Source organism: Artemia franciscana, unplaced genomic scaffold (genome assembly GCF_032884065.1).
Source record: "Artemia franciscana unplaced genomic scaffold, ASM3288406v1 PGA_scaffold_168, whole genome shotgun sequence".
In the NCBI taxonomy this organism is placed as follows: Eukaryota; Metazoa; Arthropoda; class Branchiopoda; order Anostraca; family Artemiidae; genus Artemia; species Artemia franciscana.
This window is the reverse complement of record NW_027062638.1, coordinates 579,189-651,277: the sequence shown is the minus strand read 5'-3', so window position 1 is coordinate 651,277 and position 72,089 is coordinate 579,189. Positions and strand designations below refer to the sequence as shown.

The 72,089-nt window shown below is 35.2% G+C and overlaps 2 protein-coding genes across 8 annotated transcripts in view; both read right to left on the bottom strand.

Annotated features, from left to right (window-relative positions):
- LOC136041348 (heparan-sulfate 6-O-sulfotransferase 2-like) overlaps positions 1-7,487 on the bottom strand; it is a 79,438-nt gene extending 71,951 nt beyond the window's left edge. Inside the window, exon 1 of one of the 4 annotated variants that reach the window (XM_065725992.1) lies at positions 7,370-7,487. The gene's annotated coding sequence lies outside the window, so the exon portion shown is untranslated. The other 3 variants (XM_065725989.1, XM_065725990.1, XM_065725991.1) reach the window with 3 other exon arrangements.
- A 6,148-nt stretch (positions 7,488-13,635) lies between these two features.
- LOC136041355 (uncharacterized) lies at positions 13,636-62,951 on the bottom strand. 4 transcript variants are annotated; one of them, XM_065726004.1, is made up of 4 exons: positions 62,758-62,951; positions 43,560-45,139; positions 21,086-21,222; positions 13,636-13,868 (listed from the first exon to the last, which is right to left on the bottom strand). In XM_065726004.1, exons 2-4 carry the CDS (start codon positions 45,091-45,093, stop codon positions 13,737-13,739), a joined length of 1,803 nt encoding a protein of 600 aa, XP_065582076.1. In that variant the 5' UTR covers positions 45,094-45,139; positions 62,758-62,951; the 3' UTR covers positions 13,636-13,736. The 4 variants fall into 4 exon arrangements, with proteins under 4 accessions (XP_065582076.1, XP_065582073.1, XP_065582074.1 ...); XM_065726001.1 differs by lacking the exon at positions 62,758-62,951 and adding an exon at positions 55,085-55,398; XM_065726002.1 differs by lacking the exon at positions 62,758-62,951 and adding an exon at positions 55,085-55,398 and having other exon boundaries at positions 21,086-21,218.
- Positions 62,952-72,089: the final 9,138 nt, after the last annotated feature.

Below are 72,089 nucleotides of genomic sequence, written 5' to 3'. Positions count from 1 at the left end.
TAAGACAAATAGTCATCACTTTAGCAGTTCAATCACTATAAAATCACCAAGGAAGTTAATTGTTTGCCATTGTATTTGTCAAAATTTTCTCAATAAACTTAAGATTAGTTTGAAAACTTTAACAATAAACAATCCAACCAATTTAAAATGTATTGATAGTCAGCAGCAAAGCCTGACCTTTGATACACACTTGAAGCTTTTGACTAAAATTCCTCCCAACTAAGGACATGAGACCTCAGTCTTGAACCAATATCTAAACCATAGACAGATTCTGTCAAGGACTAAAGCTAAGGGAAGAGTTGAAAAGACAAATATTTGTTTTTAAATAGGCTAGAAAATGTGGGTAACTTTTGTCTAAGTTATCAATTTTATCTAGCCCAGTACCAGCCATCAACAAATCCTAACATTTATATCATATACAAGATTAGAAACCTTCTGTCCATGCTTATGAAAGGTACATATCAATCAAAATGTATATTCAAGATATCCCATGTGCAGGAGGCTAACACCCCAGACCTACATAATTCAAAAGAGCTCTGCAAACTTTTTGTAAAATTTAAAATATTAATAATATGTGCTTGAAAATCTTTTCTGATGATAGATGAGTTAAGTAGAACCTAGAGGTGGTTCCAGGAGGGACTGCCCCCCTCCCTCAATACTTTTCCTGGTTCTCCATTTCCCAGTTTGTTTCTTTTTTGATTTTTTTTTCATTTTTCACTCGTTTTTTTAGAATAAATTTGTTAATTTGGTCAATGTACATTTGTCAAATCCACCAAAATTTTGCTCAACGGTGCCCTAGTCACACTGGACTTCCTCCAAGATCTTCCTCTAGAATAGCCCCCACCTAGATGACCTCAAAAACGACATGTTGCTGGCTTTGCTTTTATTACCTTAAATTACCTCAAATCGCTGCTTGGAGCGATATAAGGATTATCCATCCTTGTGATGCTCCATGAGAAAAAAGAATTCGTTTGGTGTAGATTGTGGCTGTTAGATTAGACTCTTGTGGAGGACTCTGCAGCTTCCCAATTGTAAAGGAACTCCTGGCAGAGCCATTCCCTATCAAGGTGGGACTTGAACATATCAGTTGAAGTAGCAGAAACTGTTTCTTCAGAGAGCTGGTTCCACATATTGATGATTCTTTGGCTGAAGAAGTGGCTTCTATGTCTACTCGTGGAACGCTGCATGGAGAGCTTCAAAGAATGTCCTCTAGTACCAGAATGCAAGGGCTGTGCAAAGAGACCAGGAAGGGTATTTTTAGAGAGAATTTTCTTGGTTAAAATAATGTCACCCCTTTTCCGTCGGTATGTCAGCGTTGGCAGCTTCAAACGACGTAGTCTTTCTTTGTATGGAAATTTATTCATGTTGCTAACCATCTTAGTGGCACGACACTGGACATCCTCAAGCAACTTCTTATCTTTTTTGAAGAAAGGGGCTGCCAATGACATTCCAACCTCCAGGCGTGGACGTACAACGCCTTATATAACTTCATAAGAACTCTAGGGTGTCGGCTGGAGATGGTTCTTTTTATGATACCGAGGGTTTTATTTGCAGAAGATGAAACAGACTTAGCATGGCTGCTAAACTTGAATTGGTGATCTACAATAACCCCAAGATCTCTTTCATTGGAAACAGCAGAAAGGAAGTTGTCTTTAAGTAAATATTTATGATGCTTGTTATGTTTGCCAAAATGGATTACATGGCATATTTAACATTGAAAGTCAGAAGCCACATGTTAGCCCATCTTCCTAGACTATCACGATCTGTTTGAATTGATTGCTGGTCAGAGGGAGTAGCCGCTTTTCCAACTTGTTTTGAGTCATCAGCGTAAAGGGTAATAAGATTTGAAAGAAGGGTGGGTAGTTCGTTAACATAGAAGTTGAAAAGTGTTGGTCCAAGAATAGTGCCCTGGGGCACGCCACTTAATACAGTTGTGGGAGAAGAGAAATGAGGAGTTCCTTGCAAATCAAAAACTCTGACACTCTGTGATCTTTCAGAAAGGAAGCCCATAATCCACTGTACAACACCTTCGTTGACACCTGCAACCCTCAATTTGATTATGAGGAATTCATGACAAACTTTGTCGAATGCTTTGGACAGATCAAGAAGAATCATGTCGACAGGAAAACCCTTATCAAGCAGTGTAGTCACTAATTCATATGTTTGGATACGGTTAGTGTCCACAGATATGAATCCATGTTGTGATGTGGAAAGGATATTATTGACCTCAAGATGTTCAATTTGAGCTTTATTAACAAATCTCTCAAGCACCTTAACAACTGCAGAGGTGATGCTTATAGGACGGTAATTTTCTGCTGAGTCTCTTTGTCCCTTTTTATGGATTGGGGTTATATAAGATGTTTTCCAAAAATGCGGTAGTTCCCCATTTTGAAGAGATAACTGGAACAGCATGCACAGGGGGTAGCTGAGAGCTTTTCGACACTCCTTAAGAAAACGTGGATGAACACCATCTGGTCCCTTTCTTCAGAAAAGTGGTGCTGGATGTCACTATCAAGATGCTGGGTAAGATTGGCTTTGATGCTTGTTGTCTCTTGAAGAACTACCGTCTGGACTTCAGAACACATTTCAGAGAGCAAGCATTTTATGGACACCCAGTCCGGTATCAAGATACTTTTCGAAATGCCCATGGAAATAGGCTACTCAAGAACCATTGCCTTTCTAAAGCCAATAACCTATGATTTGAACAAATGAACAAAATTTCAAATAAGCAAAATTCCTCTTTTAGAATCAATAGTTTTGAATGTGAAGCTGAAACTTACAGGGCTTGTTGTGGGGATGATGAACTAATCAAAAGACAATATTTGCATCCTAATGTGACTGCTTCTACAACTAATTACTACTGCTATTAAAGCTAATGATACAAATATTCATTCTACTGCTGCTACTGGTACTACTACAACTGCTACTAAAGCTAAGGGTATTAAGGCAATAAATTTTGGGAAATATTGAAACTGCATTGAACTAAATCAAATCAAACGATGCCCTCATGGGTTGTCAAGAGGATGTATCAACAATGCTTCATAAACAGTTGATGGTATTAAGTTGAAAATTTCATTGTACTTTGAAGAAAAGCAAAGGTGGCATGTGCAAACTGCTAATACACCTATTGGTATACTGCTAATACACCTATTGCTACAACACAGGCTCAGAGTATTAAGGTGAAGTTTTCAAGGAGTATCTTGGTGGATGTTGAACTAAATCAAAACTATGAGCATTCAGATTGTCAAAAGGATGACAAAGCATCTTCCAGGTTAAGTTTTAGTGGATTTTGAACTACCCAGAAGACACTATGCATATAATTTTAATACTAACTATATAGTTACTGTGACTAATCACACTAAGGGTATTAAGGTGAAACTTTTAGACAGTTTCAATCAAACAAAATATTAAATGCGTACAGGTTTTCAAAAGGCCATATAAGCAATGTCATAGGCACTGCTCTTCATCACAGCTATTAATATCATTGACACTTTTAAAGGAGCTGATTCAATTAGAAACTAAAAGTTTATGCTCTTTTTATGGAAAGTTCGGAGAAGGAAAGATTCTGTGGAAAATTACCAGCCTATTAGTATAACCTCTGTTGTTGTTAAGCTTCTTGAATATATTGTCAACAAAGCAGTTATTGAGCATCTTGATCAGAACCATCTTCTTAACAGCTCTCAACATGGTTTCCAATGCAACAGATCAGTTGACACTAATCTGCTTGAGTCATATGACTATATTACAAAACTACTAGAGTTGGGAATTTTTCAAAGGCATTTGACAAAGTTTGTCATAGGAGACTAGAGCTTAAGCTGCAATCTTCTGGTTTGGAGGAAAAATTCTTAAATGGATTCTCGATTTCTTGAGGAATCGTGTTCAGCATGTAAGACTGTTTGATACAGATGGCAATCCTATTCTTTCCTCCTTTCAGAATGTTATCTGTGGGGTTCTACAGGGTAGTGTCCTTGGCCCTATCATGTTCAATATTTTCATAGACAATGCTCCTCTAGTGCTTAAAAGCAGGATGATGCCATATGCTGATGATTCTAAGGTAATTGGTCCAGCTAGCACTCTTGAGGATACTTTCCAACTTCAGAAAGACCTTGATCTCCTTAGTGTGGGGGGAAAATCTTGGCTAGTCACTTTCAATGTGTCAAAATGTCATTTTTTACACTTTGGGCACAAGAATATCAATAGAACTTACTCTCTTTACAGTCAGTCCCTTTCTCCAGTGTTGGAAGAATGTGGCCTAGGAGTAATTGTCAACAATCATCTTAAATTTAGCACTCATGCAAAGAAGGCAGCAGCAACAGCTAGCTCATCACCAGGGCTAATAAAAAGAAAAATTTCCTCCCATTCTCCTAAAATTCTGAGCCTTTTTTTATAAAGGACTTGTTCAGCCAAGGCTTGAGACAGGCATGGTCCTTGCATTCCCCTTTTCAAGAAAGATGTTAAAATTCTTGAAGATGTCCAAAGAAGAGCAACTAAGATGGTGATTGGACTGCATGAGCTCCTTTACCCTACAAGGCTATGCAATCTGAAACTCCCAACTCTGGTCTATAGAAGAAGACAGCGTGATGCCATTCTGGTTCATAAACTTATTAATTCAAAGGCACTTCCTGATCTTTTTCATTTGGTGTCTCAGGACTCTCATACAAGGGGATATAACTTGCAGTTATTCAGGCATTTCTCCTCAAAGTGGCAAGGCACCCATTTTCTTAACAACCATGTTGCCAACCTCTGGAACAAATTACTGCCAGATACCATTGCTGCCCAAACCACAGACAGCTTGAACCATCTTGACATGAATAGTCAGCAAAAGAATGGAACTATAACTGGGAAGCACTTAAATCAGCAACATCAAACCACTAGTCAAGTATACATATTCAACTATGTGCCATGTATTATCAACTATGGAGTTTCTACAAGGAAAAATCCTTAGATTGCTCCAAGATGCAATTTAAGGTAAAGAGTCAAAATCAAAATTTCAAGACAACCATTTTGTTCAGCATAATTGACTGGTCCAGTAACTGTGGTTCTATTGATATTGGGTACTTTGGGTATAATTTAACTAAATAAAAAGAGTTTAAGTACATTCAGGTTGTCAAAGAGCTTAGATAGAATTTTTGGAAATGGAATGATTTGGGATAGGATGTAGATTTATGCATTCATGGCAAAGTTTAATGGTCTGCATTTCAGAATGATATAAGTAAATATTTTTGAACATTTGGAATTGATTTTGGTAAAAGTATAGCTTATTGGCTTTTTCTTGACCCCTTGAAAAAAGGGTTAGGTTAGGAAAATGAAACTTTCATAAATGAATCCAAGGCCAAAAAAAAAAACTCTGGGAAGGTTTTGCCAAGCTTCAATGTTAACCCTCTTCTAATTTCTAAGTCTTAGAAATGTGCCTACTTGACAGGTCTATACTTACTGAAATTTTGACACAAAAAAATTCTACCTTAATTTACAGTTATTAGTCTCTTTTTCTCTGGTTTTAGCTGCAAAAATACAATTCCTGTTATTGGAGTAGAATTTTAAGCCATATCAATGGGTTTTTTTTCTACATTTAGGAACTGTATTTGCAGATCATTGAAGCCTCATATTGGACAGCCTAGACCAAAGTTGTCAAGCTGAAAACAGTTTTCATGAAATTTATTTATGCAGAAAGATCTGTTTTGCCACATTTCACTTTCATAACACAGAGATTTTCTCAGATCATAACCCTCTAGAGGGAGGAGTAGAGGAAGGTATTTCAAAACACCTTCCTAGGACCACAGCTTAGATACCAATACAGTTATGAAAACTCAAATTTTTTGGGCACAGTGTACAGCAGCAATGTTAGCAGCCAGAGACAGGAAACTGGCAGTCAGTACCAAAAGCTTCTCATGGGCAAGATTAGAGTTTTCAAAACTGTATATTAGTATCTAAGCTGTGGTTCTCACCTATGGTGTTGTAGTACAATCAACACATTGGAGGACAGGCTTGGAGGAGGCACTAAGTTCAGAGCTCTGTACCAAAAGCTTCTCATGGGCAAGATAGGAGTTTTCATAACTGTATATTGGTATCTAAGCTGTGCCTAGGACATACTTCAGTCAGTAAACCTAACCCTGAAAGTTTCACTTTCCTAACCTAAACCCTTTCCAAGATAGCAAAGATTAGCTAAACTAGACTTTTATCATAATTTCCCATGTATTATTCTGTACCAGGATTACATCATATTGCACTTTTGTTTGAATAAATTTACCTGCAGAAAAAATAAGATAGCCTAGGCTACATTGACAAAATCAAAAAATGGAAAAATACAAGAGAAATACATAATTTGTGTTATATATTTGTACATTAGTATGGTTTGGGAGTAAAGTAAAGAGAAGTAGGCTACTTTTAGGAATAACATAAGTAGAAAGGGTTTAGGTTAGGAAAATGAAACTTTCAGGGATGGGTCTACAGGCTAAAATATGTTTTGGAAAGGTATTTTAAAGTACCCACATTTTCTTCTCTCTCTAGAGGGCTCTAAAATTTGCCTACTTGACAGGTCTCTATACCAAATCAAATTTTGACAAAAAGAAACATTTTACCTTAACTTTCAGTTACTAGTTGCTTTTTCCTTGGCTTTAGTTCTGAAAATGCAATTCCTGTTATTTGAGTAGAATTTTGAGCCATCAATGTTTTTTTTTTCAAAATTTAGGAAATGTATCTGCATATCTTTAAAACCTTAGAAAATGGAATTGAGCAATGTTATGAAGCTGAAAACAATTTTGTTGTACTTCAATTAAGCAGAAGATCTATTTTGCGAGGTTTCACTTTTATAAGACATATTTTTAAAGGTCATCAAAGATCAGGGCCCTCTAGAGGGAGAAGGAGTGGAAATAGTTACTTAAAAATACCTTCCTAGGACAAACATCAGTCTGTAGACTCATCCCTGAAAGTTTTATTCTATTAACCTAAAACCTTTCCAAGATAGCAAGAAGTCAATTAACTAGAATTTACTGTCTTGGGAGTTTATTAGAGATTTTCTGTAATTCAATTTTTGAAGTGGTGATTAGCTGTTGGACAATTAGGAATCTTAATGTAGCCCCTCTAAAAGTGACACCGTCTTTGAGAAGTTTTATACAATACAATACAAAATTTATTAGTTTTTATTTCAACATCTGATGAAATTGGCCTGGAATATATAAAAACTAGGCTATGTTCTCTTGAGATCACGCTTCATAAAACCTTCAACAGAAAGAACAGGTTTTGAATAGCTTCACACACAAATATTGCAACACCATAAGATTTGCAGTTGAAATTCAGTTTCCAAACGTGTTACAAAATTGACTTTTTTCATGACTAGCTTCTTCAAAAATTTTGCCTTTGACAGGGTTACCTGTGCCCTAATCTCTGTTCTTCTCAGAAGAACTTACACCAAAAGCCAGTGGCAAAAACGTTTCAGTGCGCCCAAACGCCACTACAAGACTCGCTGATCATGCCTTCTCCATATATTCTTTTCAAATTACTAGCTTCAATGTATAGCAAAGATTTTCTACAGGAAGTCAAAATCTTGGGCTCTATTGAAAATGTGTGCCAAAAATGTGGTTTTAGCCCGTAAAAGGTGGGATAAAACATGTCAACTGGTCTTCAATTAATTTTGGTATGTCGGAATGAAGATAATAAGCACACATATTATTTCACTTATTTATATATTTTTAATATATTGTTTACATTTTTTTATTATTTAATTTTTTATGTTAATTAATTTTTATATTAGTTATATTTTTATATTAATTAATACAACATTTCATATTAGCTGTGGTTTTTATCGCTGTTCAGTAGAGCAGCTGAATTGACAACGTTGGACGTTCAAGTGCTAAATTTTTGTTTTTACTGCAAGGTGCACGTTTATGAGGCTGTTTGTTTTAGTAAAACAAACTAAAACAGTAAAAGCAGGAATCAAGCTTGAACTGCTAAGGTAGCGTTGGTTTTCTAAATTGCAGTTAAAAGGACGGGAGGGGGTGAAATTGTTTCTTATTTTCAAGAAATATATCAGAAAACCTATCGCTCATAAATAAACATTCTCAAAACATTTTTTAAAGTTCCAGGAGGAGGGAATGTCATCCCAAATTGATGCAAATGTTGGAAACTATATCTAAACCTAAAATTTTATTCAGCAAGCTTAATTACTTCCTAAGAATCCAAAAGTTCTATTTCCCCTTTTTAAGATTTAAAGGTGATCCAGTGGCAACTACACCACCCCCAACCGTCTTTTCCCCAAATACATCTGATTAAAATTTTGGGATATATATTTTGTTTGAAACAGTTCAACAATCAGATGACGAAAACTTTGTAGTCAACATGCCCCCCCCCCCGGAGCCCAGGGGAAGGGGTTTAACATATGCCCCAGGTGTATTTAAGATTTTTATGGAGAAGTTGGTCGTTTAGAATTCGAAGGGACTCAGATGACTATAAACAAAAGGTTCTATTTTCATTTTTCAGAGTCAAATGTGATCCGATGGCAACTAGCATCCCTACACCAATCCTAGGGCTATAAGGCTCCAATTTTTTTTCCCAGAGCCACTTCATATGGAAGGGATGTCGTATTTACTTCGGAGGGGGCTCATTGGATTGGAAATTGGAAATTTTAGCACCAAGAGTCAAAAGCGATCAGAAGGCAACTAGACCTCTTAAGCCCTTTTAATCTTGAAGTGCATCCGATAAAATTTTCAAAATAGTTGAGAAATCAAACAAAAAAAAACTCCAGGGTCGACACTGCCCCCTAGGCCGAAAGGAAGGTGTTGTAAGTTATGCCCTATAGGGATATACGGTTCTTATGGAAAGCGGGCTCGTATAAACATCGGAGGGGTCAAATCATTAGATTTGAAATAGAAAGTTCTAGTTATCCAAAAGATTCAAAAGATATCAAAGGGCAATTAGAACCTCCCACCCCGCGCCCTTTTGTCCCCTAAACCCTTTCAGTACTTAACGCATCTGAACATTTAGAGATACCTATTTTGTTAAAACTAGTTCAAACATCAGGTAACAAAACTACGGGACCAACACAGCCCCCCAGAGCCCAGTTGTTAGTGTTTTGAGCTATGCCCTGGTTGCATATGATGTTTCTATGTACAGGGTGTATAGACCCTAGGGGGGGGGGGCTCTTTGGATTGGAAAATAAAATTTTTGGTTACCTGTTTGAGAGTTAAAAATAATCAGAGGGTATCTAACCCTCCCCCCTCCCACACTTACACACCATCTTTTCCTTAATGATAATTAAAAGATCAAATAAGAATAAAATTCCTTTAACAGAGAGTGATTAATTTTGCAAAACAAAAATACTAGATATTTCTGTCACATATGAAGTGACCGTCATCAATAGTACTACTATTACTACTGATATAATAGTATAGTGTTACTACTGATGACGGTCACTGCATATGCGACCGAAATATATAGTTTTTTTTTTGTAATTTATCACTGTTTATTGAAAGGATTTTACTCACATTTGAAATTTTATTTATTGTCATGGAAAGGCAGTGTGGTGTTCAACATTATCTTTTCCTTAAATGCATCGAATCAATTTGAGATAGTTATTTTCTTTGAAATAGCCAAACGATTATATAACAAAACTTCGGGGTCAACAGACCTCCCCCGAGTCTGGGGGAAGGGTTGTAACTTATACGCTGGGTGCATATAAGGTTTTTATTGAAGAGGTGGCATTGTGAACTTCGGAGGAGATTCAAACGATTAGAAATCCAAAGTTTTAGTTCCCTTTTTAAGGGTCAAAAAGGGATACAATGACAACTAGCCCCTCCCCCACCAACCCTCTTTTCCCCAAATGTGTCAGACAAAGCTTTTTCATGTAGCCATTTTTTTCAAAAATAGACCAAAGATGAAAAACTCAAGGGATAACGCAAAGCCCGGGGGCAAGTGTTGTAAATTATGGCCCAGGGGCAAGTAAGGTTCTTATGGAAAGAGTGGTAGTATAAACTTTGAAGGAGGCTCATTCAATTATAAACTGGAATTTCTAGTACTCTTCCTACGAGTCAAAAGTGATCGGAGGGCGATTAGCCATCCCCCCCACAAGGCCATTTTGTCCGAAATGTATCCAATCAGTATTTTTAGACATCCCCTTTGTTTAAATATAATTTAAAGATTGAATAAATAAATACTAGTGTCGATCTAATCCATCATCCTGGGGTCAAATGTTGTGAATTATGGCCCGGGGTATGTAAGGTTCTTATAGAAATGGGGTCGTATAATAATCAGAGGTGGCTAGTTTGATTGGAAATCTCCGATAGTTAAAAGTTCTGGTTATCTTATCAAGAGTCAAAAGAGATCGGAGGCCATTTACCCCCCAAGACCCCGGGGAAGGGATGTAACTTATACCCCGGGGGCATATAAGGTTTTAATGGAAGAGATAAATTTCGAGGGGACTCAAATGAATAGAAATTGAAAGTTATGGTTCCCTTTCTGAGAGAAAAAGGTGATCCGATGGTAACTACCCCCCCCCCCCCCCCACCACCAACCCTATGTCTCCCGAGTGTGTCTGATCAAACCTTTGAGGCAATCATTTCGTCCAAAATAGACCAAAGATCATAATAAAACTCCAGGGCCTGCTTAATCCCTCAGAACCTTGCGGCAATTGTTGTAAATCAAGCCTCGTGGGCATATATGGTTTTTATGGAAAAAATAGTAGAATAGAATTACGAGGCTGCTCATTCTAATGGAAGTTCCAGTTTCCTTTTTAAGAGCCGAACGGACCCGGAGGGCATCTAGCCCCTCCCATCTTTACCCCTAGTCCCTCTGATAAAATTTTCGAGACAGCTATTTTGTTAAAATGAGTCAAAAGATCAGATAAGAATATCCCCAGGGTTAGCACAGCCCCTAGAGCTTGAGGGAAAGGGTTGTATATTATGCCCCAGGGTCATGTAAGGTTTTTATGCGAGGGTTTTTAAAATAATTCAAAGATCATATAAGAACAAAGGCCATCCACACTCATAGCACTTATTGACGATACTTCATTCAAAAACAAAATTTTATTCAGTTTAATTTTATTAATTCTTTTCAAGACAGTTAAAGATAAATATATTTTCCTACAAACAAGGGTTTTGATACTGCCCCCTTACATAACTGTAAAAGTCTAAAGCCTACTGCGTTACTGGTGCTTCATTGAAAACGAATTATATTACAAATATTATCTTTTCCAGTTATTACAGCACTGAAAACGAAAATAAAATTACTGTGAAATAAAATCTCGAACTGAAGGTCTTTCAACATTTAATATTATTATATATCAAGTATTCAGTTTGATTTTATTTTTACTTTCCAAGACTGTCCAAGACATATGTAGTTTTCAGTAAAGCACCAATGACGCAGTAGATAACTTTTTACGCAGTAGGCTTAGACTTTTAAAGTGAAAGAAGGAGGCAAAACCCAAACTTTTGTTTGTAAGTGATTTTTGTTTGTTTCAAGGTTGGTTTGCATATTCAATTTCATTTTCACTCGTTTTAAGATTTATTTATTAATTTATATTAGTACCTATCGTATGTTTATTTGCTATGATTGTTTTTTTAATTTTTGTTTGTTTTGGGTTTCATTTATACTTCAACAGCAAACTATATTTCTGTTCGTTTTAAGCTTGATTTGCATATTCAATGTAAGCGCTTACTCGTTTTAAGATTTATTTATTTATGTATATTAGCGCCTCTTGCATGTTTTTTTTTCTGTGATTGTTTATTTATTTTCTATTTATTTTGGGTTTCATTTATTATTTAATATTAATTTTTGGTTCGTTTTGAGTTCGAGTTATTGTAGGTTTCTGTTCCTTCTGATCTTGAGTTTAATATGGCCTTTACTTTTCTTTAAAAAACTTGATTTTTGGAAAGCTTTTTTAATTAATTTAAGGAAAAGTATTTTACATGTGAAATTATTAATCAGATTTCGCCAAGTGAAAGTTATGAGTGATTGACAACTAAGCACAGCTCGTTACACTTCAGGTTAAACAAGTCTCCGCTTCATAGGGTGACAGGGTATTTCTGAAGTTTAAAATGATAACCTCCATAAGTAAAAATTGTGCAAAAGCGCGTGAAAATATTTCAGCTACTGGGCAAAAGCCGACTAATATCCTCAAACTACTCCAGATTCAACAGGCGTTAACCAGGAACAGCCTTGTGAGTCTCTTGAACAAAACTGTTCAAGAGCGTGAAACTTTTTTTTTGCAGACTTAAAAGATTCAACATTCTATTTGGATTGTTGTTTGATTTTCCAAGCTTCTGTTTAGGGGAATCATGTAAAGTAGATAGCACTAGAAATCATGGTCCAAACCGGCGGTAGTGATCTTTGTTTCATGAAATTTCAAACTGTAAGTGCAATGAAAGAGCTTTGCTTTTGCACATTCTTCCTGTTTATCTTCCCATACTTCTCCATGTCAAAATAAGCCAGGTCAAAACGAAAGTGGACTAACTCTAAACACTGAAAGCTGGTGACCTTTACTTTTAATTCCACTGATGACAAACAAGGTTGTAGTGTTACTCCCAAAGAGAATGATAATTCGTATTATATGGTGTTTTATCTAAATCTTATTTCAGTAGGTCAGCCATATAACTTGGCAATAGTGAAACAATAAGATGGAAAAAAAAGAAAAAAAAAATCTTCAAGACCTTGGAATAGATTCAGGTCCTAAATTTTAATCAGCAAACCAAACAGGTTAAATGTGTGATTATCAAAGTACTGTTCAAGTCCTTTGCGATAAAGTGGACATGCAATAATGAACCTAAATCTCACTCAAAGTGCAATCAAATTATTAGATATTATTATAATATATTATATTATTCAAATATACTCTATATTATTCAATATTACTCTATATTACTCTATATTATTCAAATATACTATATATTATTCAAAGTGCAATTAAATTATATAAACGATTTCTTTTCCATAAGGAAGCAATTACTTTTGTAGAATTTTTTGTCTAATTATTTCAATAAATACCAAATTTTTGAGGGAAACTTTTATTCTTTTTGGATTAATAGTATGGGAAATTAATGAGAAAAACTGGCACTAGGAATAAATCATCAATAGTTTCAATGGTCCTTTTTTTATCCTTTTTCAATGGCTCATTTTTATCCTTTTTCACTGCTGCATGATTATTCTTTCAGACATTTTAAAATGTGAGGCAGCAAAAAGCCCTGTTCTTTAGACATTAGACCTACCCGCATAGAACCACCTAGCCCACTTAACCTACAAATATTTTCCGAAACTAACCTTTGCTTACTCTTTGTGAACTGGGTTTGAAAATAAAGACATATTAATCAAATTATCACTTTCAAGGAAGTATCACCATCACCTTATGTCCTATGATACAGCAGACTGATATTGTTTATGTTCCAATTTGCTTACAGATATCCTACTTTTGAAAGAAGTTACCAGGCATTCCTTGACTTGCCATCTTAAATCCATCTTTAGTTTCACATTATTTTTGACTCTTGGTGAAATAATAAATAGTTCTTAATACTTCACCTATATATTTAAAACAGTTACTGAATATCTGTAAAATATTAAATTAATCTAAAAGTCATATAAATGCAGTTTTGATAATTTAAATTCGAATTAAATTCGGTTCTAAACATCAGATACTATACCAAAACAAAATGATTACAGAAAAAATATCTTGAATAATCACAAGCCACAAAAATCTACTTCAAATGATATATCTAAAACTATAATTATAGTTCGAACGCAATACTACAGTTAGTTCACCTTCTTTCAGCCTTTTTTTTGTGAATTTTATTATTTCGATTGCTTTGCGTATTAAAGCATCCTTCAGGACTCTTCAACTCTCCATCCAAGTGAGTTTTTGGAAATTCTGGTAGCAAGGCAGGGCTCTCCTGAGAATAGAAAGATGATATATTTCCTGTTAGACACAAAGTAAAGACACAAACTTGAACTAAGGGCTGCTATGCTCTTTAAACTGGCCAATATTTTAAAGTTTTTATCAGGGTAGCAATTAAAGGGGGAGGGGGCAAGTAGTTGTAAACTCACCTATAGACTTTGAAAAAAAAAATTTTATATCTTAATTTTAAACAGGAAAAGATTGCTTACCCCTTCCCTACATTTTTGCTTATTGTTGTTACTTGTACGTCTTTTACTAACTTATTTTAAGCTCTATTAAGACTTTAAGTGTTTTTACGATAAATTCCATGACATTATTCGCAACTAGGTATCATGGTTGCGGTATCAACTGCATAATGATTGCAGTATCCATTACAACCTAGTAATGAACGAACAGAGCTCTATAGAAATCGATAAGTTAAAGACACTTTTTGAAAAAATCAAGTATGAAGCTGAATAAGAATGATAAAAAATATTTCGATTAATATTGATGATTAAAGTTTTTAGTTAAAAAGACTATAGGAACTGAAAAATATATTCGAAAACATCTTAAAAAGGGTATTGAATCAGTAAGTAAAATGGATCACTGGAATCATTATAGCTGAGAATCTCATTGAGGATGATTACGGTTCAGCATCTTGAGGACCAAGGAAAATCACTCTTCACATAAGCAGTGATGTGCCTCCCTTCTTTAATTCCACTAATTTGTCGTGTTTTTTTAATTGCCCCTAGTTGAATACTGAAACATCATAGAAAGATTTATAAGAGCACATTTGAAAGGAAATTACCAATTTTTTTTTCCATTAGCAACAAAACATACAATTAAAAGAAAACAAAAAACTTTACCTTCACACATATGAATATATAATACTATTTATATAATACTAATACTTTTTATAATACTTTATATATAATACTTTTTAATTACCCCTAATTGAATACTGAAACATCATAGAAAGATTTATAAGAGCACATTTGAAAGGAAATTGCCAAATTTATTTTGTTTCTATTAGCAACAAAACATACAATTAAAAGAAAACAAAAAAACTGTACCTTCACACAAATGAATATATAATACGTTAAATGGCGTCATATAATGTTTTAATATAAGTTTGTCATTGAAGGTTTTTAAAACCTTTAATTATTATTGCAATTATTTTTGTAAAAGATATCATGGCTATGAATCCAACTAGATACAATTGCGTGTTTTTTTTTAATTACCCCTAATTGAATACTGAAACATCATAGAAAGATTTATAAGAGCACATTTGAAAGGAAATTGCTAAATTTATTTTGTTTCTATTAGCAACAAAACATACAATTAAAAGAAAACAAAAAACTGTACCTTCACACAAATGAATATATAATACGTTAAATGGCGTCATATAATGTTTTAATATAAGTTTGTCATTGAAGGTTTTTAAAACCTTTAATTATTATTGCAATTATTTTTGTAAAAGATATCATGGCTATGAATCCAACTAGATACAATTTTTCGTATCCACATAAGCAGTGATGTGCCTCCTTTTTTTTAATTCCACTAATTTGTCGTTTTTTTTTTTTTTAATTACCCCTAATTGAATACTGAAACATCATAGAAACATTTATAAGAGCACATTTGAAAGGAAATTGCCAAATTTATTTTGTTTCTATTAGCAACAAAACATACAATTAAAAGAAAACAAAAAAACTGTACCTTCACACAAATGAATACATAATACGTTAAATGACGTCTTATAATATTTTAATATATGTTTGTCATTGAAGGTTTTTAAAACCTTTAATTATTATTGCAATTATTTTTGTAAAAGATATCATGGCTATGAATCCAACTAGAGACAAATTTTCGTATTCACATAAGCAGTGATGTGCCTCCCTTTTTTAATTCCACTTATTTGTCGTGTTTTTTTTTTTAATTACCCTAGTTGAATACTAAAACATCATAGAAAGATTTATAAGAGCACATTTGAAAGGAAATTGCCAAATTTATTTTTTTTTCTGTTAGCAACAAAACATACAATTAAAAGAAAACAAAAAAACTGTACCTTCACACACATGAATATATAATACGTTAAATGACGCCATATAATGTTTTAATATATGTTTGTCATTGAAGGTTTTTAAAACCTTTAATTATTATTGCAATTATTTTTGTAAAAGATATCATGGCTATGAATCCAACTAGATACAATTTTTCGTATTCACATAAGCAGTGATGTGCCTCCCTTTTTTTAATTCCACTAATTTGTCGTGTTTATTTTTTTTTAATTACCCCTAATTGAATACTGAAACATCATAGAAACATTTATAAGAGCACATTTGAAAGAAAATTGCCAAATTTATTTTGTTTCTATTAGCAACAAAACATACAATTAAAAGAAAACAAAAAAACTGTACCTTCACACAAATGAATATATAATACGTTAAATGACGTCATATAATAATTTAATATATGTTTGTCATTGAAGGTTTTTAAAACCTTTAATTATTATTGCAATTATTTTTGTAAAAGATATCATGGCTATGAATCCAACTAGAGACAAATTTTTGTATTCACATAAGCAGTGATGTGCCTCCCTTTTTTTTAATTCCACTTATTTGTCGTGTTTTTTTTTAATTACCCCTAGTTGAATATTGAAACATCATAGAAAGATTTATAAGAGCACATTTGAAAGGAAATTGCCAAATTTATTTTTTTTTTTCTGTTAGAAATAAAACATACAATTAAAAGAAAAACAAAAAAAACTGTACCTTCACACACATGAATATATAATACGTTAAATGACGTCATATAATGTTTAAATATATGTTTGTCATTGAAGGTTTTTTAAAACTTTAATTATTATTGCAATTATTTTTGTAAAAGATATCATGGCTATGAATCCAACTAGAGACAAATTTTCGTATGTCATTTGAAAGCTCTATGCCATCCCTGTAATACTTTACTTAGTTACTTGTAGTAGGACCAGACAAGGACGCCTCACCCGGCATCTAGAAGACTAGGTATGGTTGACTCCCATTTGCCTGGATCTTGTGCCAGCTCTATTGCAAATCAGGGCCAGCAGCTCTCCCACTACCTCCCAAATCTTTGAAATCCGCCAATGGGGTCAAGGTCATTTTTAGTAGTTGCCCACCAATTCTTCAATTGACCGCAAGATCGCCTCCACCAATCTGGAATTGGGTCAACAAGAAGCCCTTGCTTTATGATGCGGTCATTGGGATTTCTAAGGGCATGGCCAAGCCAAAGGAGCCTTCTCTGTTTGACAATCGTGATGGCGGGTTCGATTTTACAGCAGTGGAGGCGCACATCAACATTTGTGATTCTGTCAGTGTGTCGAATGTTAAGGATTTCTCGTAGACGGCGGTGGTCAAAGACTTCCAAATCATTGGGATGAAGTGCCTTCAGTGGCCAAGTTTCGACTGTATAGAAGAGAAGAGATCTAACAGCTGCTTTATACACATAGATTTTTTTCTTCATGCTGATCTTCCGCCGGTTCCACAAATGGCAGCGGAATTGTGAGAAGATGGCTTGGGCTTTGTTGATTCATTCTGTACGTCAAAGTCACAGCCTCCACGAGGGTCTATTACTGAGCCAAGATATGTGAAGCTAATGCTGGGTCCGGTAATACTGCCTAATCCCTTGTTAAAAGTGCCATTCCTGAAGGATCCATATTTTGCAGACGAACGAGATTCGGATTGCATCGAATATTGCAATTCGTTCCATCTGCGATTCATTTATTTATTTTTGTGTTGCAGTTCGACATTTGAATGTGATTCAGGTCTGTGATATTCGGTTCAAATTTTATTCAGAATCTAGATGATTTACCCATTAATTTAATTAATGTATCATAAATCGGAAAAAAAAAACTTTCGGCTTTTTCTTAGCAAAACAAAAAATTTCACAAGTAAATATGTCATTGTAAGTGTGTCTATTATTTTTCTCATTACTTCTTTTTTTATTATTATAAACACAAGTTTCCATCATGTTAGTTATTCTCAAGCAATAAACCTTTTCAAAGGTAGATACGAAGGATTGATTCATCATCTACTAGATAGTAAATTGCACATTAGAGAGATATTCAGGATTTAATTTTTTACTTTATTTCTATGATATCTTTCAAACAGCCGCATTGGGATTATAGACTTAGAAGTTCTGAGCATCATGTCCAAAAAAACGCTGTTATTAGTCTTATTTGTTATCCTTCCCACTGCCACTAATTCATAGAAAAATAAGGGGCAGGAAAAACCGTTTTAAAATATAGGGAAAATTGCAACACTGCCCAAGTACCAACTACTGCCCTTGCCCTGTGCCTCAGAGACAAATACTATAATAAGAAAAAATGAATTTTATAAAATTCAGAAAAGCTCTATTTACTCAATTGTTAATGTGTCTTCCAGTGTAACTGCATTTTAGCCTCCCTCCCCCTGTTGCTTGGATGATAAACAATAAATTACATTCTTCAAAATGAAATATAATGAAAAGATGTCATTTAATAAGCCTTGATTTATATTTATTTCTTTTGCTAAGATATTTGGGAAAAATTGTAGCTAATCCATATAATTGCAAAGAAAACTGATTCCAGAGATAAACTTTATTATTCTCAAAAATGTTTTAGTGGAGAACTACACAACTAGTGCATCAGCAAGTGGCATCATTAAATATTGTTTGCCCCCAATTTATTCTTGCTGAAATTACAGCCCTGTCTTTTAGTCGACCCTTAGCAAACAATTTCACCTTGCATTGGTATCTGTTTCATTAGGACAGTTTAGCTTACTCTTGGACCTTATGAGCTTATTCTTCAGCTTATTCTTGGCTGGATCAACAAGGAAAATCTATTAGCCTGAACAAACAATGGGGAAATTCACGTTTTTCATGGGAAACATCTTGTTTTCTTTTTTCCGTGAGGCATATATGCTTTGGAGCTTACATAACCCGCTAGAGCCCGGGGAAAAGTGTTTTGAGTTATGCCCCGGGGGTATATAAAGTTTTTCGTTGAAAGGTTGGTCGTATAGACTTCGAAGGGGGCTCATTCGATTGGAAACTAGTATCCAGTCTATGAGTGAGATTTTCACCTAGATTCAATAATGCCATGAGTGAAATCATCACCTATATGCACTTTGAGTATAGTGAATGTGTTAATAGAATTGATAAAAGCTCTCTTTTTAATTAGTCAAATGTTGTATTTCGTTTCAAATATTGTATTGTTTTTTTTTAATTTCAAAATCGAGTAGGTGTAGCCATTATCTTCAAGATTAGCCCTGAAACAGTTCTCTATGATGTTCCATTGCCCAACCGCATCAGTCTCTACTCAGGTTAGAAGTGAATGACATCGCTGTTGTCAGCACGAAACAAGAAACAAAAGAAACGAAGAAAGCAAGTTGTTAGATAGAAAAAAGATTCTTCTCCTAGACAAGTGTGAAAATTGGCGTATCTACCACACAAGGAATCCCACCCCTCTATCACTTCGTGTTTAAACCTTTTCAGTAGGGATAATGTCAATTTTAGGCTAAAGAATGGTTATTATGAACAACTCTACCCACAACAGCCGCTCTTTGACAAAGTTCATTTTCAGATTTTTTCCAATGAAGACTATTGTGTAAATTTGTCTTCAAAGGTATAGATTAGCATGTAGCACTTAAGACTTCTAACATTGAAATGTGAAATTCACTCAATGGATTATTCCATAAAAAGATTTTACACATTTTGTTTAGATTTAACTAGCATCTACATAAAAAGAACATTGGTGAGCACTAGCATCAATCTATCAAACTGTACGTGCAACGTACAATTCATGTTGATGACTTTAAAGTCTTATAAGAAACTAATAGGCTCGTCCAATGGATTTGAATATAAAACACAAAATGAGTGTACAAATATACTTAGAGAGGCGACAACTAGTGAATTAAATTGGTTCTGAAAATAAATCAGTGAGATATTTAATATACCCCAATAGCTACCATCAATGGTTAAGGTGGACATAAAACTAGCACTTGCCCAATCCAATTTCATTTTGCGAACGGTAGTTACTGATGCAACTGTCTCTCGTCTCGACAATACTTCATACACAGATATAACAGATTATGAGTTCAGTTGCTTTGGCAATTGGAAAATTGAGAACTTTTGGAAATAAAATCAAGCTACTCATTCCTCATGCGATCACGAATCAACGACATATTGCCATTTATCAATGACAAAATGTCTTCAGAATTCGCTTTGGCATCAATAAAAAGTGCTAGTGCCGTAGGATCATGGACAAGCTTCCCACACAAATTGACACACTAAAAATTTAACTCAGAATGACCGACTAAAAAGTTTATTTGCATTTTCTATTAAATTATGACATCTTGGATACCAAAGAATATGCAACGAAAATTTTTCTAAGTTAATGATTTGAGAAAAAAAAATATCGAGCCGTTTTCTAGATTTTTCGACGTTGATACTAGTCGTCCGATACATCCTATCAGTATTTTACTTGTTTATATAGATAAAATCTAAACTGCACTCATAAATACAATTTTATATTTGAGTGAAAGAAGCACCATGGAAGTATATGTCTGGCGATTGGATGGCCTAAGACCCTATTTGCCTAAGACCTACATTTGCTTAAGACCCATGTGTAAGAAACTACACCCAATATGCAAGGTAATCAACGAGCCCGATTAGCTGAAATGTTGGAGCATTAGATGTCCCATCGCAAGGTATTGGAGCGTCAGGCATTAATATTGTTCGTGAAAAAATAATAATAAGAACACATTCCTAAGCTAATTAACAAGCCCGAATAGCTGAGTTTCAATCTTGATCAGATTTCCGATCTCGATGTCTTGAATGTGTTACGCATTGGTTTGTAAAAAGCAAAAAGTAAATTTAAAAGAATACATTCCTTTTTGGACAAAAGTTGCCCAAAAAAAGTTTGCGGAAAAAATTGACACTAGGGTCTTCTAAGCGAACAGATTTATAATGAATTTGACTAAAGGGAGGGTATCTGTATTTTACGGGTATTTCCAAAGTTTCGGTTCGGCTAAATCTACTCTGTTTCGTCCCACTCCTAGAGGACCGAGTCAAAACTTCCAACTACATTTTTTTTTTTTAGAGCAGAGAGAGGAAGGAGGAGCAAAGCGGCTTAAAATTTCTATCTGATATGGCTTTTTTTATGCCGATTGGCCTACATGCTTCTCTGGAAAATAAAAATATATTGACAAATGAAAAACTTACCGCACGATCTCTTTTCGAACAAGTTAGGTCAGTTTGCTGTTCATGCGGAAGAACACACAAATAGGGCTCCCAGGACACATCATTTCCTTTTTTTGTACGAGTTTGATTTGAAATTTCTTGCTTACAGGACGCACTATCTGAACAAGATAAATAATTAGATTGGATGTGAACCAATTTGAAAAAACGAATCTAGATTGTTTATGTCATTGTTCATTCCGTTTTTTTTTATTATTGTCCCAGGAGATTTTGTCCAACTAGCTAAACTGCTCGTCAGTAATTACGTTACTGAGGCAACTGAAAACCAAAAGAATTTTTTTCACGATTTCCATTAATTTTCTATATTTTAATCTCATGGATTAGGTTAATTTTGAGCAAAATGGAATTTCACCAATAAATATGACAACAAAAGTCATAAAATTGAACCAAAGACAAAAACATAGTAATTCTGAGAAATAAGATTTTTTGTTTTTGCAAAGTCACTATTCTGAAATGTGGAAAAAGACTCTGGCACTTAGGGAGTTACGGAGGAAGTACGACCTCTAGACTTGATCATTTGTTTCAATATCTCTTCCTTTGAGTTTTCATTTGTTCATTTTTAGTAATCTCTATTCATTTTCAATTTGATTTGATTATTCATTCATATTTCTCGTCCGATGCATCATTCACTCAAGATACTTTCTGTTTATTTCCAGTTTGACCAATTGAAATACTTCTTTCCATTATTATTTGGCTTCAGTTATACCCTTTACTTTTCTCTGAAAAACCTTCACTCTACTATGTCACGCCATCAACTGGACTATCATTTCACCCTTATTGCCTAAGCTCCTTTGACAGAACCTTTAAAACACGGCTGCAATAGCATTATTACCCCACCTAAGCATGTTGTTTAATAAGCGATATATTCGCTGCTTGCAGTACTATGTAACAGTTAAAGGCAGATCTAGAGGAAAATCTTGGAGGAAGATTGTGACAAGGGCGCCAATAATTGACCGAATTGAGAAATTATTGAAAAAAAAGTGAAAAACAGAAAATTAGGGGTCCAGAAAAAAATTTGGGAGAGAGGGGCTGAGCTCCCCCGGCCCCGTCTCTGGTATCAGTTTTGGCCACAACAATAGAGAATTTGCACTCTCATGGATTAAATTATGTTCAAATTCGGTGATGTAGTTAATGTTCTCACCAGCAAATCACATTTATTTTATTTCTGGATAGAAAAATAGCTCCGTCTTCGAGGGCCACGAGAACCGATTTTTGTAACAAATCTAGACTGACAAGAACATTTAATGGCTTATGTGACACATTACCAGGGCTGTATCCAGGAATTTTTTTTTTGGGAGGTTTGGAAAGCAAGTTTTGGGGGAGGGGAGGTTTTCCAAGAAAACTTTTAAAAATGCATCAAATATTTGTTTATCTTCATTTTTGTTACATTTTTACAAGTCAGAAAAACATTTCGGGAGAGGGGGCACAACCCCCCTAGATATGGCCTCGTACATTACTATACCTTTTGGAAACGTGAATGGCTCTTTAGTTCGGAAAAAGAAGGAAGCTTTTTTTATAGTAACAATATCGTTATGTGAGTAAATTTTCTTGCTCTCTATGGTTTAATATTATTGAAAGTGTAACTGTTCATTTTCAGCTTTTGTGTGAGAATTCAAATCTAAACTATACTAAATTATCGAGTGTGACTAATAACTCTGCTAACCATAGTACACAGCCTCATCAAAGTACTCAGCCGCCTGCAGCCAATAAAGCTCATTTTACATCTCCTCAACTACACTAATCAGAGCTTCACTCTTTAGTTTCTATACTCTAAAGGTATACTACGTGGTTTGTCATTTTTTTTTTTTTTTTTTTTTTAGTAGTAGAGAGATACTTCTTAGGCATTTCAGGACACCTAACCTGCTTTTTCCATTTTAAAAAAGGACAGAATAAAAACCAGGTCTCAAAACAAACTGCATCCGATTTTGTTTCCTTTTAAACGAGATAAAAGTATGAGCAAGAACAGTAATGAGAAAACAAATACCCTTCTTCTAATCAGTCTTTTTATAGTTAAATTAAAAAACAATTTTGGCCTTGAAGCAAGGAGCAACATTAAAACTTGAAGCGAATAGAAATTGTTCCACACATAATGGTGACTTTCTGTTCCGCAGCCTTCGCTCTTTACGCTTAAGTTATTTAAACTACTTCTCATTCAAATTCAACAGCCTTTGTATTTGAGCAGTCTTTCTTAAGGATTTTGACAGTAAGTCGAACTTTAGCGTAAAGAGCGAAGTTTCAGGAAGGGAAAGCCCACCCCTCCCCCCTAATACGGCTTGTTTGGTGTCGACATTACCTCATACGTTGGTACATCTATTAACAAAAGCTTGCTCCAGTTTCAAACAGTTCGTGGTAACGAATCAAACAGTTCGGGGTAACGAACTGTAGTAAGGAGCGACCCGGCTCAATAGTAACCAAAACTCTAAAAAATGGAATTTTGATACAAATAGTTACATCAAAAGAATCGCATTTTAATGCTGATTTTAAATATAAAAGTTTATCAAGTTTAATCTTACCCATCAAAAGTTACGAGCCTGAGAAAATTTGCCCTATTTTAGAAAATGGGGAAAACACCCCCTAAAAGTCATAGAATCTTAACGAAAATCACACCATCAGATTCAGCGTATCAGAGAACCCTACTGTACAAGTTCCAAGCTCCTATCTACAAAAATGTGGAATTTTGTATTTTTTGCCAGAAGACAAATCACGGATGCGTGTTTATTTGTTAGTTTGTTTTTTCGTTTTTTTTTCCCAGGGGTGATCGTATCGACCCAGTGGTCTTAGAATTTTGCAAGAGGGCTCATTCGAACGGAAATGAAAAGTTCTAGTGCCCTTTTTAAGTGACCAAAAAAATGGAGGGCACCTAGGCCCCTCCCACGCTCATTTTTTTCCAAAAGTGGGAGGGACTGCAAGTTACAAACTTTTACCAGTGTTTGCATATAGTAATGGTTATTGGGAAATGTGCAGACGTTTTCAGGGGGATTTTGTGGTTGGGAGGAGGGGTTGAGAAGAGGGGGTTATGTGGGGTAAACTTTCCATGGAGGAATTTGTCATGGGGGAAGAAAATTTCCATGAAGGGGGCGCTGTATTTTCTAGCATTATTTAAAAAAACAATGAAAAAATAAATATGAAAAAGTTTTTTCAACTGAAAGTAAAGAGTAGCATTAAAACTTAAAACGAACAGAAAATATTACGCATATAAGGGGTTCACCTCCTCCTAATACCTCACTTTTTATGCTAAAGCATTTTCATTAATTTCAACTATTTATTCTACGGCCTTTGTGATCCAGGGGACAAAATTTAAGCTTTTGTGTAAAGACCGAGGTATTGACGAGTGGGCGAACCCTCTCATATACGTAATAAAAACATACGAATATAGAAGTTTGTTACGTAAGCTAATTCGTAAGTTACGTATATCTTTTACTAATGAAAACGCTCGTAAAAACTGAAAGTTCTAGTTGCCCTTTTAAGTACTTCAAAAATTGGAGGGCAACTGGGCCTCCTCCCCCTTCTTTTTTCCCATAATCATTCGATCAAGACTATGGGAAATCCATTTAGCCAAATAAATAAATATGCAAATTTCGCTTTAATTATTCATCTGCGGAGAACCGAAATCAAAACAAGGATTAACTAAAAAACGTTCAGAAATTAAATATAAAAAAAGAAGTTTTTTTTTAACTGAAAGTAAGGAGCGACATTAAAACTTAAAACGAACAGAAATTACCCCGTATATGAAAGGGGCTGTTCCCTCTTCAACGCCCCGCTCTTTACGCTAAAGTTTGACTCTTTCTCTCAACTCTACTTTTTGAAAACAGCAAAATCTTTAGCGTAAAGAGCAGTGCTAAATCAGATCAGGTTCTGTTTTGTAGTACACGGGATCGAACGGAGAGACACTATCCGAGGTTATTTCTTTGTAATTTTGTTCTGCTTGTTAAAATATGTTTATTTAATAAAAAAGAAAATGATTTTAAAGTTGTTTTTTATATACGAGCCTTGTGTTTCGTATGACAGGTAATAATTTGTATTTTAAGGGCTTAGTTGTGGCAAATTCAGTATTTATGGTACAGTATAATAGCTTTTCACAAGATTATATCGTATAAGGTCATAACACCTTCACAGTACAGAGTTTAATTACATAAGGTCATTATGCCTAAGGCATATAGGCCGTCATTAGATAAGGTCATAACAACTAGGGTGTCCAGAACGTTATTGCATAAGTTCATAACGCCAAAGACTATAGCCCGTCATTCCATAAGGTCTTAACACCTAGGGATTATGAACCGTTATTACTTCAGATCATAGAGCTTTGGGCGTACATATCCTCATTACATTGATTGTTAATGCCTAGCGAGTTTAGGTCGTCATTCCACAAGGTCATAACACCGAAGGAGCACACACCGTCATTTCATAAGGTCACAACGCCTTGGGAGTACAGACCGTAATCATATAAGGTCATAACATTTAGGGCGTAAGCCTATAGGCCATCATTGCATAAGATCATAAGGCCTAGGGAGGAAAGACCGTTATTATATAATATAATAATAATGCCTTTGGCACACTGACCGTCATTACCCAAGGTCATGACGCCTAGGGCATAAAGGCCATCTTTGCATACAGACGTACAGGCGTACAGACCGTCATTACATAAGGCCGTAACTCCTATGGAGCAGGCCTATAGGTCTGTCCTGGCAAAAGACAAGTTCTTCTCGAGATTGCAACTGAGATTAGCCCCAGCGTCTAATTATAAATATTTTATAATTGGAAAAAATTGTTTGTAATATTGAAGCAAATTATATTGTGGTTTGTGAAACATATTCGAATATTTTAAATGCATTTAAAAAATAAATGAAATAAAATAAAAATAAATGTGGCATATTTGTATTGATAAAATATGAAATCACAAATTGCTTTTTTACAAAACGATGGAGCATCGCTTTCCGAGCATGACCACGCCTTCACCACTGAAAAGGCTGAGAACCCCTTAACAACAGCCTCTAGAAGCCGAGAAGAAACAGATGATGGCAATTCTGAGAAAGAGGACAACAGTTCTATGTACTAGGATGACGGACAGTCGACAGTAGACACCGATACCGGAGTAGATGACAAGATCCCTTTGGTAGAGTCGCTTGACCTTGCATATGAACTACTGGAGGATACCACTTGCCCCAGGCCTACCATTACAGTCCATCAGCATCGCTCGGTGGCAGAAATAGTTTTGTCAATTGAGCCATTCGAGAGAAAACATCTTGTTACATTACCTTTCTCCTCAATGCAGAAAATTTTGTCCAGCAGCGCTTGGAAGAACTGCAGTTAACAACAGAGAACAAGTCATTCTCAGAACGTAGTACTCTCTTCTACCTTCTTGGCATCCCGGAACGAGTTAGAGCTTACAAATGTTACGACACACCTTTGTTTTCACAGGAGCAACAGGTCAACCCACAGTTCATTTTGTTGTCACCAATCGGACAAGTAGAGGACACATAAATTTCATACCAATCGACAGAAAGTCATCCAGGCCTTAGAGTCTTCCAGTCGGATGGCTCTGAGCATGCTCTTATACAATTACCTCATGTTAGGTGCTGTCATAAGAATGTCAAAGGCGGAGAACGTCTCTCCTCACCCTATTCTAAAACTGATGAAGGCCTCGGAATCTATCAATATACGTTAGCAACTCTTTCAGATATTTTTTCCAGAACGTATACAAATTTGATGCTCATAAGAAGGGATAATGTCTTGAAATCAATCATGACTTAGGTAGAGGGATTAAAAATTAATTGAAGTCATCATCTCTGGAAAGTTAGTTCCTGTTTTCTGCCAACTTTAAGGACGTAGATCATAGAACTAGACGGTACAGGGTTGAAAGTAGGTAGTTTTCCAACCGTCTTTCAACAGCGAACCATAAGTGGCAAATTTAAAGCCATTCACAAGAGCTATTCGAAATAAATAAGGTTCGTCTTCAGAAACTAAATCAATCCGTTCAAGGCAGTCCCTTTTGGGCTAGCATCAAGTCCAGCCGTTTTCTGCCTAGTGATTTGTGTTATCGTCAGCTATTGCCATATTCAAGCCATCCAACTGCATGCTTACATGGACGACTGGTATATGCGCAAATACTAATATTCGGTAGTAGAGAGCAAAGACCATGATGATTCTCCTGCACAGACTTGGGTTCATGGTGAGCGAGAAATCGAAAATTGCAACCTATGAGACGGATCATATTTCTCTGGCTTGTGATAGACCTGGAAGTGAAGAGGGTGTACCTAATCCCGGAAAAGATTCAGAACTTGAGTCATGCGATCAATGCAACCCCAGAAAAATCGTATACCTCAATAAGGCAACTGTTAAAGCTAACTGGACTCATCGATAAAGAATCAAGAGCGATTGCTCTCAACATGCTACATCTCAGTAAATATTAGTTAATTCAGTTAAGTAGTCAATTACACAAATAAAGAGGGCGGAACCTATTCTTTATCCTTAGAGGAGGAATCCATAAAGTTTTTCAAGATTACGATGGCCCTGAACGTTCACTTGAGGGCAAGACACTTCGCTAGGTCATTAAGTCGAATAGCTGACAAACTTTTACGAAAAGGAAAAACCCTGCATACCGGAGCTTCAGCAAGAGTGTCTTTAGAGCCCTGTCAAAAGAGTACAAATTGCCTGAAACCAATATATTACTCGATCGAAACGTAAGATCGACATGTATTTCTCACCAGTTCCAGATTCTCTTGCGATCACCATAGATGCCCTAGTCCACGACTGGTCTAACAAACACAGCTAAGCCTTTTCTTCAGTTGCTCTAATTCGGAAAATTCTGGAGAAAGTTTGAAAGTCTATGAACGGCCCAATAACGCTAATTGCTCCGAGATGGCCTCACCAAGGCTGGTAAATGATTCTTCTCAACTTGCTAATAGACTTGCCAATACCCCTCTAAGATCAGGTAGATCTCTCCCAGCAGGGATGACTTTGCCACCCAACACTAAGAAATCTAAATTTACACGGCTGGAACATATCGAGCGTAGAGGGGATATTCTAAGAAATCAGACCGTGCAATTCCCCGATCTCAGCAACGATCTACCACTGAATTTTACAATGAAAAGGGGCAAGTGTTCGTGGGTTGGTGTACTGAAAGGGAGTTTAATCTTCTCGAAGCAAGTACTCAGACACACTTCAGAATTAATGATATATCTAAAAAGTTATCGAAATCTTGCACCATCAATGACCGAGCGCTATAAAGCAGTAATATGTGGAAAGCTACCTATAGCTACAGGAACAGACATCAGTAAAAATACTTATTGACAAAAATAATACAGAATTTTTGGCACAAATCATGGCGCAAACAACATGATGTTCCTGCCTGGGATCTTAGCCTTGTTCTAAAGATATTTAGAGTTTAATAATTTCTTGACTTGTGAAATATCGATAGGAAAGACGTGTCTGGTTGTCGAAAGAGTAAAATTCATGTCTTGTCCTTCAGCGCAGCACAATTTTCGAATAATTTAGTGCCTCTTTCGTTTCTCCCTTCGCTTAGACCCAAAAACGTGAAGCCTCATGAGCTATGGCGACGACGAAACCAAACTTTCAAATGAAAGTTCAGTTTGTCTAGCCAATAATTACCTCATGCGTTGTTACATAGAGTGCCTAACTCCTCCGCGCTCATAGAGTTATGGAATTATAAGGGATTTAGTTCAAAACTGAAACTGATCTAATTTAGCCATGTGAGAGGAATTAGATTGTTATAGAAATGTTCTTCGCAAGAATTTGTGGTGTCTTAACCCCGTCTTTGTGTTGCAAAAGCGGAGAAAGCTTTTGTTAATAGATATACCAACGTATGAGGTAAGTATCGGCTAGCCAAACTGAACTTTTATTTGAAAGTTTGGCATTTATCTTCCTTTTACGGCTCTTATTTCCAGTTGAAAAAACTTTTTTTTAAAGTTAATTTCTGGCCGCTTTACAGATTGTGTCAGGAAAACCCTTGCCTTCCCTTAAGTAAAATTAGCTCCCAACTAAAAATTCGCCCCACAGATAATTCTTCCCAAAAGATGTTTGTTTATTGTTAAATAGCAAGTACTGCGTGTAAGTAGTGGGTAAATTAGATAACTTACAGCCCCTTCCGCGGGGACTGTTGGAAATCATGTCATCCCCCAGGTATAGTTATTGGGCCGTTTAACTATACTGATTCAAATGATTATATCCAAATTCCAACCAGTGTCTTTGGGGGTTAAAGGACTTGGGGAGGGGCCTAGCTACCCTCCAATCTTTTTGATAACTTAAAACGGGCACTAGAACTCTTTATGAGAACGTTTGAAGGATTGTTCAATTGGCACTAGAACGATTTTTTATCCTTAAGATTAATTCCAAAGAAGCCTTTTAGATCCTCTAAATCCTCCTAAAGCCAATTAATCCTCCTAAAGAGACGCAAATTACACTTTTTGGTCTATGGGTTTTACTCTACCCTGTATTTCAGGTTAGAACATTTAAATCAGGTTGGTTGAAGCTTAAAAGTTATTAGGCGATGGGATCGGAAGAATCATTGAAAAATAAACGTTTGTTTTAATAGCTAGTTTATTTTTGCTTAAGCAACTGCCCCCTCATTTTTGGCTATGAGAATTTTCTTCATTGCATCCAGATGTGTCAGTAGCCACTGGGCATTCACGTGAACCTATACAAGTCAAGATTTAAAGTCCACTTGGCTCAATCCCGACGCCCCCAAAGTTTCGGTCTGGCTCCTAGAGCTGTTCCAGAATACTCAGGTACGCTGTTTCGGTCACCTGACAACAAAGTGTTTTCTGAATACCTTGCTACTTCAATATATTCTGTTTGCTTTTCAAGCGTCATAGTTCAATTATTGGTAAATTGTAGCAATATTTGCAACTTAAGGTCCACTTGACCCCACGGGGCTTCTTCAATATTTAAAATAGATTTAACAAGCCGTTCTGAAGACAATACGGATGCCATAACTAACTAATCTTGATAAATATAGTTCTTTCGATATACATTATTGTTTCAACGTGAATGGATGTTAGTGAGCAGTCCCTCAAGGGGTTTAAAGTGCCTTAGATTTTTCCTTAGATTTACGGTATTTGGAATATGTTTACGTACGAAAGAACAAAGCAACGGAATCTACGGATTGTTTAGCACGAGAAAAAAACACCAGAAAATTCTGTTAGAAATTTAAACTTTCGGTTCGATGCCACTACAGCGTCAGACCCAAATGATATTTCAACCGTTACGAGAGCAGGGTTGACAAGGGTAGTGTAAAAGTACTAATTTTTTGAACGAAGTATTACTTTTTGATGACTTTGTGAAAGCAGAACTTTTTCAACAATTTTTGTTAAAAGTAGTAGTTTTTAAAAATTTTAGATTTAAAAAATCAACTTGCTCATTTGCAATCTGTTTCCCCATGACAAAACAACTTTATCCGGTTTTATGGACAATCATTTACGCAACAGCATCTTCAGGGATGAGATAACACACACTTTGCACCATTCCATTCAGATAATTACGGTTGCAGCGGCAGCTACAGCCTAGGAAAGAGCGAGCAAAAGCCCATAGTAACCAAAAGTTAAAAAATGCATTTTGAAAAAAAGTCTAGCAAAAAAAATTGCCATCTAACACTGATTCAGGAATATCAGACCCCAATCCCCTCCCCAGATGAAATTTAGTTTTTTTTTGAGAAATCTTGTCAAAACTAAGATAGCCCCACATAATTGAAACCGCCACAGAAACAGATTAGTTTTCTTTTAGAATATCTTTGCTTTTATGGTACTATATGGCTCAGTTTTCATTTTTCCCTCTTATTTTCACTTAGACTCAGGAAAATTGGCTCCAACTTTGCCTCCCACGGAAATTGATGAAATTCACCACTGCTTTCCAAGCCTACTTTAGCTTATTTGCCCCGCGTCCAATGTAGCTTACTGTAAATAATTGCAATTAATTATTGAGTAAGTGCAACTATTTTATTCTACTGAACGCTGTTTGGATATCAAAATCGATTCTACGCGAGTGATTCAAAAATTGGACGAAATGGTCAAAGTCTAGTGGTATAACTTCCCCTCTCTATATGCGTATTGTATTCCTTCGGTACCAAAAATTATGGTTAAAAAAAAAACGAATAAAGTTAAAACTCTTTCTGACCCATAGCCCCTTTTAAGAAAAATTCGGTACTTCCGTATTATATGGCACACACTCGAGGATTCAAGATAGGTGAACACTAAGGAAATAAAACAAAATATGATGAAAATACAATACTATAGTAACAATACAACAATGAATTATGATAGGGGGCTACATAGAACGCGTTATATTAAGTACCTAACCTAAACAAAATACCAACAAAATAATTAATGAAAATATAGCTAAAAAGTAGTTTTCCACCAAGCTAAAGCTAATTGTCTGGTAAAAAAAAAAGGGAAAACCGGTTGCTGTAAAATCTTCGCGATCCGAATTCTCGAGTGTGTACCATATTATACGGAATTACCAATGGTTCATTGGAATAACAGGAAGATATTTATTTTATCCTAATATGCAGTAACGCCAAGAATTTTCTATCAGGCAAAGAGTAAATTAGAGTTTACAGAGATCTGACGCATAATAAATAAATACTCACCGTAATTTAATAGGTTTGAATAAGCGCTATTGAACGTAATTAAATAATTGCAATTGCCTGCTGAACACCAAAACTTACATCGTAAAAACCTTATTAAACGTGAAGTTGTTTTTGTTTGTAAACAAAATGTATTTGGTTGTAAAACAAATCCGCTCAGAAAAATTTTCTTTAAAAAAAGACAATTGCCTAAGAAGGCAAACTTTTACAAAAAGGGTACCGACGGAAATGCTTGAGGATACAGACCATCAAAAGAACTGGTTTTAAGCTGAGACGTACAGAGAGGCATAACCGAACAAGAAACCACAATGTCATGGTAAATCTCTTCCTAGAAGTGAAAAAGAAACTTTTTACGGCTAATTTGTTCCGAAAATCTGTATTTACGCACAGATCTCAGAAAATATTGCACTCTTATTCAATTTGTATATACAGAGAGCACATACTGGGCCAATAAACCTTTCAAAGCTCTTTTCTGATTTGAACAAATATATATGTCATACCCCTTAAGACTTACGATGGTTTATGGATTTTTTCGACTTACTATGTCTAAGATTAACACAATTGTTTGATATACTCAAAAAGTTTGCGGTAACAAACTGTAAGTAAGAAGCAACTCGTGCCAATATTAACTGAAATTCTAAAAAAATGATTTTGATTGTAAGCATATCCATCAAAATTTACCGGCTGTTCATTATAATTTTAAATATATAAAAATAGTACCTACAGTAGGTTTGAAGTAGTCTTCCCACAAAGAGTTACAAGCCTGAAGAAATTTATTTGACTTAAATAAAAACATGTAACACACCTGAAAACCCCCGGTTAACTTGAAACCACAGATTTCAGCATATCTAAGAACTCTATTGAAGATTTTGCAAATACATATCTATACAAAGGGGAAATTTTCGATTTTTTCAGAGAAGGATAATCACAGATGCGTTTTTAATACACTTTTCCAGGAGTAATCGTATTGAATCAATGGTCTTAGAACGATGAGAAAAGGCTGATTGGAATCGAATCTGAGAGTTCTAGTGCCCTTTAAAATAGCCAAAAAACACTCTGTCATACAAAATTAGTGTTTTCTGTCATTTAGTGGCACAAAACAACAATTTTGGCTAAAAGAGAGTCAAAATCTATCAAGTGAAAAGTCAATTTCGAACAAATCGGTTTAAATTACGGGGAAAACTAAAAATTGAGCTTGCGGTGCCATAGGCAGCAATACCACGTGGTGATGCATTCCCTTCTAAATTAAATAAAAAAAACAAGTTTTTTTAAATGAAAGTAAGGAGCAACATTAAAACCTATAACGAACAGAAATTACTCCGTATATGAAAGGGGCTTTTCCTCCTCAACGCCTCGCTCCTTACGCTAAAGTTTGACTCTTTCTCTTAACTCTATTTTTAAAACAGTAAGAAACTTTAGCGTAAAGAGCGGGGCGTTGATGTGGAAAAACCCCTTTCATATACGGAGTAATTTCTGTTCGTTTTAAGTTTTAATGTTGCTCCTTACTTTCATTTAAAAAAAACTTGTTTTTTTATTTAATTTCTGGACGTTTTTGAATTAATGCATGTTTTGATATTGGCTCTCCGCACATACATAATTAAAACGAAATTTGCATATTAATTAATTGCAATTAATCGGGAGATTTTGAGAAAAAAGGAGCGAGGGAGGAGGCCTAGTTGCCCTCCAATTTTTTGATTACTTAAAAAAGCAACTACAACTTTTAGTTTTTTACAAACGTTTTCATTAGTGAAAAATATACGTTACTTACGAAATAATTTACGAAACGAACTTCTATATTCGTATGTTTTTATTGCGTATGAAGGAGTTCAACCCTGGTCGATACCTCGCTCTTTGCCCTGAAGCTTAAATTTTGTCCCAATTCCTTGAGAATAAGCTCTGAATCACAAAGGCCGTAGAATAAATAGTTGAAATTACTAAAAATACTTTAGCGTAAAGAGTGAGGTATAACGAGGAGGTAAGCCCCTCATATGCGTAATAATTTTTGTTCGTTTTAAGTTTTAATGCTGCTCCTTACTTTCAGTAGAAAAAACTTTTCATACTTACTTTTTCAAATAATGCTAGAAAATTTTGCGCCCCCTTCATTGAAATTCTCTTCCCCCATGACAAGTTTCTCCATGGAAATATCCTCCCACGTAACCCCACCTAAATCTCCCCCTAAACAAAAAAATACCCCTGAAAACGTCTGTACACTTTCCAGTAACCATTACTATATGTAAACACAGGTCAAAGTTTGTAACTTGCAGCCCCTCCCACGGGGACTGCGGGTGAGTAAGTTGTCCCTAAAGACATGGTTATTAGGTTTTTCGACTATGATGAATAAAATGGCGTTTTCAGAATTTTGATCTGGTGACTTTTGGGAAAAAATGAGCGTGGGAGGGGGCCTAGGTTCCCTCCAATTTTTTTGGTCACTTATAAAGAGCACTAGAACTTTTATTTTCCGTTAGAATGAGCCCTCTCGCGACATTCTAGAACCATTCAGTCGATACGATCATCCCTGGGAAAAAAACAAAAATAAATAAACAAATAAACACGCATCCGTGATCTGTCTTCTGGCAAAAAATGTGAAATTCCACATTTTTGTAGACAGGAGCTTGAAACTTCTTCAATGAGGTTCTCTGATACGCTGAATCTAATGGTGTGATTTTCTATAAGATTGTATGACTTTTATGGGGTGTTTCCCCCAATTTTCTAAAATGAGGCAAATTTTCTCAGGCTCGTGACTTTTGATAGGTATAACTGACCTTGATGAAACTTATATATTTAAAATCAGCATTCAAATGCGATTCTTTTCATGTAACTATTGCTATCAAAATTCCATTTTTTAGAGTTTCGGTTACTATTGAGCCGGGTCGCTCCTTACTACAGTTCGTTACCACGAACTGTTTCATAAACATGTACTCCATACGAAGTAAGCACCGAAAACTGACATTTGTTTTACAGCTTCATTTGACTAAGTTGATTTAGTTGAAGCTTGGTAAATTTTTGTGCACTGAGCTACTGTATAATTGCGCATCAGACGTCATTGAGGAGGGTGGGTGAACCTTTGTGCAGTGGGGAAAGATAGTATTTGTAATTTTTTACTTATATGCACCTATTAATGTCTTCTTGTTTCCGCGGGCATAGCTACACAAGCCTCTATCAAGGGTGCATGTAGGTTCGAGGGGGGGGGAGAAGTTAAAACGCGTCAAAATTTTAGTTATATACATTTTTGTTACGCTTCTACGGTTCGGGCAATTTTCTGGAGGGGTGCGGGTCCAAACCCTGCACACACACATCCTGGGTACGCCCTTGACCCCAGCCAGCATCCATAGGGTGTTCCTGTAAAAGAAGTTTTGAGCGGAGAGGTCACTATGAAAAAAAGGGAGTTAATAGTGAAGCTGATGACTTGATAATTAATTTCTGATATTTATAGCTTCCCTCCAGATGTCGGGGAGGCACCCAGAAAGTGGGGGGATGCACAATTATTTGTGCATCCCAAGGATAATTATTACACTCAAATTATTATTATATAAGCAATTGAATATAAAAATCAATGATGAAAGAGGGAATAAATCTTCCCATTTAAGAGAGCCTTGGATCAAATAGATCGTAGTCAAGGAGGCACACTCGTGCCTCTATAAAGAGGCGAACCACGACAATGTTAAGCGATCTTCGGTTCCAGTGGTTGCAGAGGGATGGGGAGGGATGCATTTTGTAGCCCGAGCTCCAACTAAGAAACCTGCCAAATTTCATCCCCCTCCAACTTTTCCTTCATGGGGAAAATCTGGCCGAAAGTTTCGACCCGTCAACCCCAGCCCCCCTTTAACGTTGTCCGATCGGGCTGAAATTCACAAGTTAAGGTCCCCTAGGGCCCAGGAGCTTATCCGTGAAATTTCAGCTCGATCCGATAACTCCTTCCCTGTTTTCCAGAAACCACGCATTAGCTACTTAATTAACGCATTTATCCATAAGAGCCCATGTTAATTTGAAATTTTTAAAAGTTATTTAGAAGTTATATTTACACACATGCAAGTGATTAGCTCAGTCGGTAGAGCGTAGGACTTTTAATCCTCGGGTCAAGGGTTCAAGTCCCTTACGGGCGGTTTTTTTCACAACATCAAAATAAAAGTGTATAATTTTGATAACACCTGGACAGCTTATCATTTGAGAGATAACAGAATATTAGCTTCTTATGAGCAAAAGAAACATTTCGGTCATTCTATCTATTTTTTTTTCCTATTTTATACAATGATTTAAAAGCGGGGAATGATTTAAAGTACAGGAATTATTAAATTACATCCACCATGGATTGTAGAAAAACGTACAGAAATAATATGAAAAAAACTTCGTTTTCTTAAAGAGTTAAAGAGGCTGCGTCCCAAAGTCGAACCTTAAAACGTACAGGAATTAGAAGAGGCAGCTGGGGGGCTGCCGCCCCCCAAACCCCCCGCTTTTAAAGACTCTTTTGTACAGGTTTTTGGTTTTTTTGCTAACCCCCCGCTCTTGGCTTCGGAAAGACCCTCTTTTAATTAACAAAAAATTGAAATGAATGAATAATGGAATAACTTCGAAAAATAGCCCCCCAACTGCCTCTTCTAATTCCTGTACGTTTTAAGGTTCGACTTTGGGACGCAGCCTCTTTAACTCTTTAAGAAAACGAAGTTTTTTTTCATATTATAACGAAATACAAGCAAAGAGCTACCCTTGTTATCAGAAACCGGAGAACTAAGGATTGAAGTTTTGATTAGCATTCATGCAGCAATAAAAACTATTATTATGCTGACTTTAATTACGTGAAATATATTAATTACAAAGGTGCACGTCATTGCTATTACCGATGAAAATTTGCATAATCTTAGAAATGGAAAAATAGGAACTTGCCAAAATCCCATTAAAGAAGAATTCTGAGGAACAATTTAAAGAGTGTTCGTGAAACCTCCCAGTCTCGTTGGCTACTTTTGGGCAATTACGCATTATTTCTGAAACCAATTACATTAAATGAGTTTTTTTCTCCAAGCACTATTTTCTAAAAGAATAATCATAGTTTTAAGATTGAGGAGGTGGTAGCCATTCTCGCATTTCGGGTAACTCTGGGTATGGCATTAAAAATGAAAATCAATTTAAATACAAAACAAGTTTGTCAAAGTTTATGAAAGTAAAGAGCGAAAATATAGTTTTTTATTCTAAGGAGCTAAATGAAAGTTTTGTATGTGCTTTTATCCCTTAATGATTTAGTAGCAACTTGTCAGCACAGGGACGATTGTATTCGGGAAAAAAGTATTGTCCCAATATCTCAAGAATTGAAGACCTTGTTAATGATAATTTGCTTTAAAATACACAGACTTCAATTCAATACGCAAGTTAAAAGACAATTGATAAATAAACAGTTGCAGTTGTCACTGTATTTTTTGAACGATAATACTTTAGCGTAAAGGGGAGGGGGAGTTAAGAAGGGGGCAGTCTCTATAATATATGGAGTTTTATTTGTTCATTTGAAGTTCTAGCACCAGTATTTTCTTTCATTGGATTTTAGTTATTTATTTTGTACTTTATAGATCTTAGCGTGGGTGTCAAAAATAAAAAAAGTAAAAATCAAAAGTACGAGTTCAACAAATGGTGTGATTTTTGCCAAATTTGGCGCATAAGACCCTTATAAGTTTGCTTTTTTAGAGGTCCAGTATATTCCCCTCGGAAAATCCCCTAAAAACTGACAATTCTACCACATTGCCTCTCGGTGCAGAGAGTCAAATGCTTTCAAGAAAATATAACCACTAAAATAATCTGCACTTTCCATTCATTTGATTCCTCCAGTAGAACACGTAAGCTAAATACCAGGTCGAAGCAAGAACGATTTGGGCAGAAACCATGATCCTCATCCCTTAAAATTAAGTCTGAAATCCACCAAGCACAATCTGACTTTACTGAACTTTACTTCTGACTATCTGGAGTGTGATACCTCTCCAGTTATCACATGATGTCTTTCAACTTTTCTCGAAGAGTTTCACGATAATGCCTTTATCAAACAGTTCGTGGTAACGAACTGTAGTAAGGAGCGACCCGGCTCAATAGTAAACGAAACTCTAAAAAACGGAATTTTGATGCTAAAATATACATCAAAAGAATCAGATTTTCATGCTGATTTTAAATATATAAGTTTCATCAAATTTAGTCTTTGTCATCAAAAGTTACGAGCCTGAAAAAATTTGCCTTATTTTAGAAAATAGGGGAAAACACCCCCTAAAAGTGACAGAATCCTAACGAAAATCACACTATCGCATTCGGCGTATCAGAGAATCCTATAAAAAAATTTCAAGCTCCTATCTACAAAAATTTTGAATTTTGTATTTTTTGCCAGAAGACAAATCACGGGTGCGTGTTTATTTGTTTGTTTGTTTGTTGTTTTTTTTTCTTTTCCCCAGGGGTCATCGTATCGACCAAGTGATCCTAGAATGTCGCAAGAGGGCTCATTCTAACGGAAATGAAAATTTCTAGTGCCCTTTTTAAGTGACCAAAAAAATTGGAGGGCACCTAGGCCCCCTCCCACGCTGATTTTTCTCCAAAGTCAATAGATCAAAATTTTTGAGATAGCCATTTTGTTCCGCATAGTCAAAAACCATAAGAACTATGTCTTTGAGAATGACTTACCCCCCCCCCCCCACAGTCCCTGGGGGACGGGCTGCAAGTTACAAACTTCGACCAGTGTTTACATTTAATAATGGTTATTGGGAAGTGTACTGTCGTTTTCAGGGGATTTTTTTTTGGTTTTTGGGGGTGGGGTTGAGGAGAGGGGGCTATGTGGGAGGATCTTTCCTTGGAGAAATATGTCATGGGGGAACAGAAATTCAATGAAAAGGGCGCAGGATTTTCTAAAATTACTATAAAAAAAACAATGAAAAAATAAACATGGAGAAGTTTTTTCAATTGAAAGAAAAGAGTAGCATTGAAACTTAAAACGAACAGAGATTATTACGCATATGAGGGGTTCTAAAAATACTTTAGCATAAAGAGCGAGGTATTTAGGAAGAGATAAATACCTCGCTCTGTATGCTATAGTATTTTTAGTAATTTCAACTATTTATTCTAGGGCCTTTCTGGTTCAGGGGTCATTCTTAAAGAATTGGGACAAAAATTACGATTTAGTGTAAAGAACGAAGTATTAACGAGGGTCCAAACCCCTTCATATACACAATAAAAATTAAAGAATATAAAAGTTTGTTACGTAAGTTAATTCTTCAGTTACGTATATTTTTTACTAATAAAAAATTCGTTAAAAACTAAAACTTATAGTTGCCTTTTTATGTAACCGAAAAATTGCATGGCAACTAGGCCTCCTTCCCCATCCCTTATTTCTCAAAATCGTCTGATCAAAACTAAGAGAAAGCCATTTAGCCAAAAAAGGAATTAATATGCAAATTCCATTTTAATAATTTATGTGTGGAGAGCCAAAATCAAACATGCATTAATTCAAAAACGTTCAGAAATTACATAAAAAAACTAGTTTTTTTAACTGAAAGTAAGGAGCGACATTAAAACTTAAAACGAACAGAAATTACTCCGTATATGAAATGGGTTGTCCCCTCCGCAATCCCTCGCTCTTTACGCTAAAGCTTTTAATTGGTTTAAAAAGCACAATTGTGGCAAAGAGTCAAACATTAGCGTAAAGAGCGAGGGATTGCGGAGGGGACAACCCATTTCATATACGGAGTAATTTCTGTTCGTTTTAAGTTTTAATGTCGCTCCTTACTTTCAGTTAAAAAAACTAGTTTTTTTTATGTAATTACAATCAGGAGGGACAGCCTCGTCATCCCACACCTTACTAAGCAGCTTAAATAGTGGGCCAGTGAGAACTTTTTTCCCATATTTCGACAGCTTTGGAGGGAATCCATCACATCCAGCTGCTTTCTCATTTTTGGGCGACTTAAGGGCTATTATAACGTTCTGAAAGAGGATGTGGCCAGAATATATATCCAAACTAAATAGGGGCATGTTAGGGGCCAACAGTGGCTCATATGGTATCAGCTGGTTTAGAACGTCCGAGAAATATTCACTCCAATGGTTCTGGACATCTACCTGACTGGTAAGCAGCTACCCACTTTTATCCTCTATGAAAGGGCAAGGGTTTGTTTGCACGCCAGAAAGCTTCTTAGTAAGCGTATGGATGGTTTTACTATCACCCCGACTGGCTGTTGCTATGTTCGCAGCATATGCTCTCTTGTCATTCCTGGCAGACGTTTTCAGGCAGACTTTTGGCAGACTTTAAGTTGGCCCACTACGATAAATCAACCAAGAAACACAAAAAGAGGTAAAATAAAACAGAAATGTAAAAATAATCCTAAAGATATTCGGAAAGATGCATGGATTATTCCAAAATTTCTTATTTTCTTCATTATTCTCATTTGTTATACTTTCGCATTGGCTGTTGTGTTCTGCTTGTGGGGGTAGGGGTGTCAACGGGGAATTTATCCGAGGGGATTTTTCATAGGGGGATACACCAAGTGCCTCTGTTCACAGCCCTGAAGCTAACACTGCAAAACAAACGGAACATTATGCATGATATCCAACCCAGTCGATACTTAAAAGTTCCTTTGCTAGCTGATCGCAAGTTTTAGGCTAATTTGGCAGTATGATAGTCACAAACAAAATAATTTTGGTTTATTTCATTACTTTGTATATATTTGGGCATATTTTATTGTTGGTTTTTGTCTCTCATACAATTTTTTCTTGGAAATTTCACATTTAGCTAATATTGTTGTTAATTTATTGTTGTAGTTAATCCAGCGTTTTGTTGTTTATAAAATAAGTAAATAACCGAAAACATCAAAATATTCCTACATTTAACGAATAATACAGGACCCATGGAACCAAGAAAGGAAAGGATAAGACAAATGAAAAATAAATCAAATAGATGAAAAAACAAGAATTTCGTCAGCAAAGTACCAAAATATGAAGACGAAAAACGGAAAGAGTATCTTTTCTCCTCTTGTTTAATTCAATTCGAAAAGTTGGATTTTGTAGTCGTGTTTTTTTTTTTTTTTTTTTGTTCTCTTTTTTTTAGCACTGAGGACGACTTGGTTGAGGTCCTGGTCGAAATATTGCTACTGGCTGACAAAATCTTCGTTTTCTCGCCTATTTGATATTTTATTTTATTTTTTTTTCCTTTCTTGGTAGTTGCACATCCCTGTACATGATTTTATTGAGACTCGATTGAATGAACTTAGTTAAACGAAGCTCCTAAACAAATTTCTATATGTAGCATTTATTTTTTGGAGACTATGGGCATTTTTAGGAACTAATAGTAATAATGCTACATTAATTTATAGGGCCTCAGACTGATTCTTACGAAGTATCTTCAATTATTAGGAGAATTCCTTTTTATGAGGGCGACTGTGGCTGGGTGGAAGAACCACAGAACTGCATTACTACCTCCAAAACTAGAAAACTTTTTTAGTTTTCAGTCTCGGATTTCCTGCCAGTTTTCTATGGTAGAATCCTTTTGACGGCTTAAAAATTTCTGTTCAAATGAGCCTTCTCTCCATTTTCCAGAACTACTGGTTAAATACGATCTCTTCCCCCCCCCCCTCCAAAAAAAAACAAATAAACATGCATCTGTTTCTTTCTTATCAAAATAATGTAAACTTCCTTATTTCGGTAGATAGAAGCTTGAAACCTCTGCAACAGGGTTTTCTGTTATCCTGAATTTGATGATTTAATTTTCTGTAAAATGACTCAACCTTCAGGTTTCTCTCCCCCTTTTTTCATAAAATGGCTCACAGCTTTTGGTTGATAGTTTAAAACTTACCAAATTTTAAATATTTTAAATTTTCATGAAAAGACAATTCTTTTAACGTATATAAGTTTAAGAAAACCCCGGTTTTAGAATTTCATTTTCTATTATCACGAGTTCCAACTTGCTCGCATTTCAACGAATTGTTACAACGAGTTGTTAAATTTCGTTACAAACGAGTTGTTAAATTTCTTTACAACGAATTGCTTGATTTAACACAAGCTACTATCAAAAATTGTATAAATGCACACGATTTTTATTTAAAGTAAAAAATTGAACTCCCTACCTTAGTTAATTTTTATAGATCCAAATAATTTTGGGATTTCAACCGATCAAAAAATAAGATTCCATTTCACTTTCCTTGTTACTTTTAACAGTCAATAATAACCAAAACAATGAAAACACTAAAATTGAAAACGGTAGATAAATAAAAATTCATATTTTAGAAAATAAAAACCTTATGTTTTAATCTTCTAACAGATTTCATAAGTAGAACAAACTTCAATAACTTTAGGAAAGGGAGGGGGGTTGAGAATCTGCCTATCAAAGTGAACGTTTTTATGAATCCTAATACGGCGGTTTCAAATCTCTATCTAATTTGTTGTTTCTCTCTTGAAGGACAGTCACAGACATATGTTTACCTTTTAGTTTTAATCTTTCTTCCCTATATGCGGGATCAAATCAAAACAGTGACTGTAGAATGATGAAGGTAGAACCACTCAAACAAAATTATATATTCTTGTGCTATTTTCGAGTAAAAAAAAAAAAAAGGTAATGCAAAATTGCAAGGTGCTGTCCATATATATATATATATATATATATATATATATATATATATATATATATATATATATATATATATATATATAATATATAAAATATATATATATATATATATATATATATATATATATATAATAAATATATATATATATATATAAATATATATATATATATATATATATATATATATATATATATATATATATATATATATATATATTATAGTAATGGGAGCCTGGCAGCTTCGTATTTAGATCAAACCGTAGTGCACAAGACTCCCATCTGAGAATCATTGTTGCTACCCCGTTGTTGGATTTTATTTTACATTTGTAGAATATTGAGAATATATTGTTTCTTGCAAAAGTTGTATTTGTTAATAATCCAACAATAATATAATCTGCACGCACAAATGGATAAGGAACCTGATTAAAGGGGGCTGAGGTGGAGGGATCTTTCTCTTCATAAATGAGTATTTCCAAACCTGTCTACCCTGTTTGTCTCACAGCTGAGGGATCGAGTTGGAACTTCCAGGGGCGTTTTTTTTTAATTTGGGGGATAGGAGGGAGGGGCATAGAACTTGACTTAATATTGATCTTTCGGTTTCTTGTGGGTGGGGTGGGGTAAATGTTAATCTAGTCCTTACAAAAGAACATGTGCTACAGATCTTTTATCTGTGCTACAGATCTTTTAAATATAAAGAGACACAAGGAGTGGGATTTGAAGATTCCCTAAAAGCTCGGGGGGGGGGGGTCTCTAGGCTGGATTTTGAATGTTAAATCATACTGATAAAAGTAAAGTGAAAGAACCTCACTTTTCATAAAATATAGTTGTTATTTAGGGTAATCCTTATAATTTGATTGAACTGTGCTTTCATCTATTTGTGGTATATTATTACGTGCATTAACTGCGTTGTATAGTTGCTCCTTCTTTTTCGCTTTAGCTCTCAGACTTGAAACTGAACTATTCGAGCTATACGTATATGTATCTATATGTATATATATATATATATATATATATATATATATATATATATATCCGCACACACATATATATGTATATACACTTATATATTCACCATTTTTTCATAGACTTGAATGATATTTTCCCCTCTTATTATAAATTTTCATTTCAGTTCGATTACCATTTTGAATCGAAGACAAGTGGAAAATTTAGAACCACTATTAATTAAGCTATTTAAATAAGGATCATAGTGACTTGTTATAAATCATCCTGTCTTTAGTCATACAAATTGTATTTTTGAATTGATTATTTACCTGTTCCTAATTCGTTTTCCTTAGTTTTCAATTCCTTAAACAGCACGACTGTTCTAGGCGGAGGTGTGGTGATAGGTAATGCATCAGTCCTGTGAAATGCAACTTTTCTATTCACATCACGCAAAGTGCTAATCACTTCGTCACTAGAATTGATTTGCCGACCTACGAAAAACCTTGTAATTTTATCTTTGAAGCTGTTTCTTGAACTTAGTTTTCGTTGCCTTATTGCATCGACTAATTCACTTGAACGACACTCGTTATTAATTTCCATATGGTCTCTTTTGAAATTAGTATCATTATTAGGTTCAAATGGATTCAAATTATGATCCTGAACTTCGTGCACAGCTCCAAAAACAGATTGGCTTTTGCACTGATCACTGCTTTGACTTTCACCTCTGGTTCCTACTAATTTTTCATTCCTTGAAGCTCCAGAAGCTTCATGGATTCTACATTGTGTTGCATAAGTCAAATCTATAAGCATGTCTGTCTTCTCTGTTGGTACTTTCCCCAGCTGCTGGGCAAATTTCTTTCGCGTGCAAATGCTATTTTCCTCGAAATTGGTGCATTTTCCTGTAGAAAGATGGAGACCGTTACTCTCACCATAGGTGGGCTGTAGTGAAAGTGTCTGCATGAGCCTTTTATGAGAATTCCGATTATCAAACTGAACAGGTCTAGTGCGGCTGCAGTGATCACTTTTAGCTTTACTCGAATTTTTCTTTTCTACGAAACTAAAAGACATCTGTGGTTGTATATTTTCCTCTCCAGTAATGCATCCTTTCTTAGCCATCCGTGGACTAATCCCACATGCATCCCTATTGCTGTCATTAAATTCTGTTCGACAGCCATTTTTTTCAAAAGTGAACTGTGCTAATTTTTTCCTGACAGGTTTAATGGGAAGCTGTTCGCTGCTTTTTGCATTTCCATTAGGAATATCTTTTATCAATGAGAAAGATTGATCATCCAGGGCACTAAGAGCATCTTCAACAGTAATCGCTTTAATTCCCGTTTTAGTCCGAGAATCGTCAATATGGCTTTTAAACTTCAGTTGCTTAACGTTAGGGAACATTCTATTCATTCTAAATGCGTTTGTCATAATATTTCTTAACGGTGAATTAGTGGTAATGTCTCTTAATGCAGGTAAAGATATTGGTGTCTGTAAAGGTTTCACAGCCCCTGCATCTTGAAAAACTTTTCTATGAAAATTTGGTGAAAGAGAAGATGTTCTCTTGACCTTATTCCCTCTGTCGCTTGGTAACGCTGCCCGATACCTGAATGGTGAAGGAACTGGCCGTTTTCTATCCATTTCAACTTTTTTCATTCGATTGAGAAATTTCTTCGACGGGAATCGAGGAGACAAATTTAAAGTTTTAACTGGGTCAGGTTCACTTTCTTTTGTTTTGTCCAAACATTGGGTATCAGTAAGTTTGCTTAAGTCAAGTTTGAACATACGTGGAACAGTCGCACATTGGGGTAAAGAGTGTATATCAGAAATTATATCAAGAGCCACATTTCTTTGATTTAATTTCGATTTCATCTTTCTCGTATCATCTCGATTTATTCGTGAGCAAGCAGCATTAAATCTAAAAAAAAAAAACAGTTATACATTCAAACTTAAATGTTTTTTTTTTAATTCCCTGATACCCCACAAAAGTAATATTTTAAGACCTAAAATAAAAATGCGGACTGATCAAAGCGTTTTCCAATTGCTATTGGTATAAGGAAAAGGTTTCTTGATGGAAATAGTGAGCGTATCTAAAACCAAAAACGAACAAAAATTACACCTTATCGGTTCATACAGCGCATATTTGAAAAACCGGCTAGAACAAATTGACTCGGCATATTTACCCTTTTTTTTAGAATTTCGATAAGCTGGGGCTTTACTGGAAACTCCGCTTTCTTGAGTGTTACAGAGAATTAAGTTCTGAGTTGTGAGAGAATCGAGAATGGAGTTTTGCACGCTAGAAGTCACATATATCATGTAAAAAAAACACAAAGTAGAAACAATAGGGAATTTTTTTCATTTTTCAAGACAGTGGAATTCAATTCAGTGGTATTGGTCGCTATTTTTTACACATATCAAGGCTTGGAAAAAAAAACTATTTGTAGCCGAAAAAATTAGAATAAGCTTAACAAATTTTCCGCTCTTGAGAGAATATCTCGCTTTTGTTCTGATTTCGTGTTTTAGCCATTTCGTTTATAGCCTTTTAAGATTCGGTTTATTTCAGTTAGTTTTTTCGACATAAGTTGTATAAACTACGAAACCAATTTTTTTAAGTTTCAACATCACTCTTAACTTCCATCAGAAGCTTTTTATGGCACTTAGTATTTACCAAGTTACATATAGCGATCGCAATTTCTGTCGGTCGGTCTGTCGGTATCGGTTTTGCTAGTTTGGGTACTTACAGATAAGCTAGGACAATGAAATTTGGCAGGCATATCAGGGACCAAACCGGATTAAGCCAGAAATAGTTGTTTTCCCGATTCAACCATCTGGAGGGGAGTGAGGGAACGGTTAATATCCGAAAAAATTAGAAACAATTAGGTATTTTCAACTTACGAACAGGAAAAAAAAGAAGAAAAAGGTAAAGGATACGGCATTAGACTTTGCAGTCCGTACCGGCGGTGCTGATCTCCGTTTCTTGGCCCTCCAGCCAGGAAGTACAATGGGGGGTTGGGGGCCAACCATCCTGTGCTTTCGCACACCCTTCCTACGAACGGGTGATCGGATCTTAACGAAATTTGATATTTAGAAGGATAACTTGTCTCAGAGGTTTTATTTAAATCCCGACCGGATGAAGTGATATTGGAGGGAGTTGAAGGGGGAAACCTAAAATCTTTGAAATCGCTTAGAGTGGAGAGATTGGGATGAAACTTGGCGGAAAGAATAAGCACATTTCTTAGATACGTGATTAACATAACCGGTTCAGATCCACTCTCTATGGGGGAGTTATTGGGGGAGTGTATTCGGAAATGAGGTATTTTTAGCTTACGAACAAGTGATCGGATCTTAATGAAATCTGATATTTAGAAAGAAATCGTAACTCACACATATTACTTTAAATGCCGACCGGATCCAGTGTCATTGGGGGAGTTGGGGGGAACCATAAATCTTGGAAAACGCATAGAGTGGAGAGATCGGGACTAAACTTGGTGGTAAGAATAGGCACAAGTCCTAGATATGTGATTGACATAAAACGACTGGATCCGTTCTCTTTGGGGGATTGAGGGGGGACCTTATTCGGTAATTCGGAAAAAATGAGGAATTTTTAATTTACGAATAGGTAATTGGATCTTAATGAAATTTTATATTTAGAAGGATCTCATGTCTCAGAGCTCTAATTTTAAATCCTGACCGGATCTGGTGACATTGGGGGAGCTGGAGGAGAAAACCGTAAATCTTGGAAAATACTTAGAGTGGAGAGATCGTGATGATACTTGGTGGATAGAATAAGAACGAGTCCTAGATACGTGTTTGACACAAACAGACTGGATTGGCTCTCTTTGGAGGAGTTGGGGGGAAGGGGTAATTTGGAAAAATTAGAAAAAATGATGTATTTTTAACTTACGAACGGGTAATCAGATCTTAATGAAATTTGATATTTAGAAGGACCTCGTGCCTCAGGGCTCTCAATTTAAATTCCGACCAGATCCAGTGACATTGGTGGGAGTTGGAAGGGGAAACCAGAAATCTCAAAAAACGCTTAGAGTGTAAACAACGGGATGAAACTTGGCGAAAAGAATAATGTCCTATGTCCTAGATACGTTATTGACACAACCGGACCAAATCCGCTCTCTTTGGGGGAGTTAAGGGGACTTACTAGTTTGGACACTTCCAGATAAGCTAAGGCGACGAAAGTTGGCGGGCGTATCATGGATCAGACTAGATTAAATTAGAAATAGTCTCTTCCTCTATTCGACCATCTGGGTGGTGGAGCGAGTGAACAAGATAGTTGAGAAGAATTTCATTATCCGATAAAATAAATGATTGTTCTTCTTGAGTATGCTTTGTAGTCTACGGGTATGATTCTCGCTCAGGGTGCGAGAGGTCTCAGGTTGGAATCCTGGACCACCCTAATCTTTACATGAAGAAGATCCGAAAATAGATTTGTGATCAATATAGAGATCTCTAAAAGTTGGCAGGCATATAAGGGACCCAAACAGATTAAATTAGAAATAGTTGCTTCCCGATTTGACCATCTATGGGGGGGGGGAAGGACTGTTAATTAGGAAAAATTTGAAAAAATGAGGTATTTTTAACTTACGAACGGGTTATCATATCTTAATGAAATTTTATATATAGACGAATCTCGTGTCTCAGAGCTATTATTTCAAATCCCGACCGGATATGGTGACAGTGGGGGGAGTTGGAGGGTGAAACCGGAAATCTTGGAACACACTTAGAGTGGAGAGATCGTAATGAAACTTGATGGGAAGAAGCTCTTGGCTCTTCCGACCTCGTCATAAGTGCCATATGAGTTCTTGACTCTTGTTCTTAAGCTTTTTTAGCTTGTTTTGGTTTTTAGATATGCAAAATAGATCTTATAAAAAAAAAATTTGTCTAGTCTTTGTGATGAACCTAAGAAGTCAACATGAGTTTTACTTGAAATATGGGATTAAATATAGGTTTTACAATCTAATTCTCCTAAAATATAAAACATAATGTGAAAAAAATCCGTCGCTTAGATTATCCCTGCTATCTTTGATAGTTAGCAGACCAAAAATGTTATTATTTATTAAATATTATCTATTTAAGTTTAGAGAGATTTTCGAAAAATGGAGTATATGACAAGATTTTTAAATGTATAGTTAATGTAATTTGTGGAATTTTGTGTTAAAGTTATTGTATATTTTTGCCACAATCAATTTTTTTTTTAATATTTCACAAGATTCTTCTCAAAAGAACTCTCACAATAAAGTTGGGTATTCGTCTTTATTCCTTCTTAGACTTCCTGGATCGACTGCTAAAATTATATTATTATGAAGAATGTGAGGTTAAAACAAGAAAACCCTCCAAAATCAGAAGAGCCTGTTCCCTTCTCCTGTCCCGAACTGACAAACCTGGGTAAGGTGTCCAAACCAGTGACCAGATTGCACACGCCTTGGCATGATGGGAGAAATAATACTGGTGATCCTTTTCCATGCTCCTAAGATGTTCCAAATAGCCTTTTTGCGTTGGAAAGGAAAAGAAGGTTCATAAGAGTGTCAGGCTTTTTGTTCAAAATTCCGAAGAATGTACCTTCGCAGCTATCTTTTAATGTTAGAATAAGTGGTAATTGTACGCACTGCTCAAACCAAAGCAATATGAGATAAATACTACCGGGGCTTGTTCACTGGAACTATTTATACCGGTCTATAGGTCCCTATAACAGATAAATAAATTAAAAGATAAAGTTAAAAGATAAATAAAATTCAACAAAAAGCCTAAAATTATAAGAATTGATTGCATTTTATTCGTCTTTTATTTTTTTGTTTTTTTCATTGTTTATTTTTACATTGAATTTCTGCGTTTTTTTTGTTGGTGTTTTTTTCTTCGGAATTTTCCTTGTATATAGCATTTTCTCCGCACTGAAGAAGAGAGGCTGTCGTCCTCTCAAAATATTCACTCTGTGTGTTTTTTTCAGTATTCTCGTTTGGCCTTAAAAAACCACAAACTGATCGTTTTCTTTCTTTATATATGACAGACCAGTGTGGTTTAAGAAATTACATTCACTTTGTAAGGGCTTTCCATTTGGCAAGGTTTGTCCCCTGTTGACATAAACTGAGCGCACCCGCTCAGATCTCTTTCAGATATAAAAAAATTCGTGGCAACGGACTTGAAGTAAGGAGTGACTCGGCCCGGTAGAGAAAGAAACAATAAAAAAGGGATTTTGATAACAATTCATCGAACGAATAGGTTTTTTGTTTTTATTCCAAATATATAAAATTAACAAAGTCTAATGTTACCCATCAAGATGTACGAATCTGAGAAAATTTACCCGATTTTTAAAAAGGGGGGATACACACTCACATAGTCAAGGTATCCTAATGAAAATAAGACCTTCAGATTCAACATATCAGAAAACCCAACCGTAGAGGTTTCAAGCTCTTATCTACAAATATGTACAATTATTTTTTTTGCTACCATGGATCCGTGTTTATTTGCTTTTTTTCCTAAGCGGGATCATATCGAACCATTTGTCCAAGAAGATTGGGAGAGAGTCATCCGAATGGAAATTAAAAGCTCTAATGCCATTTTTAAGTGACCAAAAAGACTGAGGGGTAACTAGCCTCCTCCCACCCCCTTTCCCTTAACGACCTTTGATCAAAATTTTGAGACAGCCACCTGATTTAACTTAGTTGAAAAATCTAATTACTTTGCCTCTGCAAATAACTTGACCCCCCAAAAACCCTAAAGAGGGGGCTGTAAGTTTTTTTTTTAATTTGCCCATTGTTAACGTATAGCCTTTGTCTTGGGAAAATACATAGAACCCTTCACATCCCTTCTATGAGAGAATTTTTCACGGAGAGAATTTTCCTTGGGTATAAAAATTTCCGTGGGAAATCAACTTTCCTTTTGAGATGTTTGTAGGTGGTATGGCTGCTTTGGTCAGATTTATTATTGTAGAGGCATTTCTGGTCACACTGTTGTATTTCTTCAGTGATCCAAGGTTTTCAACTTCGGTCTTTCTACCAAGGATGTCATTTGGAGTCTCTGTTATTGCAGAGGTAGCCTGCTCGGCTAAGCAGTTAATCTCTTCAGTAGTTGCGAGGGGGGAGATATACTCAAAATGTTCCATAGTTTTGTAGACGGGCTAGTAGTATAAGAGTCTTTTTTTGGTGGGGTCGTGGAGAAGTTCTGTTCAGAATTTTGGAATCTTCGTAGTCTTGGGGAGCCTTCTTAAACTTGCTTGAGCCTAAACATCATTAGCTTATGGTCTGAGTCAAAGTCTCCTCCGCGTAGTGAAACAGTGTCTATTACTGGCGACTTCTGTCGTCTGGATATCAGAATGTAGTCGATAATGTTTTCAGTCACTCCATCGGGTGATGTCCATCTAATTTCCTCAATGTCTGTGCTTGAAAGCAGTGTAGGGGATAGATATATAGTTCATTCTCTTTGCAGAAGTCGATTAGTCGTTCTTCCCATGCATAAAGACGCCCATCCGTGTGGGCCCATAACATCTTTCCGACCGGCATGACTACTACCCACCATTGCGTTTCAGTTACCCATGACAATACTATATTGTTTTAGGGTATCTGGTCAGTTATCTCTGTAATTAGTAGTTCCAAGGAAATTTTCATCTCTAGTTCGGTGGAGGTGCGTCTCAGCCAGGACAACTCATCATATTTTTATCTATTAATTTCTTGCAATAGAATTTTCCACGGTTTTGCTTGACTTTGGGCGTTAAGTGTGCCAAAATTAAAAATATTTTCCCTCAATATTAAAGTGTCGCCCGTCAGGAGGTCTTATTAGGTATATGATGGTCATCAGCCTCCCGTACGTGGTAGTAGATTTAACATCATTCCAACAAGGGTCGCCAGTTACCCCGGATGCGGTAGAAGGTCTTGCATCATTCCAACAAGGGTCATCGGTTACCTCAGACGCGGCAGCACTTTGGTCTCTGGATTTTCTGGTCATATTTGTGTTTGAAAGGAGTTGGTTTTTTGGCTGATTTGTTGTCAGCAGTGAGCCACTCCTCTCCGGCAACTTGAAGAGGCTATTTTGTATGTCTGAATCTTTCACAGCTGTCCTTTCGTAGATAATTCTTCCACAATGGTATCCCATAGTACCCTATAATTTATCCGTTTGCTGGGGGAAGCAACTAATGGCAACTAATGGGACATGTACACATACCTGTTGTCCTTATACAAAGTGCATCAAAGGAACCTTCCTCCTCCTTCACCTGTATTTATGGCTCAGGGGCGAGGGTACTCCAGTTATTATCATGTACCTCCTGGGCTGCCGCTTTCAACATTGAAATAACGTGACCTGGGCCTTCCCTTTTCTACTTTTATTGCCTTCACTATACCTAGAGTCTTTCTCCACCTTCAGATATTCCTAGTCCTAGCGACTTCGTCTTCTTAATATTAATTTTTAAATCTATCCTTGCACAGTGAACTCGCAAAGCCTCTAAAAATTTATTCACTTTGCTAATATTTTTATCCAGGATGTTTAAATCGTCAGCGTAATCTAAGTTTAGGTAAGTGTTACTTCCCCATTTGACTCTGTGTTCTCCCATTGGTTTTGCTGCGCTCCTTAGGATAAACTCCATCAAAAGGGTCCATAGAATGGGGATAGAACGCAACTCTGTATAAATCCTGATTTAACATGAAACTAGCAATTAAGCTTAGGTTCAATCGGGTTAAGAGTGGAAATTTAGTCATCGCATCCTCTATCTTTCCTAAAACCAAACTGTTCTTCTCTTAAGACTTTATTTACAGCATTTCTATGTCTAAAAAATACCTTCGACATGATAAATCTCATAATTTTAGTTGAAATGCAGGAATTAGAATTAAAGGCCTTGAATTATTAAAATCCTACTTAAATAGCCGAAAAATTCACGCGGATATAAGTGGTCACGTATTAGATCTTAACTCTCTAGACAGTATTGGTGTCCCTCAGGGATCATTACTATTGTCCTTGCTCCCGATTTACGTTAACGACTAACAGAGATGGTTACCTCCTAATGAGACACTAATATTTACTTTTGCAGATTATTCTGCCATGGGAGTAATAACTGCAATCCATTCCTTACTGATAGAAAGTCTGATGATATTGGTGAATTTCCTTAATAAGTGGTTACTTTAACTAGTTGGCTCCAAACTAATCAAGAACTGAGCTTAACACTCATTACAGGCACTGGATAAGATCAGAATAGAAGAACCGATCTTAGGCCAAAACACGACAAGAGGGTTAAGTCATTAAGTATTTTGTGATCATTATTTGTGAGATGTTGTCTTTTCGCAATCATTCTGATTATACATGTCTGGAGCTTACTCATAATTTGCGCTGCCTTTATAGACTAAAATCAGTGTCTCCTTTCTTCATTTTTAATTTTTTTTTCATTCCCTGATTAAATCCTATCGTAAATACTGCACTTCGATTTATCCCAACACGCTTGTGGTTCATTTTCAACCCCTACAGATAATCCAGAATAACGCGGTAAGAATTCTTATTCCCTCCATTCATTTCCCAACAAAGCTCCGAAATCTATAGGAAACCAAACCTTTTTTTTTTTTTGGCATTCTTAATCTCAAGCAACTAAAAGAATTCCAAACAACAATGAGGTATTAAGACATTCAATTGCCAACAAACTATTTCAGCAATAAGGTCATTGCCTTGTCAGTACCCTATTTTTTGTTCTTTTTTGTCCATTGATCCGTTTTCTTTTCGTTTTTTTTTCATGTTCGCTCAAGAATCTTCATCTTCTATAAGCCTTGATAATAGTAAGGAAGATTGGCTTTCCAAGCTGTTGCGTTCTAGCTACTTTTGGTCGACATGTTCGGGCATGAATCTATGGGCGAAATCGGGAAGGTGAAGGCGGTTTACGGGTCCCTCTCCCCATCCCATCCCAGCTAAAACCTATACGTTGACTTTCAGCACCAGGAGAGTATGAGTATGCTACCGTCTCATGCATAAATGATTTTCACACATTTGCCCGAGAAGGCTATATATTGAATATTATAATATAGCCTCTATTATCCCATTATTACAACCTTTGGTTAAGAATTTTAGCAATGGCAATTCTAACGATGATCTACATTTTATTTTGATAGACCACTATTTTTTCAGGAATTTCGTTTTGAAATTTTCCGCAAAGAAAGTTTTCGCATTTAAATTTTATTCGTCAAGACAAGTATAGACGTTGTTGTTATTCCTGAACTAAATCTAAACACATTTACTCAATATGAGAGTCATCGTTTTTAAAAATCGTTGTTTATTCTTCACTTTTGTAAGGGGACTCAATGGGGGAGTATACAAGAGAAGGAATGTAAAGAAACGTTTAAGAGGGTTTCGACTCTATAGATTTCAATGTTGCACAGCTTATGGTTACAAGTTTCTCCACTCTTGAAATGGCACAGAAGGCTTCATTATAGGTGCCATATGGTATTTTGCAATGGCGTTCTGGAGACAAATTTACAAAATCACTAGGTAAAAAAAAGACTTATCAGTATTTCAAGCGGGGAGTTATCTTCCTTTGAGACAGGACGGACTGGCCCCCAGACCCCGTTTCCCCCGCTCCCAGCTTAAATTTAGCGTCTTCAAAAATCTTTTCAAAACTAAGAGAGGCTTGCATAATTCACAGAACAGGGCAGTTTTCTTTAGTATATCTTTGCCCTTATGGTATTATATTACTCATTTTTCATTTGTCACTGTCATTCTCTCTTGACTTCGAAAAATGGGCTCCAGCTTTGCCCCCCCCAGGATTTTGACGAAATTACGACACTGGCTTCAAGCTTCGAAATTACCAAAAATTCTTCTTGTCGTCAACTATCGCTGTTAAAGTCAATATAAACAGCAGCTCTAATTTCTGAAAGAATTTAATTGAAGAATTTTTTACATTAGAAGATTTTTTATCCTTAATTTCACTTCTGTTTTTTTTTTAGTTTTCCCTTACTAATGAAGCTGGGAGGGGAAAATTTAAGAAGGATGATTGTAAACCATTGACTCAAGGTTTTCAGGCAAGTAAATTTTAACTCCACTCTCTCTATCCTTCTTCAGATTTCCATCCTAGGAATGGCATCAAGCTTTGCTTCGCCTTGCCCCCCTCCCTTACGTATAAATAAGGATAAACAGCTCACTTGTATGTATTCCTCCTAATATTTTACGCTTGCGCTGCTTTTTTCTTTACCGCTAGAGCAGAGTTCCCCGTAGAGAAATGTTCGCATCTACCGTTCGCTATTGTAAAGCATAATAGGAGTATATAGAGTAGGCAGTATATTTGCCCACCAGAAGTGGGGGATTGAAGTGAACCAATATACCCTTAGGGATGAAACAAAGAAGAATTTACGATTGTCTTGGGGTAATTTTAAAAGTTCCAAAGAGTTTCCTTAAAATGTATCCTTGTCCCCAAGAGGTACCTCAAATGGTACTATTCATTTGTTATTCCGACGTTGCCTTTAGAATCCTCCAGGGCAGGCCTCCTCCAGGGTATAAAATGCCCAGTTATAATAAAAACAATAAAATCATAAAACTTTCGTCGACTGTTATATTTCGTTATGTTTGCTCCTTATATATATATATATATATATATATATATATATATATATATATATATATATATATATATATATATATATATATATATATATATATATATATATATATATATATATATATATATATATATATATATATATATATATATATATATATATATATATATATATATATATATATATATATATATATATATATATATATATATAAATATATATATATATATATATATATATATAATGTGTGTGTGTGTGTTTGTATAATAACATAATTACCCATTCTGCGAATAGGGTCCTTAATTCCAAGAAAAAAAAGAGTATCTCCTTACATGTCATCCTTTGAGATCCCTGTTTTTTGGAACTGAATACCAGAAATCGCTTTATAAGTAGAACCATTATTTGTTCGACCAGATAAAAGCCTCTTGTCATCTGTGAGAATAACCGGGACTCGTCGATAATTCTCTTCTATATCTAGTTCAGTATAACTGATATATTTAAATTCAAATTTTGCATCCATTGAAATCCCGTTTTAAACATACATTCACATAGGCTCCAAAATCTATCTTATTTAACATCACTACCGTCTAAAATAGTTACATCTATCTTAAATTTTGCAGCATACTGACCACAAAGGTATGTATGCGAGTAGGAATCGCTGCCCATTGGATAACCCTTACATAGGAACACCACCCAGGGTTTTTGGCCTTCAAGTCGGGTTGTTTATGAATGCAAAAGCCGTACAACTTTTTTTTGCCGACTAATTAGTGCATACTCGCCGAATACGCATTCTGTATAGCTCAACTTGTCTGTGTAATTTGCATAAAAATCGAATAGAACTATGCAGAAGTGTTTATCTTAACAAAAATGGTCTTAAGTTGTGAAACTAAAGTATATAGAAATTACGCACTCTAACCTAATTTGTAAAGGAACTTGGGAAAATTTAGTTGAAAGTACAATGAATTGTAAGTCTTTAGTGACAACCTTGGGCTAGGACCACTTATGAAAATTAATTTTTAGGTGGGTGATAAAACTCCAAAAATAAGAACAAGGAGTATATTACAAACCATATTGCAAACGTATGGTAAGCTAAAACAGTGCGAAATTTTATAGTGACGTCAATATGCCTGGTCCCAAACAACCCTACCTAGCCTCCAACTGTGTCCCAAATATTGAATGCTCAGAACAACAAATCAAATCAAGCAACATCTTTTCTATAAAGATAAAAGATTTTCTTTAAGGATAGAAAAAAATATTTAAAATGTTTTAGATACATTTTAAGTGTTTTTACTTTTTTTACTTTAATGTATGAAAACTTTGTCCCAATTCCTTAAGAATGGCCCCTGAACCACAAAGGCCGTAGAATAAATAGTTGAAATTACTAAAAAACACTTTAGCGAAAAGAGCAAGGTATTGTGAAGGAAATGAACCCCCTACGTAATAATTCTTGTTCGTTTTAGGTTTTATTGCTGCTCCTTACTTCCAGCTGAAAAAAACTTTTTTTTAATTCATTTTCTTATTGTTTTCTTTTTTAATAATGCTAGAAAATCCTACGCCCCCTTTATGGAAATTCTCTTCCCTCATGATGAATTCCTCCATGGAAAGATCCTCTAACGTAACCCCGACACCCCCGCTCTTCAAAGCAAAAAAGTCCCCTTGAAAACGTCTATACCCTTTCCAATAACCATTAATATATGTAAACAATGGTCAACGTTTGTAACTTGCGACCCCTTCCCCGGGGACTGTTGGGGATTAAGTCATCCTGAAAGACATAATTATTAGGTTTTTAAACTAGGGAGAACAGAATGGCAATCTCAAAATTTTTACCCAGTGACTTTGGGGAAAAAATGAGCGCGGGAGGGGGCCTAGGTACCCTCTGATTTTTGGTTACTTAAAAAGGGCACCAGAACTTTTAATTTCCGCCAGAATGAGCCCTCTCGTCACCTTTCAGGACCTGGGGAAATACGATCAACCCTAAAAAAAAACGCATCCGTGATCTGTCTCCTGGCAAGAAATATAAAATTCCACGTTTCTATAGATAGGACCTTAAAACTTCTTCAATAAGAGTTTCCTAATACGCTGAATCTGATGGCGTGATATTCGTTAAGATTCTATGACTTTAGGGGATGTTTTCCCCTATTTTCTAAAATAAGACAAATTTTCTCAGGCTTATAGCTTTTGATAAATAAGATTAAACCTATTTAAAATCAGCGTAAAAAGTCAATTCTTTTGATGTAACTATTGTTATCAAAATTCCATTTTTTTAGAGTTTTGGTTACTATTGAGTAGGGTCGCTCCTTACTACAGTTTGTTACCACGAACTATTTGAATAGTGAATAGAGACCAACACTCCCTTGGACACCTATTTCTAGTCACCCTACCATGAAATATATCCTATCAGAGCTTTGAAATAGTCATTAAAATAGTCAAAGGTAAAATAAAAAAGCATCTGGAGATAAATTAACCCAAACAGACCCTGAGGAGAGGGTTGTAAGTTATGCAAGTTACACAGGGATTATATATATGGTTGTTATTATGAAAAGGAAATATGTTTGTTTCTGGCTCTCCAAAAAGGCAAAGGAGATTAAAATTTAACTTTCAGGGAATGTCAAGGTGGACGTCAAATCAAAGCGTACTTCGTGCTTTCTGGTTGCCGAAAGGGTGTATCAGCAATATCTAAGGAGCAGCTGAGGGTATTAATTTAACATTTTCAGGGCATATTTGGGAGAATACTCAGGAGTTATCAGAAGACAGCCAGTCACCGTGTCCTTTCTAAATGCCCTCTCCCTTCACAGAGATCAAGATTTTGAAAAACCACCATTTTTTCAAGATAGTCTTACCATCTAAAATGTATACTTCTGGGAGGGCCATGCCCCCCAAAGCCTTGGGTGCAAGGAGGGTGAATATGATATTTGCCCCTTGTTTTACACGCAGGGCTTACCATTGGAAAAGGGGAAAATGTTTTATCTTGGGTGTATCCAAAGAGGGCAAAGGTATTAGTGTGAAAGTTCAGTCAATGTTCTGGGATAGATTGAACTAAATCAAAAGACAATATGTGTATCCTGGTTATCCAAAAGACGTATGTACCGTATACACCACCATGACTTAAGGAGAGCAAAAGGGTGTTGAATTTAACTTTTTAGGGCCACCACTACTGCTACTACTACTGCAACTGCAACCGCAACCACTTGCGAATATGACAGTAAATATTGGTGGGCTATAACTACTACTACTTCTACGTTTACTGCTTTTGGGAAATTTTGAAGGGGATGCTGAAATACATCAAAACACATTATATGCATGCTACGTGTCAAAAGGATATATCAGCAATATTCCGGAACAGTTTAGGGTATAAAGTTGATACATGCGAGACATTTCAAAGAGAATACTGAAAAGTGATTGACAGACAGCCAGCCCCTTTACCCTTCTTAGACGATCTCTTCTCCTCCATATTGATCCAACGAAATATAAGATGCTCTAAAGGTGCAAAAATTATCTCTTTGAGGATACAAAAAACATCATGTGCATCCAGGTTATAAAAAGCAAGATTTACAATATCTTACGAATAGCTAGCTGCCACAATAATTACTTGGAAGTAGCGGAGGACTTTTGGAATAGAGTGCACTCATAGGGGATGTATCTGAAGTCACTAGCCCCTAAAGCAGTTTTCAAGACACAGGTGTTATTGATTATTGGTCTGTTACACACAAGGGGTTGTTACGTAATCGTTTATTGTTCAGGAGAGATTATTGTTTACTTATGTAAGTCTATTGAGGATAACATAAATTTGAGGGTCAACGACATTTGTTTTGCTAGAGCATACGCAAGACTTGTTTTGGTCCTCTTACTTCAGTATTGAGAAAGGATTCAGAGATGAAAACATTGATTTCTGTTCTCAGAAAGCATAGTGCTTTTGATTTGTTGGAAGTTTAAGATGCTAGTAACAGTAAAATAAAACCAAGAGTACCCAGAGATTTAGAATATGGTATACTTTCTTAAACAGCCACAACTCTGTCTTTTCCTCTTCAGTACACAGACTTTTAAAGTTATATTAGAAACAATCTTCAGCGGGTGTACCTAATGACTTCAGATATACGGAGGCTACAATATGCCTTAAAATTAACGGTGAAATATATTGAAGACTTATCACTTATGCGTGGAAGAAGAAATCCAAAAGATGAAAACAAAGACTCATTGTAAACACATTATTATTACTAAAAAATTACAAACATTATTGAAACACTTTATTCTTATGGCATTTAAATCAATATTATACAGGTAAGAAAGAGTATTTTCTACTATAAAATCATAAAATTGAGGATATTTTAAAAAGATGCTGAGAAATTTATTGTAAATACAGCCACAAGTTTGAAAATAAAATATAGTAGTGCATGAAAACTGTGGCTTTTGGTCGATAAATCTTGAATTCGCTTTCGATTTGGTCCAAGAACCTTTTTAATCCGACGAGAACGGGTTTTGAATTCTCCCAAAATATAAACCAAGACACAAGACTGGTCCAGTCTTTCAAGCGGGGAGAGTATTCAAGAACGGGCTTAAATTGATAAATTCCAGACGGAAAATCAGTTCAACATCCTATAATTTGAAATAGCACATAATAAACTTAAACAAAAATTCTCAAAGCGCTTTTTTGACAAAAATAGTCATATTAACCATATAAATTAAATTGAATCGTTTGAACTTAAACTAAAATTCAAAATAGCGTTTCTTCCAACATGAATAATCGTATAAACCGTATAAACTAAAATTCACCAAAACATCTTAAATAAAATTCCCAGTAGCGTTTCTATTGTCAAAGAACAAATGTAAAAGCCTTGTAAACTAAAATTGAACGGATAAGCTTAAACAAAAACTCCGATTACGCTTTTTTCAAAATAACACGGTATAAAGAATTTACCGAACAAACTAAAACAACTAGAGCTAAGAGTTCATATGGCACTTGTGACGAGGCCAGAAAAGCTAAGAGCCAAGAGCTCATATGGTATGAGCTCTAACAAAATTCTAAGAATCAATAGATTGATTTAAAAGGAAAATTAGAGGCTTAATGCCAGTCGTGATTTAAAATAAGAGCTCTGAGTCACGATGTCCTTCTAAATATCAAAATTCACTTAGATCCGATAACCCGCTCGTAAGTTATAAATACCTCATTTTTTTCAAATTTTCCCTCTCCCTTTAGCCCCCAGATGGTCGAATCTGGAAAAACGACTTTATCGAGTCAATTTGTGGAGCTCCCTGACATGCCTACCAATTTTCATCGTCCTAGCACGTCCAGAAGCACCAAAATCGCCAAAGCACTGAACCCCTCCCCCAAATCCCCCAAAGAGAGCAAATAAAATAGGGTTACGTCAATCACGTATCTACGACATTTGCTTATTCTATCCACCAAGCTTCATTCTGATTCCTTCACTCTAAGTGTATTCCAAGATTTCCGATTTCCCCCTCCAACTCCCCAAAATGTCCACAGGTCTGGTCCAGATTTGCAATAAGAGCTCTGAGACATGAATTCCTTCTAAATATCAAATTTCAATAAGATTCGGTCACCCGTTCTTAAGTTAAAAATGCCTCAATTTTTCTAATTTTTCCAAATTAACACCCCAGCTCCTCCAAAGAGAACGGATCCTTTCCAATTATGCCATTCACGTATCAAGAGCTTGTGCTTAATCTTCCGATGCACTTTCATCCCGATCTCTCCACTCTTAGTGTTTTCGAAGATTTCTGTTTTACTCCTCGAACCCCCTATGTCCCAAGATCCAATTCGAGTCGAAAATGGAGCATCTGAGACATAAGATTCTTCTCTATATTAAGTTTCATTAACATCCGATCACGTATTTGTAAGATAAAAATACCCCAATTTTCACGTTTTCCAAGAATTCCAGTTTCCCCTCCAACTCCCCCTAATGTCACAGGATCTTGTCGGAATTTAAAATAAGAGCTTTAAAGCGCAAGATCCTTCTAAATATCAAATTTCATTGAGATCTGATCACCTGTTCGTAAGTTACAAATACCTCATTTTTTCGAATTACCCCCCCCCCCTCCCAACTCCACCAAAAAGAGCAAATCCGGCCCGGTTATGTTAGTCACGTATCTGACTTGTTTTTATTCTTCCCGTCCAGTTTCATCCTGATCTATCCGCTTTTAGTATTTTCCAAGATCTCCGGTCCCCCTCCAATGACGCTGGATCCGGTTGAGATTTAAAATAACAGATCTGAGTTGCAAGGTGCTTCTAAATATAAAGTTTCATGAAGTTCCGATCACTCCTTCGTAAGTTAAAAATATGACATTTTTTCTAATTTTTCAGAATTATCCCCCCCAATTCCCTCAAATAGAGCGGATCTGTTCCAATTATGTCAATCACGTATCTAAGACTTCTGCTTGTTTTTCCCAGCAAGTTTCATCCCGATCCCTCCACTCTAAGCGTTTTCCATGATTTTAGGCTCCTTCCAAACTCCCCCCAATGTCACCAGATCCACTCGGGATTTAAAATAAGAGCTTGCAGACACGATATCCTTCTAAATATCAAATTTCATTGAGATCCGATCACCTGTTCTTACGTTAAAAATACCTCATTTTTTTAATTTTTCAGAATTAACCCTCTCCCCCAACTACCCAAAAGAGAGCGGATCTGCTCCTGTTATGTCAATCATGTATCTAGGACGTGTGCTTGTTTTTCCCACCAAGTTTCATCCCGATCCCTCCACTCTAAGTGTTTTCTAAGATTTTAGGTTTCCCCTTCCCAACTCCCCCCCCCATATCACCGGATCCGGTCGGGATTTAAAATAAGAGCTCTGACACACGATTTCCTTTTAAAGTCCTGTGGTGGCGCAGTGGGTTTGACCTTAGCTTGGTAATATGGGACCCAGAGATCGAATCATGCTGCAGGAATGCACTGCAGGGCCGACGCAGGGACATTAGTAGTCAAGAAGCGTCGTTAATCCGATACAATACAATATCCTTTCAAACATCAAATTTCCTTAAGATCTGATCAACCGTTCGTAAGTTAAAGATACTTCACTTTTTCTATTTTTTCTGAATTAACCGTCCCCCACTTCTCCCCCCAGATGTTAAAATCAGGAAAACGAATATTTCTAATATAATCTGGTCTGGTTACTGATACACCTGGCAAATTTTATCGTCCTAGCTTACCTCGAAGTGCCTAAACTAGCAAAACCGGGGCCGTCAGACAGACAGACCGACAGAATTTGCGATTGCTATATGTCACTTGGTTAATTCCAAGTGCCATGAAAACCCCATATTATTTCTTCTGACACAAAATGACCATATTAACCGTGTAAAGTAAAATTGACTGTTTAAACTTAAACGAAAATTTCCAATAGCATTTCTCCTGACAAAAAACAACCATATGAACCAACAAAACTAAAACTGGCCCTTAAACTTATACGACAATTCCCAAATACGTTTCTCCCGACCAAAAATAATCGTGTAAATAGTATAAACCGAAATTGACCGTATGAACATTGTCTTATAAACGATATGAACTTAAGAAAAAAATATTTGTTCAAATGTTACCGTATATATCGTACAAACTACTATCGACCGTCTAAACTTAAACAAAAAGTCATCTAAAGTTTCTTTTGACAAATAAAAAACGAATAAACTAAAATTAACCAGATAAACTCAAACAAAAAATCCCAATAACATTTCTTCTGGCACAAAGTAATCGTATAAACTGTGTTGCCTAAAATTAATCATTTAGACTTAAACAAAAATTACTAATAATGTTTCTCTCCGCAAAGAAAACTGCATAAGCCGTATAAACTAGAATTGACCGTATAAACTGTTCCTGTTTTTCTTCCAACCCTTTCTTATAATTTTTTTCCATCCCCATGTGAGGGTGTTCAGCTTTTTAATGGTCCCCTGGCTCATGGTATCGTTTGACACCTATTTTTGACAAAAAAAAACCGTAGAAACTAAAAAACTGAGCAGATTGGAAAAAGCATAAGGGCCTTCTCCAAGACAAATTGCTTACATCAGACAGATACCGGTCCCACTTCTGACTCTGCAGCTTTTGGTTCAGGTTACAGTGCTTTCAGCTCTAATTCCGCTGGCTACGACCCCGGTTCTACTTCTGTCAACGAATCCCACGATTCCAGTTCCACGTTCATCAGTCCCAGTTCCGATTGCCGGCTCTAGAGGCTCCAGGACTATTTTTTATTCGGCTGCCCGCGTGGTACTCTTTAGCTTGTCATCGACAGCTAGTTCATTGTATGTTATTGTGAATGTTAAAATTGTATGTTGAAAGTGAAGATTAAATATTTCGAAAAGACAAGTGTTCGTGACAAGGTTACCGTAGCGTTGAATGCTGACAAAGACAAATATTTGAACTATAAAATAAGTACTAGTGGTAACATTATTGGAAATGAGTGCGTCCATTTTCAAAACACTGAAAGAGTAAATGGGTTCGAAGTGCAGAAAAATTTCTATTGTCAAAATGGTGGATACGTGAGAGTAACTTTTCCAGAGAAGTTATTGCTCAAAAAGAATGTAATCTCGAAAGTTATAGTTAACGACGAGGGCCAACTTCTTGTTGTTGCCTTTGGTAACAAGTCACCCTTTGATTAGTAATCAAAGGAAGGTAAAAAGAAGACAATCTGCCAATGTCATAAGCTGTATCTTGTCTACGTTCCGCAGTTGTTACCTGTGTAAAAGTAATGTGGCAGTAGACACTGAAATCTAAGACAAAATAAAAGGGCAGTGGAAGATAATATCACCAAGGAAAATAAAGACAAACCCATAAGAAAAAAGTGCCAGCAAACATTATTAATACGCAAAAAACGCAAATTGAACCTGTATCTGAAACCATGTTAAAATTTGGGTATGATCCCGAAATGGAATAAGTGCCAAGCCAAGAGAAAACATAATGAATTACTTTATGGAATGAACTTGAAACATTCAAAAATTATCCATGATGATATTAATAATATGTAATATTGTGTATGCCGTTATTTCAATAAGAATATCTCATTGCATCACTTTGTTATGTTTCCATTGCTTTTTAGGGTGTACTAATAACTCCAACGTTCAAAATATTTATTCAAAAGTAAAAAAAGCAAGAAAAGGAATTTTCAGACATAAGCACTACTACTGGGATCACAGGAGGTGTACGAGAGTCTGAGATAGGTTAATAGGGCTTTTACTAAAGGTTGAAAGAGATGAACCAGATTTTTTTCCAAATCCAGAAACAAGTGAACAATGATAGCAATTATTGGGATGTTGTATTTTGAAAATGACCACGATACTTGTGGATTTAGAAACAAGTGAACAATGATAGCAATTATTGGGATGTTGTATTTTGAGAATGACCACGATACTTGTGGATTTTTGCCACCTTGATCCCCCACTATGATTTTTAAGGCAGTCTCATCTTTGCAGGTACTGTGTTTGAGAATGTGGTCTGATAAACCACGTTTCGTATATTGGAACGAATATTAAGAATTTCAATTTCTTCTGAAATGATTTTCAGCTACAATCAAGACTTGTCTGCTACAACAAAATCTAATATGATCCTACCAAAATCATTTTACCTATTAATGCAACTAAATATAGTTCTATCAAAATCGTGTCTGCTATTATCAAGATTATCAGATCTTATCCAACATTATCAAAGCCTTACACTATGCTATCAAAGTCTTACATGATATAACGAAATCTTGTTAATTATTATAAAATCTTGTTCTATGAGATATTATTGAAGTAATTTTCTGACCTTAGCTAAATCTTGCAAGTTATTATCAATTCCAGAATGGTCATAGCGAAATCGTACTAGTATTATACATAAAACGTCTCTTAACTATGCACTTGTCAAAACTATGCACAAAACTAAAATCAAAACATGTCTGCTACTACCAAAATCTAAAATGACACAATTAAAATTATATCCCTACTAGCTGTTGGGGTGGCGCTTCGCGCCACCCCAACACCTAGTTGGTGGGGCGCTTTGCGCCCCCCAAGCCCCCCCAAGCGCGTAAGTCGTTACGCGCCATATTAGTTACGCGCCATTGTAGCTGTGTCCCTGTGTCCCACCTGTGAATAGAGATAGATATAAATATATATTTTTAACTACGTAAAACATGCGAATATACAACATTCTTCGCTGTCCCATTGTCTGTGCATATAAATAGCATTTATATTCCCTGTGTCCCGGTCGTCATTTGTGTCCTGGTGTCCCAGTTTGTAATTTCTCTTTGAGTGTCCCGGTCGTTATTTATATTCCCTGTGTCCCAGTGTCCCGGTCGTCATTTATATTCCCGGTTATATCCACGCTTTCTTTTCTTACTTTCTCTATCAGCAGCAAGTTTTTTGACATAGACTCTTTGAGCAGCTTCCTCGGCTGTTGCCATTGTAGGTTCTTCAGTCATTTTACAATTAAACATTTTTCCGTGAACGCATGTCTTAAATACCATTAATGACGTCACCGTCATAACAAAAATGACGACAACTAACTTCATGACGTCAGTCTACACAGAAACATGACGTCACCTGACAGACAGACACACGGACAGACAACTTATTTTTATATATATAGATAGATTTTCTTTTTAGTTTTTTTTTGTAGTTTTTGTCTTTTTTATTTTTTTTTTCTTCTTTTGTATTAATGCTAAAACCAAGGTTCGAACCTGGAACATCTCGGACCTAGAACCTGGAACATAACGCTTTACCAGCTGAGCTACTGTATTTGTATCGAATTAACAACGCTTCTTGACTACTAAGGTCCCTGCGTCGGCCCTGTAGTGCATTCCCGCAGCATGGTTCGATCTCTGGGTCCCGTATTACCACGCTAAGGTCAAACCCACTGCGCCAACACAGGTAGTTATATATCTGAGCTACTTCGGCTTGAATACATTCGTTTTTGAATTGGTATGTGATGAAATAATTCAGACGTCATATGCGGACAGTGACGTCACTCGACAGACACACAGACAACTTATTTTTATGTATATAGATAGATACGTCAGTTGACAAACATGACGTTAGTCGAAACACAAACATGACGTCAGTAGATAGACACACAGACAAACAACTTATTATTATATACTAGCTGTTGGGGTGGCGCTTCGCGCCACCTCAACACCTAGTTGGTGGGGCGCTTCGCGCCCCCCCAAGCCCCCCCGCGCGCGTAAGTCGTTACGCGCCATATTAGTTACGCGCCATTGTAGCTGTGTCCCTGTGTCCCACCTGTGAATAGAGATAGATATAAATATATATTTTTAACTACGTAAAACATGCGAATATACAACATTCTTCGCTGTCCCATTGTCTGTGCATATAAATAGCATTTATATTCCCTGTGTCCCGGTCGTCATTTGTGTCCTGGTGTCCCAGTTTGTAATTTCTTTTTGAGTGTCCCGGTCGTCATTTATATTCCCTGTGTCCCAGTGTCCCGGTCGTCATTTGTGTCCCGGTCTGTAATTTCTATTCAAACAATCCCTGTGTCTCAGTCGTCAATTATATATCCCGCCTGTGCTCCCGGCGTCCCCGTTGTAGCTGTGTCCCTGTGTCCCGGTCGTCATTTATATTCCCGGTTATATCCACGCTTTCTTTTCTTACTTTCTCTATCAGCAGCAAGTTTTTTGGCATAGACTCTACGAGCAGCTTCCTCGGCTGTTGCCATTGTAGGTTCTTCAGTCATTTTACAATTAAACATTTTTCCGTGAACGTATGTCTTAAATACCATTAATGACGTCACCGTCATAACAAAAATGACGACAACTATCTTCATGACGTCAGTCGACACAGAAACATGACGTCACCTGACAGACAGACACACAGAGAGACAACTTATTTTTATATATATAGATAAATAAAAGCCTAACATAGTGCTAACAAGATCTTATATATTATTATCAATATCTTATGGGACGTGTCTGGTACTCAAGATACGAGTCATATCTTGCGAATTATAAACAAAATCATGTGTAGTATTATCAAAATCTTACCTGATATTAATCAAATATTTTCTGGTACTATTTGATTTTATCAAAATCAAACATCGCACTATACATGTCACGTCAGTTTTTATCATAATGATACCAAATATTATCATAATCTTGCGCACAAAATCAAAATCTTACACGAAACTAACAAAATCGTGAAATTTATTTTTGAATAATCCAGCACGGTACTAGCAAAACCATTCTAACATTATTAGAATATTTTCTCCTACTATCAAAACTCTTATGTTATTACTAAATTCTAGCATAATACTATTGAAATAATGTCTGCCACTATAAAAATATTTTGCCAAGCATTAACATATCTTGGATTATTTATCAAAATTTTGCCTGATATTATCAAACATCTTACGCTATATTATCAAAATTTTACATGATAAAACAAGAATCATTTATGATATTATTAAAATCTTACGCGATTTTATCAAAATATCAACTGATTTAATAAAAATTCTCATTGGTATTATAAAAAAACTTACATGATTTGCCAAAATCTTGCAAGTTATTGACAAAATATAACACGGTACTATCAAAATCTTACCAGAACATAACAAAATAATTTCATCTAATAACAAAACTTGTCTGTTGTTAACAAAATCTACTATTTTTCTATCAAAACCAAAATCATTTTCGCTATTAACAAAATTTATCATAGTTCTATCAAAATCATATCTCCTATTATGAAGATTATCAAAATCCTATCAAATCTTATCAAAAAATCATATCTTCTATTATGAAGATTATCAAAAATTCTATCAAACGTTATCAAAACTTTTCTGATATTATCAAACATCTTAAATGTATTGTCTATTATTACGAAATCTTGTTAGGTAATAAAATATCGGATATTACTGGTATTACTTCAGTCCTTCAGCCTATGATCAAAATCATGCTTGGTATTATAAGATACCTGATATTAACAAAACATTTTCTGAAAGTATCTGATATTATCAAAATATAACGTCAAGCTATCAATTTCATATCATATATTATGAATATCCTCTCCGATATTACATAAGTCTTGAAAGCTGTTAACAGAATTATGCATGGCACTATCAAATCTTACTTGATGTTAAAAAAGATTTTCTAATATTACGTGACATTACCAAAATCTATTATCGTACTATGTATTTCATGTCTGTTGTTATGAAAATCATACGAATTATTATCATAGTCTCGCACGACATTATCAAAATCTTAAATGATACTAAGAAAATCTTGGAATTTATTTAAAAAATCTAGCAAGGCAATAACAAAATATTATTCATTAATAAATATTTAATAAAATATTTTCTGCTATTATCAAAACTTGTCTGTTATTATTAAGAATTAGGATGATATTGTCAAAATCATCCTTAACATTGACAAAATCTAACCAAGTGTTATCAAATGTTGTGTGGCATTTTGGAAATCTTGCATTTTATTATCAAACATTTTTTCCTACATTATAAAAAAGCGCTTCTACCCGCTCACTGAACCAAAGGCAACCTAAGTAAAATCAGTAAACATAATTTAAAGGAGTTTAAAAAAGTACTTATGATGTCATCTATAATACTAGTACTATACTTGAGTTTTTAATAAATTTAAAGAAATGTTAGTATCATATAAGATTTCGATAATACAAGAAAGTGGTCTTAAAATATATGAGAATATTAACCTAATAATTGACATGATTTTGATAATGTCGCGCAAGATTATGATAATGTTCGATATGATTTTGATAATACAGAGTATCAATTTTTTGATACTCGATATTATTTGACAATAATAACACAATATGATATTTTGACAATATCAAATAATACCAGAAAAATATTTTATTAGTATCAGGTAAGATTCTGATAAAACCCGGCATGATTTAGTTAGCAACAAACAAGACTTAGGTAACATCAGAGAAGATGTTCATAATATCTAAAAAGACTTTGGTAATGCAAGACAAGATTTTTTTACCTAGCAAAATTTTGACAGTATGAGACACATTTTGCAGTACCTTAAAATATTTTGTTCATGTCAAAGTAGGATTTTGATAATACCATGTATTATTTTGTTAATAACATGCAGTATTTTACAATATCAAAGCGGATATTCATAGTATAGTGTGAGATTTGATAATGTGACGTAAGCTTTTCAAATTTGTAGTATAATCTAACATCGTGCTATGAATTTCATGTCTATCGTTGTCTAAATCGTGCCAATTACTAACATAATCATGCATGAAATTATAGAAATCATGAAAATTATTATCAAATTTTGTCAGACATAATAAGAATCCTCTCTGTTATAATCAAAATTTTATGTGAAACTAACAAATCTTAAAAGCCATTACAAAAATCTAGTATTTATATCTAGTATGTAAATCTAATAGCATTATAAAGGGCATTGCAAGTATTTTTTTTTAAACTATGTTACATTATGTTGACTCATTTTGATTATACCACAAAAAATTTTATAATACTTTGCAGAATTTTGATAATACCAAATATGGTTTTGATAACACCATCCTATGTTTTAATAATAACAGGCAAGTTTAGGTAGTAGCAGAAAATGTTTTATTACTATCAGAGTTTATTTAATGATATTACTTGGCATCATTTTTACAATAACTGACATGGAAGCTTTAGCACAATGGTAGATTTTGTTAATATCAGATATTGATATAATGAATTTTGTTTATACCAAGTATGGTTTGATAACACTATGCGTAGTTTTGTTAACAGCTTGTAAGACTTAGGTAATATCAGAGAGAATATTCATAATATCTGACATCAAATTGATAGTGCGACATTAGATTTAGATAATATCAGCTAATACCTGAAAATATTTTGTTAAAATGAGTCAAAATTTTGATTACACTCTACATGATTTTGTTAATAGCTTGCAAGATTGAAGTAATACTAGAGAGGGTATTTATAATATCTGGCAAGACTTTGATAATGCTAGGCACGATTTTGTAATACTTGGCAAGGTTAGTTAATATCATGTAAGACAATCATAATGCACTGTAGGAGTTTTGATAATGCTAGACAAGTTTGACGGTATTTGATAGGATTTTAAAAATCTTAATAATAGCAGATACGATATTGATAGCAATGTGATAGATTTTGTTAATACTGGAAATGATTTTGATAGCACGATGCTAGATTTTGGTATGGGCAGACCAGTTTTGATTTTAGCTGTAAATATGTTGTTAGTGTCAGGGAAAGTTTTGTATATACCATGTTATATTTTGTTAATAACTTGCAAAATTTTGATACTATCATGTAAGGTACCACAGAGAATTTTCATTTTACCAGTCAAGATTTTGATAATAGCATGGAAGATTTGAATAATTTAATTGAGGACTCTCATTACATCATGTGAGATTTTGATAATGCAGCGTGAGATGTTTGATTATATGAGGCAAGATTCTAATAATACCAGGCAATATTAGGCAATGCCTGATATTATTTTGGTGGTAGCAGGCATGATTTTGATAGCATCATGTTAGAACTTAGTAATAACGAACAAGTTTTGATAGTAGCAAAAATATTTTATCAATATCAGTATGATATTGCGAGTACCATGCTAGATTTTGTTTATTAATTTTCTTAATTTTGTTAGTATCATGTAAGATTTTGATGATATAACGTAAGTATGTGATAATATTTATTATTTTGTATTACTTGTATACTTACTGGAACTTGTTATTAGTAATACTAATTATTATTAGTGTTAATGTTAATGTTATATGTTAATGTTATTAGTAACTTACAAATACTAATAATACTTGTATTATTTTGGAAATGATTTAATACTTTGTATTATACTGGAAATGATTTTGATAGCACAATGCTAGATTTTGGTATGGGCAGACCAGTTTTGATTTTAGCTTTAAATATGTTGTTAGTGTCAGGGAAAGTTTTATATATACCATGTTATATTTTGTTAATAACTTGCAAAATTTTGATACTATCATGTAAGGTACCACAGAGAATTTTCATTTTACCAGTCAAGATTTTAATAATAGCATGGAAGATTTGAATAATTTAATTGAGGACTCTCATTACATCATGTGAGATTTTGATAATGCAGCGTGAGATGTTTGATTATATGAGGCAAGATTCTAATAATATCAGGCAATATTAGGCAATGCTTGATATTATTTTGGTGGTAGCAGGCATGATTTTGATAGCATCATGTTAGAACTTAGTAATAACGAACAAGTTTTGATAGTAGCAAAAATATTTTATCAATATCAGTATGATATTGCGAGTACCATGCTAGATTTTGTTTATTAATTTTCTTAATTTTGTTAGTATCATGTAAGATTTTGATAATATAACGTAAGTATATGATAATATTTATTATTTTGTATTACTTGTATACTTACTAATACTTGTTATTAGTAATACTAATTATTATTAGTGTTAATGTCAATGTTATATGTTAATGTTATTAGTAACTTACAAATACTAATAATACTTGTATTATTTTGATAATAACAGTTGTGAAATTAATACAGTGACATTAGATTTTGATAATATCGTATAGTGCCAGAAAATATTTTGTTGATGTCAGATTATTACAATTCTGTCAATATCAGGTAATATCAGGTGCACGGTATTCCAACATTACACTGCATGATTGTGTTAACAATTTGTAAGACTTTTCTCAGATCTTGAGTACCAGACAAGTCCAATAAGATACTGATAATGCAATGTAGGATGTTTGATATTATGAGACAATTTTTGATAATATTTGATAGGACTTTGACAATCTTGATAATAGTATAAATGATTTTAATAGTACTGTGTTAAGTTTTGTTAATAGTGGAAGTGATTTTGATAGCACCATATTAGATTTAGTTAATAACAGACAAGCTTTGGCTGAAGTTTTGTCCGTAGAATTGACAAGTACATAGTTCGAACAATCTTAGTGCATAATGCTAACACACTTTTGCTAGCATTATGCTAGATTTTGATAACTTGCAAGATTTAGTTAAAGCCAGAAAAGAATTCCCATAATATCTCACAAGATTTTGTAAAAATCAACAAGATTCGTTAATATCATGCAAGGCTTTGATTTATTAAGCAAGGTTTTGACAATATTTGAGAAGACTTCATAATTTATGATAAGTTTCGTTACTAAGGATTTATACCTAGTAATTTCGTTACTAGGTAACTTGACTTTGTGGGTCATATTAGATCTTTATAATAGTAGACACGTTTTGATTGTAGCTGAAAATTATTTCAGAACACAATTTTATTCTTAATATTCGCTTCAGTTTACGAAATTGGGTTTCTCAGACCACATTCTTAAACACAGTGCCTCAAAAGAACAGACTGCCTTAAAAATAACGGTAAAATATCAG

Coding starts and splice junctions, on each gene's coding strand:
- LOC136041355 (XM_065726001.1), bottom strand. CDS start 55,272: ATGGATGCAAAATTTGAATTTAAATATATCAGTTATACTGAACTAGAT. Junction 45,140..55,084: donor GGGATCTCAAAGGATGACAT/GTAAGGAGATAC, acceptor TTTTTTTTTTAG/ATTTAATGCTGCTTGCTCAC. Junction 13,869..21,085: donor GTTCGAAAAGAGATCGTGCG/GTAAGTTTTTCA, acceptor TTCTATTCTCAG/GAGAGCCCTGCCTTGCTACC.